Source organism: Corvus moneduloides, chromosome 1 (assembly GCF_009650955.1).
Source record: "Corvus moneduloides isolate bCorMon1 chromosome 1, bCorMon1.pri, whole genome shotgun sequence".
Classification (NCBI taxonomy): domain Eukaryota; kingdom Metazoa; phylum Chordata; class Aves; order Passeriformes; family Corvidae; genus Corvus; species Corvus moneduloides.
The window spans coordinates 60,062,322-60,134,410 of NC_045476.1; the positions used below are offsets into that span (position 1 = coordinate 60,062,322).

Consider the following 72,089-nt stretch of genomic DNA (forward strand, 5'->3'; position numbering starts at 1 on the left):
ATTCAGAAAATCCACACAGATCCCTTGGAGTGACGACAGAAGCCCCTACTCATTTGCACAGATGAGATCTCTATTGCAGAGGCCAGTGCAGTGGGTCCTGAGCTTCCTGAAGCTTCCGATGTTTCAGTAAAATAGCATCAGTTTCAATAATCTCAGACAGGTTTGCAAACCTCAAGCAGTTTTTCTTACCTGCAAAGGGGAAGAGCTAAGAAGTCTTTTTTCCAAGCCAGGCTTTCCATCTTCTCAGCTGAAAAGCAAACAATTCTGGTAAAGAAATGCCACCTCAGGACTGGAAATACCACAGTAAGAACAAACACAGCTGGGACCAGATTTGGTTTGATGCAATTTTCAGTTTCTTCCATTTTGCCTCCCCCCAAGGGGAAGGCAAAGGTTCACTGTGGGCATGCCACCACAGTCCAGAGATGCTTTGCTGGGGTGTTTCACAGGGAAGAAGTGAACCCCTTGCAGTCCAAACCTCAGCCTACTGAGAGCAATGGGCAACATAATGTCAGATTTCCCTCAGAGGTTTGCTGTGCTGTGTCAGAAGTGCCCTTCCTCACCATGCAGAGGACGGAGGTGGCAGCCCTGGGCCCCCTGAAGCTGGTCACATTGTCTGGGGAGGAGGTGGGAGTGGGGACCATGGGGAATGGCCTTGAGAATGGGTCCCTCCTTTCCACAGGAGAACATTCCCTGGCTCCCACCAGCACAAGTACTCCTTTGGACCCCAGAGGGTGTGACACACAGTGTTACCTGATTTAGAGGGTAGTCAAATGAAAGACAGAGTGTGGTTTAACTTAAACATGGCTGCATATCATGCCTCACATTTCTGAAACATCCATGCAACAGCAACAGGCTGTTAAGGATCGCAGCTGCTGGAAAACAGCAATTTAATCCCACAGGTAGCACTGATATTTCACATTTATTGCTCTCTCCAGCTACCTTTGTGCAGGGAACAAAACTTTGCTCTTTCAAATGACTATACCATCACTAATTACATAGTGATCAGTTAGTTATAATAGAAGGGGTTATGTGGTAATGATGAGACCCAGAAGTGATTATAAATCATACATAAGGTTCATGTGATGCAAAGAGCTTCACAGGTATCTCATTACACATATTATGTTCAGGAGTAATTAATAACATTATTAATTTTCTAAGCCTTTTTGGTTGTTTTGTGGAGTACAGCCCAGGCATTTTCAAATTTCTCAAGTCTTAGTTACTTATAGGAACTTTTTATACTAGTGTTAAGAACCCTTGCCATCAGTTTTTGCATTTATTTCTGAATTTGAAAAGAAATAGCTCCAATTTTTAACTTATCAAGTAGTTCTTATGGTAATACAGAGATTAATTAAACAGAGAAAAATAAAGAACAGAATCATAGAATCATTAAGGTTGGAAAAGACCTCCAAGATCATGGAGTCCAACCAGGCAAGAACTCACTTCCATCTAGTATCAGCTTCTTAACTTGCACTTAGCATTTGAAGACACTCTTGAGTTTAAACAATCCCCCAGATCCCCTTTCCAGTTCTCTAGGTGTTTTCTCAGGAGCTACTTTACTCTCCCTCTAAGGCTGATTTTCACATAACTTTTAAATTTACCTAGCTTTTGAGATGAGCGGAATAATAATTTGGCTTATAAACCTGCTGAAAATTGGTTTCAGAATAACTATACACATTGTAGGATGCCAATAACACTAAAATAGCTTTTATAGCATTGCCTCGAGCTCCAAGTACCCCCTTGGCATTCCAGGTCGATATTCCTTGCTTGTTATGTCTCATTATATAGATTTTGGTGAGCTTTCGTTGTGATATCCCGTAAAATTCCTACAACAGTTCAACATTAAGGATCAAACTAGTAAATTCCTGCAACATGTCCCCTGCCATCTCATTTCTGGGTTTTTTTTACACTGAAAGCCATTATCCAGTCTTTTGATAACTGTCAGTCAGCACAGATATCTCTACACCCTCCACCTGGCTGCTCTTAATTAGAAGAAATACAGATGTTTAGGAATAGCCAGGAGAAACACTTCTTGCTCTGGGAGCCAGCTGCAGCTTTGCAGAGCTGAACAGTGAAAAAGAAGAGAAAATGGAGAAGATAATTCCATCTGATTTACTTGTCCTGTAGCATTTCCACTTGTTGGGCTGCTGTTTCAGGACTGACACATGCGTCACTGTGGAAAACCACATGGATTCAGTTATGTCCCAAGTCATGACAACCAGAAGAGGCTGCTGATGGATCTGAGTGGTCAGGGATGAGACCATACAGCCACCTTCTTTGCTCCTTCAGCACAGGATTTCGATGCTCATAAAGCAAAAAAGGTATTTCTCCACAGTGCTCTGAAACTTCTCTGATCACTGTGTTGGGGATGCCTTTTGTCTCCACTCCAGGGCTTAAATCCCACGACATCAAAATACCTTTAGTTTGGCAGAGTCTCACTTTTCAGTACGACTATGTTGGGGGTTTTTTAAGGGCAATATATATTATGCTTAGGATGCGTCATGTTTTGAAGCTTCAGAGCTGCTTTCAAATACTGGAAATAATCTATTTACTGTAGCAATGTGATCAGACACACTTCATGCTTTGATCTGCAGTAGAGCCTGGTACAGATTTCATGTACTGTCATCATACCCTCACTGATCATGTGCTCACAAGGAACAGGTACATATTTGTTCCTTACTACACTGCCATACAGTCGCTACAGCAGATTTTCCTTCAGGTAATGGACTAGCAAGGGAAGACCTCATCCATAGCCATCTAGGAGGAGGTAAAGTCCCAGATATCCCTGTTGTTGAAAGACAAAAATTACAGATAAAACGTAGGTAAGTCTTACTGTTCAAAGTGTTACATTGTTCTCTGAGCATCTGACCACGACCAGAGCGCATGAACTGTGGGGCTGGAGCAGTGGCTCTGGATAGGTGTAGTGGGTTGAACCTGAGCTGATGGACAGTCTTTTAGACTAATGACGCTTCTCACAATTTACACATGTAAACCACACAGAAAGGCGGGAATTGCCTTTTGTCCCGACTCGCCTGCTGGAAGGTGGGGGGGGTCCAAGCCTCCAGGCTCTGCCGGGCTAGGCCGGGGCCACTGCCCCTTCCCCCTTTCCCAACGCTGCGGCACGGACCCTGGGTCGCTGGGGGGACTGTCCCAGAGCCGCAGGCAGCTCAAACCAGCCATGGACTGCCACAGCTAAACCCAGCCATGGACTGCTCACAGCTCAAACCAGCCATGGACTGCTCACAGCTAAACCCATCTGGTGTGGCTTCTTGGGACTGGCGGGTCCTTCTCCTCTCCACACACAGAGCCGGCAGAGCCAACAGGAGCCGGCGTAGCCTCCTGTCTGCAGCCAGCACACTTCGTGCTGAACTGAAGAGGACACCATGCAGCCAGCAGCACAAAGGGAGCGAGGCTTTCTCCAGCGTAAAGCCTGAACAAGGACACCCTTCAACATGGCAGCTTCAGAGTCAGAGAGAAAGGGAAAGTGAGTCCCGTGAGACGGAGCTGGAAATGGAGACGGGAGAAAAGAGGGCGGTGCCGCGATTCTCACGCGTAACTTAAAAAACTTCTTGCATGCCGTGGTAAGAAACTGTAATACCACAAACTGTTTGTCTCTTTAATCCATTTGAAGTACATGGGGGAATGGAGAATTCACGTGTGGCCCGTGAAGATTGTGAAGAATGCCTATGCCAGGCTGTATAGAAGCAGTGAGACGCTTTTAGAGACTTGTGAAAAAAAAAAGTCTTTGTGTTTAGGCCAAAGTAACTCATCCTTAATAAGTTTAATAACCCCATGTGATAGCCTATGTTTGGCAGCGCGAAGGAACGGTGAGATTTTTTTCATGGGAGAGATGTTTTACACCACAGATCGTTTCTTTCCGGGCGGGTCTGCTGTTAGTAGCAGTTTGGGAACCACGAGCAGCTGAAGAAAAACCTTTTTCCCTTAAGCATAAGAAAGAGACTTATCAAGAACTGCAACACTGACTAAAATCCCATGTTCTGTTATCCTTTGTGCAAGTTGAGTAAAAGGGAGAAAAGTGCTGGGGGGGGAGGGGGTTTGCTTTAATTTCTTGTTATTTCTTCTTACTTTTAATTCTATTAGTAATAAAACTCTTATTTTATACTGCAACTGTTTAAGTTTTGTCCCTGCTTTGCTTTCTCCTAATTCTTATCTCACAGAAAAAAAAATAAGTAAGTAATAGATATTTTGAACTAAACCACTACACTTAATTGGTGTTTCTGCCCAGTTTACAAACTGAACCCGCTACAAGAGGGAACACCAAATCCTCCAAAGAATCTGCAACCAGAGGTTGCTCTTATGTTCAATGTGGCCCTCGTTCCTTTCCTGCTAGTTCCTTCTCTGCAGAAAGAGATGGTCTTGACACACAAAAACTTTATTCCCTATTCCTGTCATCTTTGTTTTTCTTTGTGATACTGCTGAGAGGTCATTCAAATTGTAATCTCATGTCCCAGAGGTTTTGTCAGTGATATTTGCATGTTCCTTTTACTTTTTTCTTTTTGGCCTAAGATCAAGGAGATAGAAAACAGAACAAGTCATTGCTGCATAAACTCCAGTCTCCATAGCAACAATGAAAAATGTTTCCCTTCCTCGGTTTTACAATTCCAATCCTGTACTCTCACCTGAGGCTTGGGAGAGTGGCAAGAGGTTAAAATATTTCCTAGCTTACTTGTTCATTGCAGTTTTGAAAGCAGGCTACTGGGCTGAGTAGCATGGGCCAAATTAGGCCCAAAAGCTTTCCTGAGCTCTGGGGTATGAGGCAGGGGCTTGGGAAGGCTAGGTAGGAAGTACTGGATTTATCTCTGTAGGACTTGTATGCAGTAAAGCACACTGCTGTGACACAAACTGCCTATGGCAAAGAAAGCAATGGAGAAGGGAAAATGTTAACACTAAGCAGTGCCAGTCTTCCTCTGACCATTCCACCACTGTGGGATCAGGAAGCCAACACTGTACTAAATCCCTAGAAAATACGGGGCTGCGTTGCTATCTTTGCACCAAAACCAAAGTAATTGTCCCAGGTTACCACCATGAACCTGCCACAGCTATGCAGAGTGCACGAGGCATGCAGGCAATGCTGCACTCCTGAGCACAGGGGAGCTGAGAGACATCCATGACCTGCAGTGGAAAAACTGAATTTTCCAGGACAACTGGGGAATTTTGAGCCTCAGGAAGACTGGACTCCACAGTCTGAGTCAGTGTCTGGCACCAAGACTTGTCTGTGGCTTTGGTGTTCTGTGTGATGGATCACTGCTCAGCAGTGGCTCTCCAGAGGAAAGCACCTTAAAGTAACAAGAGATGCTTACAAGACTTATTTTTTAGTAAAGCCAGCTCTCCCTAAATCTTTTCTTCCCTGGCTGCCAGCCTCCTGGGCAGGGGGCTGCCAGTGAGCAGCAGGCAGGGGCTGCAGATATGCAGCTGTATGTGCCACGCTCCTGTCCACACCACAACAACGTGTCTGTCACATATCATTAGGCATCCGAGTCATTCATGGAGGTGTTGATTCCCCCTCTCTCACAGCCTGAGCTAAGTTCCCCCACATGAAATCAGCAACCAATAGCATGACTGGTGCTCTGCTGGCCAGTCTTTCTGGTGACCAGTGAGAGGACCAAACAGATTGGCATGAAACTGTGCCAGGGGAGACGGACTGGTAGACAGACCACTGGAAAAGCTGGAAGGACTCAGCATTGTCAAGGCTGTTCCCAGAGCAGAGCTGTGGCCACTGAAACTGCTGAAAATGTTCCTACCAAAGCCAGTGGTTTTGCAGCAGATGCATAACCTCCACAAACAAGAACAGATCATTTACAAGCACAAACATTATCACTTCAAACACCACTTAATTTGCACCAGTCTTCACAGCCAACTGCCTGATGTGGCTCAATGGGAAAGACCTCTCTGTACACCATTGTCTTAGGTTACAATGTAAGATGCAACCAAAAGTATATATTTTGTCACCATCTTCATAAACTGTTAAAAGAGGTGGGGTAGTGTTCTTTATCTTCTCCACGAGTTAGCCCTGATAACACCCTCTGGGGATATCTTTGTTAATGGGTTATCAAGGTCTCCCAGAATGACTCATAAAATTACATCATCCCATTGTGACATGCCCCGCCCAGTGGGAGGAACCCGACATTCCTACCTGGATATAATCTGAGGTTTGGAACACCACAGGGGCACTACCACTGGATTTCCAGAGAAAAGAGCTCGATACTCACTACGGGACCTCGAGAGAAAGACCAGATCTTTCTACAGGACCACTGCTTCGACAAAACCACATCCATCACTCCAACAGGACTGCAGTCACCATTTAATCAGACTGCTACCACCACCCTGACTGGCAGGGTGTCAGGTCATATTCTGACTCTCTCAGTTAAAGCCAGTGTTTCTGTAATACTGCCTTTAACTTTCCTATTAAATTGTAGTTCTGACTTGGAATCTCCTGCTGTTTTGTTTTCAAACTAGTACAATCATTCTTCACTGTGAGGCAAGCACACCAAGCCTGGTCCAGCAACAGGACACAGAGCAGTAGGAAGTGGGTCAGGCAGTCCTGTTTATCAAACAAGCCCCCCAAGACCTGTGCTGCTGACTCTCCACGAGGTCTGAAAATCAACAATTAAGCAGGATAGCACATAAAAACTTCTGCCCTAGAACGTGAGCTGTTTTTTACAGTGATTCAGCTTTCACCCTACATCAAAGATACACAGACCCTCCATGGTCCCACTTGGGGTAAATCAGTCTGCTAAGACATTCAGCCTTCCCTCTGCTATTAGTTTAGCTATAGAAAGTAGAAATTAAAATAGTTTATAACACGCAGGGAAAAGCATGTTTCCTTCACCAATTGTCCAATGTTTTTACCTAGAAGCCAATGAAAATCTGGCCACTGACTCATCAGTGAATAGTCAGCATCCCACAAATACATATCCAAGAGGAAGAAATAGAATGTCCACTAATAACTCAAAAATAATAAAGTCCAAATAGCTAAGGAATAAAACTTTATAAATCCTACCTTCAATACATTACATTATTAATTTATTTTTAAGGAAGAAATATGTCCTAACAGATCTTGCCAGGCAGTCAGTTAAAAAAAACGTAAATCCACATCATAGGCATAATAAAACACTGAAAGAATGACATTTTATTTGTTCTTTTAAAGATGTATAACTTTGCTTATCAAAACCGGTAGTTTTTAATGAAAGAGATTTCTGAAAATTCTTTACTTGTTGATAAGACTTCAGCTTGCAGCTTTTCCAGCCACTTAAAACTTCAGCTCCCTCCCAACTCCTACCAGCTGCCAGGCAATCACATGAAGTGTTACCACAGGTAAGGCTCAGCCAAGCCAACCAATGAATTGTTTATCACTCTTTTCTAGCTCTAGAAGAGATCAACAAAATAAAATGGATCTTTCTTAATGGATAAGCTGGATGGAGAGAAGTCTTTTAAAGGTGGTAAAAGCTTTTCAGTGGCGAGTTGTATAATAGCAATCCATCCAACACAGAGAACACAAGTCAAAACTTGGTACTCTTTTCTCAAGGGATCAGAGCTATTTTTCATTATAAGGCGAGTAGCATCTTTCTTTTCTAGGCAACTCTTGCCATTTGAAATGGCACACTGCTTGAAGTTTCGAAGTATTTTTGACAGATGCTTTCCTCTGTTCATTGTCCTTCAAACCAAGTGTAAAGTTACCCACAGAAGTATCCTGTACCTTAAAAAACCCCAAACATTAAAGAAACAGTATCTGTGTCAGTCTGTCTTTCTGTGGCCAAGATGAGAAGCCCATTGTTTTCCTCAACTTAACTGTCATTAACTACATTTGTAAATCAAATAATTTTATTAATGCATTGCTGGCAACATGAAGCTTCTGTGGGGCCCAACACTGGCATAAGCCCTGCTCAGACCACAGCACTATCAGCACTGGCTGTCTTAAAGCCAGCACTCTTGAAAGATGCTTCATTCCTGCAATGGAATTTTGGCTTTTGTGAGAATTGTTTCAAACAAGAACACAAATATTATACAAAATACAAACTACTGTTGGGAATGAAAGAAAAAAATTGTTTGATTTACTAGAAAAGGGGCTGTGGATGTAAAGATGATTACCCTCACCTCCAACTCCCTTTAGGTCTCATTATAAGCTTAAGTTTTTCATACCAAAAAGCAATTTTTCATTATTAATTAATTTAGCCTCTAAAAACCTAGGTGCACCCATGAGTAGACAGACGCAAAACAAGTATTTTAACTAGTTTCACTGAACTAACAACTTTCATTAAAGGTGTTGATAACAGTAACAATGCTTTAAATTGCAGTATTTGAAATAAATTTGAAGCAACTTGGATATTGACTGGAAAGCAGCCACAGGTCTACTACCAATCAAGGACTGGAAACAAACTCTGTTGTCAAAACCCCAAAATTACTTTTGGTATAAAAGCCAAATATATTTAGTGATGGAATTACTGATTACATCTGATGGAAGTGCAACGGAATAAATCCTCATGCCCTAAACTCCAGAGTTGGATTACATTTTTACAGACTGTAAAACTAAAAAGAAAAATGGGAATGTGTGAATGGCACTATCAGAGACAATTTTCAAGCTTCCTGTATGCTGTCTTGGTTTAATACTGGCCAAACTCCAGGCACCCATGAGAGCCGTTTGCTCACCCTCTCTCGCTTTCAGCAGAGGAGTGGGGAAAAAATTAACAAAGGGCTCATGAGCTGAGATGAGGATTGGGAGAAACACTCTAAGGGCAAAACAGGTTTAAATTTAAAGGTATAAAATAAATTTATTATTAACAGAGTCAGTGGAGGATAATGAGAAGTAAAGTAAGCCTTTAAAACACCTTTTTTCCCCCCAGCCCCTCCCTCCTTCCCACTGACAACGCAGGTAGACAGGGCGTGGGGGTTTGGTCAGTTCGTCATCTGAGATCTTTTTCAGTTCGCTCAAGGAGAGGAGTTTTTCTTCTGCTATGCTGTGGGGTCCCTCCCACAGGCAAAGAGTCTTCCCAGAACTGTTGTGGCATGGGTCAATTGTCCATGGGGTGCAGTCTTTTACAGATAGGCTGCTCTAGTTTGGAAGCAGGGGCCCTCTGTCTCTTTGGGTCTCCCACTGGATTATAGCTTTCTGTGGCATCCACTCACTCCGGCATGAGCACTTTTCTCACGGGCTGAGAGTGGATCTCTGCATCCCCCATGGACTCCACAGATAACAGGGGGACAGTTTTTTTCACCACAGCTTGCAGAGGAATCTCGGCTCCGATGCTTAGAGCACCTCCTCCCCTTCCTTCTCCACTGACCTTGGTGCTGCCATGTTGCTCTCTCTTATATGTCCTCACTTCCTCCTCTTCTCTATCTAGAAAAAAGCTGCTGCCCATAGGTACACTACTGCCAACAATTCCACTAATTCAAAGATTTTTGCAGCATCTCGCAGGGCGGAGAGGTTGATCTCGTCTAGGTTCCGTGTCAGGGAATGGCTTGCCATGTTTCCGCTGTCAGCCACACGGCCCCCGCCACCACCGCGTGGGCACTGGGGGCCGCCGCGGCGCTGGCACTATCCAATGCCTCTCTTCACGCGGGGAACCGGGAGGGAGAAGCCGCCGCTGCCGCCCCTGCCCTTCTGCTGCGGCACAGCTGGCGAGGGGTGGCCAGGCAGGCAAGGCTCATCACAGGCCATGGCTGGGATGCCCCAGCAGCCGCGTCTCACCACCCCTGGAAAAAACTGCGCGCGTGCTGTTTTCATTTTCTTCTTAAATATGTCATCACAGAGGCATCACCAACCTCTCTCACTGGGCCAGCAGCACGTCCACCTTCAGAGCCATCAGAGATTGGCTCTGCTGGACACGGTGGAAGCTTCTAGCAGCTTCTCACAGAAGCCACCTCTGTGGCCCTCTCCCACTACCAAAAACCAGCCCGTGTCAAATCAACACAATGCACGTGACATTTGCTTCCCACTCTGATGCTGGGGCATCCTCGGTACGGAGCAGGCCAGGAGGGAACTGCCGTTCTCTCCAACCATGCCCCTGAAGCACCAAGAATCAGGACCTGTGAACAGCTCTGCAGTCTGGATGTCATCTCTGCCCTTCGATCCTGTTTGCATTGCGTGCTTGAAGCTACAGGATGTTCCTACTGCACACACAACAAAGCCTGTGGGTGCCAGAGGAAAACGCAGCAAAGCAACCTCATGTTCCTCACACAGTAATCCTGCAAGTGAACTTTTAATAGAAATGCGCAACCTGCAGTCTACAAGCCCTTCGAAGAATTGGGAAGAGAGGTAAAGGAGAAAGAAAGAGGCTGCTCCCCAAATTGCTCCCCACTCTTTTAGATCCAGGAGCGCAGCTTTGGCAAACAGCATGTTGTTACAAATTGAGACAGATGGAAATGTGCTTCCTTGTTAAAGCTGTTATTCCCCAAGAGCAAAGAAATTTTGTCGTCTTGAACATGCTGTGGGAAACAGACAGGGAAAGGTCCAGAAATAGAACAAAACTAATAATATAAAACTAGGTTTGGAAGATGAAATGAAAGCTGTCTTTTGCACAGAAAGGTAAACCCCCTTTTTTTTAGTCCCAACAGTGTATGTTACAATAGGCACACATTGTCTTACTGCAGACTTAGCCTATTAGAAATAAATTACGAATGTTTGTCATACAGTATTATGAACAGGATAATTTCTGTGATTGAGCCATTTAAAAATTCTGGTCTATATAAAATATTGGATAATATGGGATACCAAGTTTTTTAAGAACCTTTGAATTCAAACTACAGCACAACCCATTTGTGAAAGGTTTTTAAAAATTTTAGATACTAACAATAATCTGAATCTAGCTTGGAAAAAAAAAGCAGAATTTTCTGCATAAGATAGTGATTCAAGGTTCATTTAATAATGAGCTACATCTTTTATTTTAAAGTCAATTTCACAATAAAGCTCAAGAAGAAAACCAACTTCCAATTTCACCAACAGTATATTTTTCTAATACTGCTCATTTCTTTCCATGAAAACAAACCCACTCTAGTACCATTCCTTTGTCTACTGAATCCTCAGCCCAGAAAATAAATGCTAATTGCATCTTTTCCATTAAGGAAGATGATGACAAACAAATAGAAAGATGTTTTGCTCTTTAGGTGCCAAGATTACAAAACAAGAAACCCCAAAACTAACAACTTTCTATTTTAAAAATGTCAATTTACTTCTCCCAAATTCTTTCAGCCTTCAGCACCCATTAGGAGGAAAAAAAAAGAAGAGAAAACAAAAATAATGCAATTAACATAAAAGTGTTGTGATTATTCCATTTTTTCATTTATTCTTGCACAGAAAGCCAAACACATCCATTTCAGACAAGTTATAGCATAGCTGCATCCATTATCTCAGAGAAACCACATTCAAGTACAACTGGAAAAAGCAGTTTCAGAATGCTTCTATATGCATTAAAATAATTTTTTTAATCCTTTAGGTTTTGTATTCCGAGTCTTTAGAAATGGTGATTTTTTTATTAGGTTTGGTAGCCTCGTCCATCAGTTCCTTCAGCTGCCCAATCTGTTCATCACGGAAGTCATTAAGTTTTTCTTCTGTGAGCTGAATTCCATATACAGCCTTTTCTCTCACATTTTGTTTGTCCTCATTAATTTGTTGCTGGATCAGTGCTGCATAGTTCTATTGAGAAAGAAATATAAAGGTCACAAAACTGACAAATGCAAGATTCAGGTCAACTTTTTTTAATAGCATTTTACTGTAATAACATACTCCTACACAATCTCCCACAACAGTCTATTAATCATTAACAAATGACTAAAACAAATTACAGTTTTTATAAGAAAGAAACGTTATTAAAGCAATTCTACAGTCAATTTTATGTAGCTAGTTTAAAATGCATATATGTACGGATTAATGTCCTATCCTACACTACTATTGAAAACAAAACAAAATTTAATTATAGATCTAATATATTTATTAAAATAATCTCTCCTATCTATCAGGATATCAATAGGATACACTTTGTAAACTGATACATCCAAAAAAGTATTATTCTTGAACAAATGTATTAGAAAAAGCATTCTACAATTAGACACTGTCATAGGTTAGCAAGCATAGTCCCGGAAGGGATGTCCTTGCTAAGGGGTGCTTACAGCTTCCTCTGGGACCTGATAGAACCTATCAGCTGGCCAGTTTGAATATGGACAATTCTTTAAGCCACTTAAGTTGTGACCCCTCTGTGATCCACACTTAAGAACAGTAAACCCCAAGGCAGACTCTCTCTCTCGTTTCTGGTGCTGGGACAGGTGGCTGCGGGCCCCGTGTGGGGCCATCCTGGAGCCAATGGGCCCTGTTCCACCTGTGGAACCCCCTCACAGCCCTGCTATGGGCAGCCGGAGCGGCTTGGCTCCCCCCCTCTCCACTGCAATAAGCAAAATTCCAGCGGCAAGGCCTAGGTGAGATTAACCCTTTTAGTGCTGTGAAGAGCTGAAAACCTGAAAGAAGAGAAAGAGGAGATGCTTAAAGCTGAAATTCTGTTGTGAAGCTATGATATGTCAGAGTACCCGTTGTAATTTCATGAAGATATGGGGGGTGGAGTATTCAATTCATGCCTGTTAGCAAAAGCACCTGCGCTGAGATAGGCAGATGCTGACGCAGCTGTAATTTCATGAGAAGTTTGGACAGGGAGAGATGGACCAGATGAGGACTTTTGCTCCAAACGGGAAAGGAGAAAACCTCAGTTCCTAGAGATGCTCCCAGAGATAGTCCTAAAGATGAAGATGAAGAAGACCCTTTCCTCCCAGGGAAGGAGAAGGGCCTCTGTTCTTAGAGATGAAGTGCTCCCAGAGATGGGTGAAAAGAACTTTGTTTCTGAACAGCTCAACCTTAAAATTGTACCCCAAAAACCTTGTGGGAAAAGCTGCAAGTTGGGGGAAGGGACTCACATGCGAGCAGAGAGACTCCTCTTCCTAAGTGGACTGAACAAAGTTATTTGAAAGTGGGCGGCTGTCTCGTTGTGATAATGTGTTCATAGCATGAGCAAGAGAGACTCCTCTTCCTAAATGGACTGAACAAGGTTATTATGGAAGTGGTAAACAGACTGAACATCTTAAGGGTTGTCTTTTTACATTGTCAGTAGGAGAAAGGAGGAAGGTGGGGGGAGGAAGAAAGTTCTGAAGGTGTGGTATGATTTTTTTTTCTTCTTTTAGGTCTGTTAATAAACTTCTTTATATTCTTTCAAGTTTGGTGCCTGCTTTGCGTTTCTCCTAATTCTTATCTCACAGAAGATAAACAGTAATGAGTATCTTAGACCAAACCACTACACTAAATTAGTGTTTCTGCCCAGTTAGAAACCCAACCCGCTACAGACACATGCCCTGAAGCCTTTCTGCCTAACCACTCTCTGCTTTTCTCAGAACTGGTAAGGTCATTTGCATCCATCCTGGACTGTTCCAAGGGCAGTAGAAATTCAGTAACTGTGAGACTTCTGTCATTCTTCCAATTTTTTGGAAGAAATTAGTTAACAAAACTAAAAATTAGAGGAGAGTAAGAAGGGGCTTAAAGGACATATACCTACTTCATATACTCATTCCCAAAGGAAAAGAAGAAAAGGATAACCCCCTTCCCACACTGTTTTGAACATATTTAAGTCTGTTCAGACTTACTTACAATCCTGTTATAACAGAAATCATTTGGCCCACATTTACTTAGATAACAGCATTTATGTCGGTGGACACGGGACACAGTCAGTGTGTATTACAGCAATACCAGGCTGAGCACCACAAGAAAAGCAAAACTTTCTCAAGGGCAGAAATGCAAGTGGCCAATGGGTCACACTGGTAATGAGGGCACAGATGGAAAATTGCTTTCTCACCACTTTGGAGCAATCTTTGACCATTATGACTTCTCTAAATTACAACACTCAAGGTTCTGCAAGGAGGGCAGCTCTGCAAAATTAATTCTGCTGGCAGTGCTACCCTTGACACTGCCGTGCCCAAGGTCCCCGCACACTCTCCAGCTCCCTTTGCCCAGCACCAGCCCCACTGCAGCAGCTCTCAAAAAGCTGTAATGAGTGAATTCAAAAGCCTCGTGGTCTGTGTACTTAGCGAAGTCAGTCAACCTACTCAGATGTTTAAAAGTTAAGTACATGTTTAAACACCAGGTTGGAAGGGAGCCTAAACTTATATTTTTCTTAAGAGGTACTTAAAAACAAACTCCACAATTAAGAAATTAATTTCAAAAGCTAATTTTTAATTGGAAAAAATACAGGCTTCTCTTCAATATGGTATCCTTTAAAGTACCTTTAAGTTTGAAGCACAACTCTGAATACAACGTAAGAAACTGAACTTAAAAAACCTATTTTCTGAATATTAAAAATGATGACTGTTCTCTTGTAACCTTTTTTTAAGAAAGGATTAAATATCAGGGGTATTCAAAAGCACAGCATTACAGCAATGAGATATAAGCATTAATTCCCAATTTTCAGCTAAAAAACCCCTTTTTTTAGTTGCATAGTGAACTCTTAATCTGATTACCAGCAGAGTAACTAAAGCCACTACTTCAGCTGTACGTCTAATAATTCCAGAGAAGTGGGCTAGAAGAAAGAAAGATGAGCCCGTGATAAAATTTCAAAATGACACCATTTGCTAACATAAATACATTACATTGTTAATGGACCATGTGAAGCCTCACTGAAGTCAGCAGGATCTTTCCAGCCCTGTTGCCTTAATTCATGGCTATTTAAAGAAAACAGATAGCTAAAACAAACTGGGGCAAACAAACCAGACTCTGAACCAAACTGATTCTTCAAGGTTCTTCCCAACATCACCTCTCCTGCTTTTACATTAAATAGGCATTCAGGAAGAGTGACACCACAGTTAATTCCCGTGGTAAACCTATACCTCAGTGGTATTACCTCATGGTAGAGTTGGCGTAGGGTTTAAAAAGAACTAAATAGTTTTTTTCCCAATGATTGAACAATCAAATGGTAATGACGATAAAAAATTATAATGGGTTAGTTCTTCAACTTTGCGATTTACAGAATTTCTTACCAAGGCAGATGGACAAATGTGATCTGTGAAGCTATTAGCAAACCAGTAACACACTGACAGTGACACGTCAATTATTCCACCTAATTCTATTTTATTCTATCTTCACACTTCTGCACAGAACAATCCAGTCAGCACTGACTCTGGACCAGGGAACAAAAAACAAAACAAAAAAAAACCAAACCAAACCAAAACACCAGCAAACAAACGAACAAACCCCAAACACCTAACAAACCCACATAAAAAAACCCCCCCAAAACCAAACCAACAAACCCCAGACCACTCTCATTATACCAAACAACAACATTCACAGCATGTAATTCAGAAACAACACTGAAAGCAAGCAATGCAAAACTCTTCACATCTTATCATGAGATCTGACTGAACATACAAACCCCAAAAACCCCTCCACGCAATGTCCTAACAGTGTAGGTTCCACAGCAGGAGAAAAGTCCTCCCCACTGCTAATAACAACCACCTGGGAGCAGCCTGCAGCTATTGCTGCAGGCATGAGCTCTGGTACCAAGTACTCGTGCACCCTCACAGAGCCAGGCTCAACATACACAAGGATGGCAGAGGGACACAGGAGCTCTCCTCTCTGGCAGTTTTTTAGGTTGGTTGGTTGCTTCTTTGGAAGTAGCTCTTAACTGCCATGATCTTCTGCCTGCACCAGCTGTACACTTCCTGAGCTTTTATATGAAAAAAGCAAGCAAAACCCAAACCACCAGCTGAATGGTAAAAGTTTTTCCCCCTTGTATGTGACTGCCATCAGAAACAGAGGATCAGAATCAAGTTCGAGCCACAACAACCTCTCCTGACCATTTACCATCAAAAGATGGCTGCTTTATTCTGTATTAAATGCCAGCCTGCTGTCCATCCGTATCACAGACGCCCTCCTCATCTTAAAGGAGGCCCAAGGTAACAGTCCCAAGGTGCAGACTGGTCACGTCACTGCACTGCCATCAGTGTGTGCAACCGCAGAGACACCCCAAACTCTCCGTATCACCAGTGCAGAGACAGATCCCTCACCTGAAAGGTTTGATGTACTCCTCACAGGTGATGGTTCTGCCTCAGATCACTGCCATCTACAGCATGCATGCTGAACCCAAGCATCAGGCTCTCTTAAAATCCTACGGTATGATTAAATGCTTGAACCTTTAAATGATTTATACAAAAAATAGGTGAGTGTTTGCTATAATCAATAACCTTAGGGTTTTTTTGTTTAAATTCACTAAGTGAAGCAAATACAAAGTTCTCCTCTGCTCTCACAGAATGCAAAAATTCATTAAAAGGGCAAGGGGATGGGTAACATTTGAGGTTTAAAATATCACACATAATTGCCAGAGATCTGCCAGAATGAACCACGCTTCTCATAGAGATATGATGGAACTCCCTTTATTCTATTGTCAGTCCCATAGTTATACCCTAATTCCCCTAGCACACATAAGCAAGCTCCATACTATTAGGTTACAGCTACTGTTCACGCGGCCTTTAATAGCAAGCGATTGGTTACAAATGAATATGCACGCGACTAACATAAGTCTTTCTCTTTCTATGGTTAGCATCCCCCTCCCCAACATCCTGTTGCTTGCCACATCAGCATTGCTCCTCTCTGTCTTCCCTAGTCAAGGACAGTTCACTAATATAGCTTGGATTGTGCACATATACATGTCCCTGTTCACTCAGCCATTTCTCTACACACATTACAGAAAGAGCATCAGCCTTCTTGTTTTCCAAGTTGAGAAAGGATTAAATAGAAAAATAAAAGCAAAAATCACACAACCAAAAGCCCCACTCCCTGACTGCCAGATATATAGACTCCTACCAGGTCTAGTCCACACTGACACACATTATATGCTAACACAAAGTGCTGATAGACATTTATGATTTAACCATAAAATTAAATGGGTTAAGAGCCCATTTTCTCATTTTCACTGGAAAGAACAGCAATCATAATTTTTATTTTCTCTGGCATCCTCCTAAACATGTACAATGCTACATTTTAGAAAATTGCTCCAAAAATCTCAGAAAGATATGTCTGTTCACAGTACTACCTGCACAATTCACTTTCTAGTCAGATTTTCTCTCTAAAAAAGGTCTAAAATTTTTATCTCCTTTATGCAGTTGAAGTATAAAGCTGAAGTATTGATCCATTCCAAAAAGACTATCTCCACTTGCAGCCAAACTAATGACAGCACTGATAAAAAACATTACTGTGGCAAGATCAGAAAACGCTACTCTTGAGATGTATTAAACAAACAGGGCACAGTCAGGCACTAGAAAAATGCTATCAGATTACTTTAAATTTATTTTTCTCAGGGTGACATAAAAAAAAAAATTAGCATGGCCTGACAGGCCACCCTCATTGCTCCCTGGAAGTTAATTTCAAATTGCAGGATTTTAAGAGTTTGTGCTGCTACTCAGAGCAAAATCAAACACATGTTGCTAAGGGTGGCAGCATGAAGAAACAGCTGTGAATGAACAGCACAGCAAGGAGCAACCTGTTCTTATTACTGTGCAGAGATATGTTGAATTGATTATTTCATACTCATTCAGACAGAATTCTGCAAATTATTTACTATATTTTTTACTGCAAAACTGTTTTGATGTTAGACCGATAATCAGAAAAAGATACGTTATTACAGGAGTGATTTTTAAATGGGCGCTACACCCCATGAAATTTCAGAGTATCTCCATACATTTTACCTGAAGCTGCAAGTATAGTTAGAAATGCAGTAATAAACCCAGGAAAATTATACCACATTTAAGCTCAGCTTAATACACCACTACAGCAAATATTTTCATGCACTCACGTACACATTAACCCATAACAATCTATATTTCACCAGATAAGACCACTTAAAATAGCCCTAAACATTTTAAAAATTGCATAAAATACAATTACTGCCAAATTAATTAACCTATGTGAATAAACAGCTATGTAAAGTCACACATCCTGAGCAATGTATTATGGATTTCAAAATTTAAATTTCAAATTACCTTTAGTTTTGTAAAGGTCACACCATTAACACCTAAAAAAAGAAAAATCAATATACTACAAAGGGTTCTGAGTAAGCCTTCCCCCTGCTTTTGAAAATACCCATCCAATGGTATTTGAATGATAGCAGGTAATGACATATGAGAGCATTAGAAGAGTTTCTTATGTGAATAATTAAAATAGTAATTGCTGGGGAAAAGGCAACATAATGAAGAATCAAGACTTTCACTGAGGTAGCCAGCACAGCAGAGCACCTCCAAGGAATAAAGATGTCCAGCTCCTACTGCAAGTCTTGATAGAAAGTGAAAAAACAACTTTCTCCTGAGGCATTTGAATCACCTCAGCATCCATCATATGCATAACAACACACCAAGCATATACAAGAAAGAAACAGAGACAAGCTTATTTATGACAGAAACCAGTGTTTTTCTTCATGTTTTCTTGTTCTAGCTTCTCCTTCATTAACAGCATCAGAGCACACAGTCTTTCAGCATCATCTTTAATATCTACTAAGGGAGGCAGAGTTGTGCAAAGTAACACAAAGTTTTCTGGCTTCAAAACCCAGCACTAACATGTTGAAGAAAGCCATACAGGAGCCTTCAGAGAGCAGTTTGGGCTAAGGTGGCCAGTGCTGCTAAGTCAGAAACCTGGGATGGTGCCGCAGCCCACAAAGGCTCTAACAACAGAGGTAAGTGACAAAATGATGTCCATGTCCTCTGCTTACCACTGCTTATCCTGAGGTATTGCTTAAATAATATTCCAGTCCTCCTTGGATTCACACACAAACCTTTGTCGTTCAAACTGAACACACTGCAAACACAAGCTCTTTGGCTTGAGTGAAGCACCAAGGTAGCTAACGGCCAGGATACCTGTGGCTATGCTTCAGGCTACAGACATAATTAGCTCTCCTGCTGAATGATTCATCTGTATCTCATGAAAGCAATTTGGTTATACATGCTGCTGTTCACAGACCTGTTTACCACCTTCTGACAGCTCTTAGATGTAAAGAATAAGATGCCTTAAACAAGCTACAGAATCTGTCACATTTCAAATTTCAGCCACCCTTGATATTGTCCATTTATAATAAAAGTTTCAATTAAGCAGAAGTTAGGATACAACATATTAAATAAGTATGTTTTATTCATATACATTTTACTCACAAACACTTAAAAACTAGACTGAGTAGCTTAAGTCCTAAGAACACTACGAAGAAACTTAAAATGCCTATAAACAAGAATCAAAAAAGGTATCAAATAGAGTACTTTATTTTTATTAATGCTGAAACATTACTCATTCTTATTTAAAAAAAAAAAGCACTCTTTTCAGAAATTAAAGGAAAGCACATTTTCATATAAAATTTTGAGAACTTCAGATTACATGTAAGAACAAAATAAAAAAAATTTAAAGCATTTTTTTCAAATCCAGCAAGTGAAAAATGTGTTCCCCCCAGGAGGAGTTCCCTGTTCCTCCCCTGTGCACCACTGCCTTTTGAGCAGGGCAGTTGAAGAATCCCCAAAGAGAAAAACTTCCAAAAATGGGGCTACATCAGAGTTGGTAACTCATAGTCACTGTCCCTGCCCCTCTGCTGAAGCAGCCACTACAGTCACACTCCAGAAAATGAAGGAAACACAGGAACAGCAGAGCAGCACACAGGTTTTATTAAGCAAATGCAAGACACAAAAGGTACAAAATTGACACGGTTTGCCAGATGGCAAACTGGTTTCTTGAGTAGCCTTTGAGATATGAGTATGGAGAATCCATCTCACTACCAGATACATCTCCAACTCCCCAAAAAATTATACAGATGAAACAAAATCCTCCCTTTTTTAACAAACACACCCAATTGTAATTTATGAGAAGCTCTAAAACAAGTTGTGTGAAGAGCAGCTTGGATAAGCTATTTTGTATTTCAGTCCATTATTAGATGGAAAGATTTGCACAGGTCATTTCAAGCCAAGTCATGCACTTGCAATGGGACTGCCTACACCTAAATATCACATGCCTAAGTGAAGCTAGAGATGTAGCTTGTCTCTCTGCTGGGCATTGGAGAGAGAAACTTCTGTCTTAAACATGATGTGATGACTGGATACACTGTTCTCCAGAGATGCGGGTCTCATTACTGAGAAAGCTACTACATGTCTCTGCATCTCTGGCTGTAAATGACTGTATTTAACCAACTTCCTTGCTTATGGTAAAAGGAAATGTTCATTAGTTACTTTGTTTTGTGCTTTTTAATTACAAAAGGCAACAAAAATACCATTTCTCCTTGATTGATTCTACAATCTTTCCCCTGGAATTTGTTTTATCTTTTTCTAATGCTGCTGATACCAGACTTGGCAACATCCTGAAGTGAAATACATGAGAGAAAAAAACTGCACTTCCTCTTTATCCTTATAACTAACTTTGAATTATGCATAATTTCATTTCTGGGGATGAAAGACCATGTCACCATTTCTAATTACAATGCACAGAGGTAAAACAGATTTCTCCAGGACTACATCTCTGTATCATAAAGAATAGGAACAAGAAAACATTGAAGTTTACTGTTAATCTGAAAGGAAAAGCCATGAGAACTTCAACAATATTAGGTTTTCCTAGGATATTCAAGAAGGATGTTAGAGTCTCTGACTATCAACCAGTTTCAGGGAACTGATCACAGTAACACAATGATGCACATACTGTAACTACATAGAATTGTTACCATAAGGGGTTTGGTTTTTTTTTTTTTTCAGTTGCTGGCTTGTTTGCAGGTTGGGAGCAAAGAATGAAAAATTGTTCCACTAAAATGGAGTCAGGGAATATAATTATGTAATACTTAGTAATCAGCATGGAGAATTATTATTTGATCAGGAAGGTATAAAATGGACTGCTTTTTCTGAATACAGTTAACTAATATTGTTAAACCGGAAGAAATGACATTTATTTAGAAGAATGTGAAAAAAGCTCAAGGACTAACTCAGCTTTTTTTTGTAGCTTAAATAACACGTTATTTCAATGTCCTTTAAGATTTATGAGATCATAATTTGAGGTGAAAGTGGGAAGTTTATGGCCTGGCCATCAAGGTGAACATACACAAATGCTATTACATCCAAAATGGAACACAACACTATTAGAATACATCAGAGTGACTACTGTCATTTGTGGAAAAACAAGCTGTGATTATTTATTTCTTTCTGGGTGCAGAATACTTACACCCCTACTGTACATTGGGGCCAATATACAGGTCACTAAAAGCTTTTTGCATCATCTGGTAACAGCCATAGTCTTTAAGATTCTCTCCACTTAGGCAATAAGCTTCATCTCAGGCCTTATATAGAAAGATTGATCTTATTCTAGGGAATACAGAAGTTAAAAAAACCTGGAACATACTTGAACATTTAAGCAAAAATAAAATGGCCAATTAAGTTCTGGAAAGAGAGATCAATCTGAAATGTGGGTGCAGCACAAGAAATGAAGCAGGAGGAAGAGATGGGAGGTAGAATGAAAGAAATGGTCACACAATTGGGTTCCAATGGCTAAACAAGATCTTTCCATGATTCTCTATCCTTGGAAAGGTTGTATCATTCAAAGTGTGAGTTCCACTGAAAAAAACAGTTCTTTTATGAGAGACTTTAAAAAATATTCTCCTCTGAAGTACATATCAGTATTTGAAAGCCTTTTAAATTGGTAATGGAGACAAAAATATTTGAAAGAGAACTATATTAAAAACTCCACTAAAAAACTTACTAAACGTAACAATTTAAGAACAAAACATGGAAAATTATTCAGTCTGGACCTTCATCTGTAAAAATTAGGAAATTACACTGTTGCTAGTACCAAACTATCAGACTGCTGTGAATGGACAAATAATCTACAGACCAGGAAAATTAAATTTCAAGAACATTATTTCATATTTTCATACAAATCCTAATAAAACCCCAGCAATTTGAAAGATAGTTATTTCTTGACTCAGTTTCTATTTTACTTTGGCATTTTATGTTGTGCATGGCAGCTCTTTGGCTAACAAAAAAGCTTTTCTCTGCACTTTTGTCTACAGCTGATGTTTCGCCTGGCAAATATTATGCTATAATCTCACAGAACATCCAAGTATTTATCACATGCTGTTAATTTCAAACAAGGCAAGGGAAAAGACTGGAAACCATAGTATCAGTTTGTTTTTAGGAATTTCACTTCTAACGCATCAGTTACACTGTAATATTTCTATTTAAACATTAAGCTAGGAAATCTTGGCCAAGTGTTTCACTGCAGATAATTCCTAGACAAATATCAACACTAAGTACAGGCATTTTACCTAAAAAAAACACTAAAGACTGTTTTAGCAACATAAGCACACAACTATAATTAAAGTTCACAATGCAAACATCACTTACAGACTCCTGCATCAATTCTTTAAATAGAGGATAGGCATCTTAAATCTGCAGTTATTTCTTTAAGAAGTATAACTTCTAGATTTTCAAGGAAGATGATGATTTCACATCTAGATATTCACAAAAGGAAAATAAAGCCTGTTTCCAAGACAACCACATTACTTGCCAGGCCGCTAGATACTAACATGCAGAAGATTATATATCCCAGATGATAACACTTCAAAGACTTCCATGCATGTTCTTCTAATGATGCATTTAAAGTGCACATATATATCCAAAGGAGATCTGGCATTCTTATTTTCCCATTGCACACATTTCTATATGCTCATTAGAAACAAAAACTAACACAGCAACGAAGAAAACCTCAAGTATAAACAAAAAATTAATCCACTAATAGGCATCTCACATTGATTTCTGTGACACCGCAAATAACCTTTCTGCCGAGGGTGCACTGAATTTTTTACTTCAATGGAGCTGTAGAAGAAATACGTGCTTGAATGAATTAAGCAAACATTATGGACAATATTTAATAAACATACAAAAAGGTCATTAGTGTAGAAGTCAGATTCACCCCTTAGGACAAACAGACAGAAACTTCTCCAGTTCTAAATGAACACAGTCAACGTTACCAATTCCAATACAATAAATAGGATACTAATTTAGCAAAGCAAATTTGGCATCAGAAAACACTGAATCAGAGGCTGATTTTTTTGGCCAGTATTACCATGGTCCCTCCAGCAACAGGGGAGAGAGACAAGCCCAACGTCAGCGCTTGTGGAGGCATTTAAAACAGACAAACAAGGAGTCATGGAAGTTTATCTAACTGTGTCTTGGGGTGACCTTATGATGTGTATCCCATATCGCTGCCCTATGCCCAGAAATTAATTTTTGTGTCTTTCTATGCCTCTAAACTGAGCCTGAGAGGGGGAAGGAAAAAACTGAGCAAAACTTTTTCAAAGCAGTTTGCAGCTTGTTCAAGGTCACACAGAGACAGCAGGTTTTTTTCCCCAGCTGGGGCAGGGAAGCGAGGAAGCACCCGGCTTGCTGCTTTCCAGTCAGCTTTTGGCCAGTTGTTTCAGTTTCTTGTTCTCCAGAGAGAGACTGAGAGTTGGGCTTTGTTTTTCCTTCCCTGGAATTCTGGATTTTCTCCCTTTTCTACTGGACTGCTTTCAACCTCAGAGCACATCGGGAGGACTTCCCACCGGGCACAGAGGGCCTGGCCCTGGGCCAAGCCCCAGCTCCGAGGAGACCAAAGGGAGGACTCGAACACTTTCCCAGGTTTTTCCTCCACAGCGAAAGATTTTATTATTTAGCATTATTTTCCTTTTCCCGTGTGTTTGGTAAATAAATAGTTTTATCTCCTTCACTTTCCTTCGAGGAAAATTTATTTTTTCCCGAATCTGGTGGGGGAGGGGTGGTTGTGCCTTCTCTCAGAGGATATATTTCTAAATTTGGCCAAACCGGAACAAACTGCTTCTTCAAGAAGACAAAAACATTTTGAGGTGTGCTCTTTACAGAGCACTACCTAGGGGACTGACCATCAATAAAAGAAAGCCTACTCACAGGCAGACTCATGATTTTAAAAATTTTAAAAATACTGCCACTGGGAAACACAGGTGAATTCTTATAAGGATGTTACTTATCTAAGTATGACATTTAGTCTGGAACTTATGAAGGTCCTACTCTATAAAAATAAATCAGTGTATTTGGCCACAGTAATTTGGCTGCAATTCAGTTCTTCTTACTTTTAAATAGCAGCAATGAGACATCTCTTTGAAAAGAAATGCAAATTGATATAACTGACATTTTCCTTAAGACAACTAACAATATGCTGGTCTATATTGGTAAACTCACTCTGTGGAAAAAAGCATGTTACTGCAATTAACATTTACTTCACAGTACTTAATAAAAGGCAAAAAAGGTTAACTTATTATTCTCTGTGCTAGACCTAGTGCAAATTTTTTAAGTTCTTGTTGCTGCAGCAAAATATGTTAAATGATGTTCAAGTTTTAGACCACACATATGCTTTGTATACACATACACCTCCCTCTGTGTATCGGTTTGGCACAGCCTGGTTTTAGGTAGCAGGGGCGCCACAAAAACGGCTCCTGTGAGGAAGCTGCAGGAAGCTTCCCACCATGTTTGGCAGAGCCAGTGGCTGATGGTTCTAAAGACGGACATGCTGCTGGCCAATGAGAGAGGTTGGTAATGCCTCTGTGGTGACATATTTAAGAAGAAAATCAAAACAAAGTCACAAGATTTTGGATTCTAGTCAGAGAAGAGAAGGAGGTGAGAACATGTGAGGGACAACAACATGGTGACACCCAGGTCAGTGCAGAAGGAGGGGGAGGAGGTGCTCCAGGCGCTGGAGCCGAGATTCCTCTGCAGGCTGTGGTGCAGACCATGGTGAAGCAGGTTGTCCCCCTGCAGCCCATGGGTCCATGGGGACTGCAGAGATCCACCCACAGCCTGTGGGGGAGGTGCCCATGCTGGAGTGGGTGGATGCCTGGAGGAGGCTGTGATCCACTGATCTCCGGTGGAGAGAGGGCCCTGCTTCCAGGCTGGAGCAGCCTGTCCTTGGAGCACTGCACCCCGCAGAAGAGAGACCCATGGCGCAGCAGTTTGGGAGGGCTGTGTGCCCGTGGGAGGGGCTCACGCTGCAGCAGGGGCGGTGGGGCTGCTGCTCGTGAGAGCGGACCCACGCCGGGAAAGTTCAGGAGAACTGTCTCCCGTGGGAGGGACCCACGGCCTCACAGGGGAACACTCCTCTCCTGGAGCAGCAGAAGGAAATCTCAGTGATGGACTGGCCAAACCCCCACGCCCTGTCTCCCTGCGCTCTCGGTGGGAGGGAGGGAGGGGCTGAGGGGGGAAGGTGTTCTACGGGCTTATTTTACTTCTCATTATCCTCCTCTGATTCTGTTAATAATAAATTCACTTTGCCTCTTTTGCCCTTGAAGTGTTTCTCTCGGTCCTTACCTCACTCATGAAGCCTTTGTTAATTTTTTTTCCCTTTTCCCTCCTCTGCCCAGCTGTGGCAGGGGAGGGTGAGCAAGCAGCTCTTGTGGGTGCCTGGCATTGGGCCAGGGTCAAACCATGACACTCTTTCAAATGAAATTAATAGCATACATTGTTTAAAAAGTCTTCCATATCCTCCAAGCAACAGAATAAATCACGGCATTTCCTTCATCTTTAGTTTTACTGCTCTAAAAATTACAACATAAAGTTCCTTACTCTGTTCTAGTTTCCTAAAATGTTGTGATATAACACATGTAGCCAGAAAGTCCTCTGGCATAACTGCAGACAAAGATGCTCAGAGAAACCAAAAGTTCCCATTCTAAACATAATTCTAAAACTGTGCTTATTCTTTAGGCAGTTTCTTAAGGTAAAAAACTCTAAAGCCTACAAATCTATGTATCTTACTTAGCAAGGGTTTTTTAACTTGCAGATTTTTATATAATTTCTGAACTACTTCAGAACTAGCCACAGAAGTTAACCAAAGAAAACAAATGTGTCATCAGTGTGGTCAAGAGCTGCTAAAAGGGAGCGTGAATCTTTATGCTACTGCATCAGAACCCTCAAATCCGAAAAACCAAAAAACTTCTGTAATCATCTGCAAGTCACTATCTGTTTATCCAACAGCTCTGACATTTAAGAGGATTTTTATAGTGTCTGTCACAATACAGCAAGTGAATGCTGCACTGTCACAGAAGACTGGAGGGATTAAGCAGATAATGAAAAAGGAAAATTCAGTCATCTGCTAAACAAGTTTCAAAATTCAATAAAGTACTGCAGACACAGCTAATCGGAACGTACTTCTGAAAAAAAACCATCAAATATTCTGTACTGTTCTTGGGGAGATCAAATACATATCAAACTCAAGCCTCCGCATGTTCTCCTGTAATCTCTATACAACAAATACTTTAAAATTAACTCACCTGTATCTTGTTCTATTTTTTTTCTTTCTTTTTCCTGCTATTGCCAGAGGTTTTCCAGCTATTAAAGGGGGCTTGCTTTCAATTAGCAAATGACAGGGAAAATAGGATAGGGGAAAAATAAAGGGATGGAAATTAAGTATGTCAAATAGCTTATACCTGTATGTACTTCATTTTTAAGCGAACACTCAGTTAACAAAGCTCTAAGATTTCACAGCAAAAATCCAGACTGCCTACATATTCCTAAAAATTTTCACCCACCTAGAACCTCTATTTTTTCCTCTGCACAAAAACAGGATGTCCAGTCCCAAGCAAACAGATGTGTTGAACTGGAACAGAAATTAATTTACCTCAATACTTTAAAGGGAAAGCATGCAAAAACACCAGAACCGGGAAAATATGAGGGCAACCTTTCAGAAATGGGGATGCACCACATTAAGATTGGTCAGGCAAGCTCAGCTCTGTGCTCTGGCTGCCAGCCTCACAGGTGCTTCCACAGCCAAGTGCCATGGTCTTCACTTAGAGGTAAAGACAGCATTAACATTTGGAGCAGAAGCAGCCTGCCTGTGGCGAAGACAGCGCAAATGGGAAGTGTCACATGCTAGTTCTATGTCCAGAAGTCCCATGATATACTGCCTCTGCTCTAAGTGGTACCATTTAAACATTTTGGTATGGTGCACCCCCATCTGTTCAGCTGCTCTCTCCACCCTAATACCATGATACTCCTATCATTAGCATCAGTGTCAAACCACTGCACCGTTTGTTTATACTGACTAAAGAACCAAGTTCTTTTTCTACTGTATATGATCAGGAAGAGTTTTCAAATCGACTATATAATAAGTTTAGAAAAATCTCTGCCTGCCGTCCACTGATGATATGCAATAAATAAGATTTCTACCAGTCAGAGAATACTAAAGCTATTCAAGAGGTTTCACTTGTGTTTCAAGACTTGTCAACACTGAGGAATTATCTCATCTTATATTTGCATGGCTTTAAAATTACTCTGGACTTATTTCAAGCAATGCAATGCTATTTGAGCAATAAAAACTTGAATTATTTTTGCGTTGTTTATATGTCTTAATGGATTTTGCTTGCTAGCCAAATACAAATACGAAAAAGAAAATCTTGTGTACATCTGCCCACAAGCACAGCAGAACCTCATGCATCACACTGAATGGCAATTGTTGGGGTCTTTGTGAGCAGGGGTTTATTTCAGTCTTAAAGGGGGGGATATTAGCATGATTTGCTGTCCTGCAGAATGTTTCATGTACCTTTGAAAAAAAGTAACTTGTGAAGGCACCAGTTGAGAGGGGAGCCTAGATCAGTCCCACTACATCTGTTTAGTGATGTAGGGGAAAGCCCTCCCCCTCACCTGTATGAGATGCAGCAGGTGAGTACAGCACACATTTGCTGCAGGTCACAGCTCTGAGCACTGGCTATGCACAGGAAGGCATCAGACTGCAAGGGTTCCTCTGCCATCCCAGCACGTGCATCATTTCTATCATAGAAGACAAGGGTAGACCAGAATAAACACTTCTTCTAAAACCCACTTGGGGGCTGCTTGTGAAATGTGCTTGTGAAATGTCCCTACAGGCTAGACATTGAAAGCTGCCCATGGACCTCCAACCCACAGGCACATGCACTACAGTAAATCCAGCCTGAAGTCCACCTGCTGCTATAGTGCAGGACTAGCCTTGACTATTGACTGCTGCCCTAGAAAACTGGAACAAAATGTAACTTCCCTGTGTCAAAGCATAACATTTTAACACAAATTTTTAATTTCTCAAAAGATGAAAACACTGAAAATAAGACCATACAGCATTGGGGAAAAGTGATGGGATCATTTGTATTCGTCTATATTTAGGAGAAAAATAAAGCAGATCTCCTCATCTTCACTGAACTCTTTGCTATATCCATTACAGCAGTGAATTTAAAAATAACAGCTTTGCAAAACATCTTCCTTTACAGAACTCAGCTTGGTAATGCTATATTTCATCAGGTAGGTAGAGAATTTACCTGGAAAAGTTCTGCTCCAACTGCTGTCAAAATTATTATTTGCAATGTTTTTTGGAATCTATCTTCCCTCAACAATGCTCCTAACAAGCTATCTAATCACAAATGAAAACAAAGAAGTCCCATTACCCAGGAAAAAGGAAATCTTTGGCAAGTAACTTGGTAAGTACTCAGTGACAGATGCATCACTGTACCAAAAGCTTTAATCAACAAATGGGACATGCTAAATAGTACAAGGGATCATCAGAACCTCATCTCACACAACAGAATTGAACATCTGAAGGTGAAGAAAAAAAGGACAAAACCAAATAAAACAAATTCAAAGTGCTCATTCACACTGCAACTAAATCCACTGCACACTGCTGCATGCTTTCTGCTAGACTACTAAATAAATTCAAGTGAAACTGTTAGGTATCAATCTAATGCCCTGAAAGACTGGAACTAAGTCTTTTGGATACCATGGCACTGATTTTCAAAAGAAGAACATGCACAAACTCATACACTTCATTTATTCTTATACTTGTTACTGTGCATTAAAAGTGTGTGTTTGTGCAAATAAGTGCACAAACAATCCATCAAAAACAATACAATAAAAATTAATAATGCAGACAGCATTCACATCAGTATAATACAGGTTTCCAAGCTCTTGCTAATTACCGTGAAAGTTGTTCCATCACAGTTATATTCCACGCTGTCTAGCACATTAATCCTCATTTCAACGACATACACACTTTATATGGCTGACTTTGTCTCGGCATAAACATACTGCTGAAACATAAACACACTGCCAACATCACACCTACACAGTTACATTTATATATAAACTTAACTAATTATTAGGCAAAACCCAACACAGTATACGACTTCCAGTTTTTGGGGACATACTGCTCTTGGATTGAAACCAAGCGATTAAATGTGCCACAAAGGATACCAGTATGTGTCAGTGATCATGTACTTTCAGAGTGCTGAGTTAGCACTCGTACTTCAGTACCATTCAGTTGTGAATCCGACTTAGGTTACAACTTTTAGAACTGTAGTTAGTTTTGCCTGAACATAAGAAACTTTGGGAACCTTCTCACCTCACATTTGAAAATTATACTTTAAGTCAAATCTTTTCTCCTCATCCTCTACACAACCTCTACCAGCAAAACCCAAAAGGGTTTGTGTGAAGGACTGGGTGAGGCTACAACCAACCTGATCTAAAATGGCCCTTCCAGTCAAGGTCTTCCAGGCTACCTCGGCTTTATTACTCTATTCATTAAAACCCCAAGATTAGTCCAAGTGATATTTTAATGACTAGCCTCAAGTTAAAAATATTTAAAATACAAATCTCAGGTTATTGGTAAGATCTGACATTATGTTTATTGGTAAAGAAACATTGGTAAGATCTGACATTATGTTTTGAGGACTACCAGATTTTAGATTTTTTTCAAATGTTTCAGTACTGAAGATACCATACTATATCAAACAGTTCTCTTCCTCCCCCAAGGCAATTGTTTCAAATAACTACATCAACTACAAAGTTCGCGAAGACAGACAAGTTCACATACTTAAGAGATCGGTAATAGAACAGTGGCATTATTCAATAATCAGCTGATTTATTCAAACTTTAAGTATACAAGCTTTTACTAACACACGCAGAAGCTAGATTCCATCCTATTCTTTCATAACCAACACAAAACTTCATTAGCAGATATTTTTCAGAAAAGAAACACTGTGTTTATAATTTTCCTCACTAAACCAAAGTCACTGAAGCTTTACTTGTACAACATACAAGTGAAAAGAACAACAAAACCTCCTTTCCACTTGAAACACAATACACACTATGCAACAGCACTCAAAAAAAATCTGATCAAAATTTACAAGCAGTGCATCTTAGCAGTTCACCAAATTAGGTTCAACGACAGCAAAGGATAATTAGAAATGCTCTAATACCCTGCATTACCCAAAGGTTTATTTTCTGCCTGCTTGCCCTTGAGGTATTGTGTAAGATGATAGCTCTAGTTTTTCCAGGGAACTTGGGAGTTCCTCTGTAGCCACTGTCACCCAAACAAGTTAACAGGGCTTCTTCATGCAGCTCTTCCTTCACCCACACAACACCCTCCAAAAAGCACCATACAAAACAAACTTCCCAATCTCAGTCTCATCTCTGTAGCCCAAGAGAGTGTAAACTTGGCCCACGACATTTCAGAAGCAGATCAGTAAAATGGAATGATGAAAGTGTGTGCTTACTTGTCTTATCAACACAAAGCACAACTATGAACAGCAGCTGGCCTATGCTCTCCAGAGGCCTCTGAAATAGCAGTGAACGCTATTTGATTCAGAATTGATTCAGAATTGAAATTTTAAATAAATGTTAGTATTCAAATAATATTTTACAGATCTAGGATGCATAATAACAAGACACGTCTGACAATCCCTCCTGGTTAGAAAGACAGCAAGGGTGGGTTTTTTCACTTTCTTTTCCTTCCAGGAATGTATTTTCCACCTGCCTACAGCTGAACATTCACAAATGCTACTGTGCAGACACACCACCCAGTTTTGACGTGCAATTTCATTATGGCCTAGAATCTACTCTTATTTCACCAGACCAGCAGCAGAACAGCTCTGGAGAGTTCAGAGCTTGTTTCTTAGACAGTTCAATCTCCACACAGATTTCAGATATGACAACTCCTGATTTGGAGAAAGGTAGATAAATCTAACAGTTGTTGATAATCTGCTAATGGGTGACAGAAAGAATTCAGAACAAAAGCAGCACTTGCACTTGACAGCAAAGGAGTCAGAGTTCTGACTGCAGTAAAAACTTATAGCACTGCCAGGGAATGCTTTGAGAAGGTACTGGAACCTGGGAGCTTGGTGCCACAGTCCCTGGCACAGGTATTGATCAAGGATAAGCATCTTTCTGCAAAACAACTCCCAAGTTCTGCCAGTGAGCTGGCACAGATCAGGGACTGCTCCCAGCAGGCAGTTTGGATGTGGCCACCCTGCTTTGGAGCACAAGAGCTTAACAGCATGGAAATGGGCTGTTCCACTGCCAGCTGCAAAGCAGCCCAGGTACATCGATTCAGCAGTACACACCCACCTTTAGCTCAACACTGCTGTGGCTGAACAGTCCCCAGCCCGCCCTGCAAGAGGTGTATTCCCAAGCCAAGAGCTTATTTCATACACTGCTTGCTTTTGTCTTAGTATCTCCTCTGTAGTGCGTAGTTTTTGTATTGGGATAATTTTTTCCAAAACCCCATCACTGTGAAGTCTCTGAAGACTCTGCATAGCAGAGTACATCATCTGGAATGTTGTTAAGCAGAATTAATAAAAAGGTTTTCTTGCATGCAAACAGGAAATGTTTTAAGTTCCCCAACTGCAAAATTCCAACTTCTTTCTCTTAACCAAATACTCTGATACATGAATGGCTTTACCTTCATACTTCAGTAAAAGATCTGAAAGCAACTTCACCCACAGCTGCTGTCCACTGAGGACACTGTGCAGCCCACCTGCAATTTCAGAAGAACCCACTGAAATCACCCTATGATTTCAATATGCTTTGCTTCAAGTCAAAGCCATTAAACACTCAATGAAGCAGATGGTGGCAAACCCCTGAAATACACCATGCATGTATACTGCACAGCTATAGATACATGAATACAGAAAAAAACCCAATTCCAATAGGTTGGAAATAGTTAACATCTAGAAAATTAAGTTTGTGAAACACTTAAGGTTCTTAACACTGGATAACTGATAACTGATCAATGCTACAAAAAACATCCTTAGGAGAGGCAAGTTTGCTGTAATGTCAAACGAAGTCAGAAACACTTTTTCCTGAAAGAGATAGGAATAAAACAAAATGCAGCTATACTATTTCCAAGGAAGAGCTGATGAAACCCAAGCTATATAATACAAACTAGAAGTTAAAGGAGAACTTTCCCAGGAAACATGTGGGAATGCAATAAAATTGGCACTGATGGCTTTTTTCACAGTTAATTCTCCAGGGCTCTAATGGCATCCCCAGATCTTCACACGTTTCCCACCAGCCACAAGAAAGTAGTCTGCATTATTTTTGAAGTTGAGGAGGCATAATAAGTGTAATTATATTTTTTTATATATCTACATATACACACACACACACATATATATATAAAACAGATCTTCTCTCACCAGGAATATAAAACTAAACCCTTTAGAACAAAACAACAACACACACAGGTGGCTCTGTGTGAAAAATCAAAACCTTGTTAGCTATATCAGGAGTATTTCCATTACTGGCAGACAGATGGAAGGGGTCAAGGCTGGAAAGGTGACATCCATCATCTCAGTCCAAGGTCTGGTGGTCTAACCATATTTACCAATTATCAAAATAGTCTTCTACTGAAGATGTCTACAGAGGCCAAGACAGGCCTTGCCCATATCCAACACACCAGCTGTTAAAAAGATGGCTGTTAAAGTTTAGAGATAGCAGTATATCATTATTCATGTCCCAGGACACATAATCATAGGACAATGTCTTTTCAAAATTTAGAAATGACCAACAGAGTATTCTTACCAGGATTTCCTTGCCTATTTTCACCGCACAGCTTCTTAGTTCCTTCTTACACTTAAAACTGGGCCATCTGTTTTTCCATATGTGTAAAGGTTTTACAAGGACTTGGCCTCCTGCAAGCCATTGAGACTTCAGCTTCTAAGACTTTCTCATTACATCTTTTCAGCAATTCCATCCAACACAGACACCTTTCCACCTTCCGTAATGAAGCTCCCTGAGTCCTAAATGATTTCTGGGTCATCCTCTCTTCCACTAAAATACTGCTCTACACAAAACTTTGAAGAACAAAGGCATCTTAGCCCACATAATACCATTTTTGCAGCCCTGGGGTTTAATGCATCAACAGAAAATAAACCTTCAAACAGTTCCATTGTAAAATATAAATATTTAATTGTTTATACCATAGGTTGTTATTATTGAGGAAAACAAAGACAATCCTAGGCAAACTGCCATCAATGTTTCTAAAAGCAAGGGTCTACCACAACTATTTTCCTCTATCTGGTTAAGCCTGGGAAACTAGTCTGCTGCTGAGGAGTGGCACCTGCTGGCAGACAAGCACTCCACAAAAATCAGATTCACCAGTAAAACAAATAATAAAAAATTTTTAAAAGACAAATCAGAGTTCACATTATTCACAAAGCAACTCTCACTTCCTTCTTGATTGATAGGATGATGATGTTTTTCTCAACAGTGTTAACTTCTTTGAGTTATGCTGGCAGTACTGAATTGCCCATGAACCAGAACAACATTGCTAGCACTACCAATGAGATTTCTTTTCACTTCTCAATCAGCAGCTGAACTGAAGAACAAAAGACATGTTTGCCATTTAATTAAAACCCTTCACATCATGGATCTCTTAAATAAATTCTTACAATGACTCACTGTAATGGATGTTAAATAGCTCACCAGGGTACTTCACTGTGAACAATAAACTGGATTTAAAAGGCCCAGAAAACAACTGAATGTCATGATTTGCTGAACACCTTAAAATTAATTCTAAGCATAAAATCAAGTTTAAACCACTGCAAATAAAGTACATAGACAGAACAAATAATTGAACATGAACCAAAATATCCTTAATTTTAGAGAAGCCTGCTTGTACCAGAGCCAAAAGCTGACCTACACCTTCCACAAGGTTTTATTCCTGGAACTGTGGCAAACTGTAATTTGTTGGCTTAAAGTATCATGGTGAATCACTGAAACATGCCATATTCATTTTGAAAGGGACAGGAAAAAAAGAGAAAGATCCAGTTTAAATGTTTTACTGGTGTCCAGGAATAAAAGCAGGAATAAATAATATTTTATACTATATTTTCATTTTTGAAGAAAACTTTCTTTTTAAAGAAAACAGTACTATGCAATACCAACATATTTTGTAACAGCATCTTACTAACAATAAAACTTTTCATTTGGTGAAAAAAAATTTCCATTTGGAGTATTACTATACACTTCCAAAAATACAATTGCTTTAAAACTCAATAGATCCATTATGAAAAAACTAAAATAATTAAATTTTTTTAAAAGAGTTTTGTATCTACATACTGAGGCTCCATCTGCTCTGGGCATACTCTCCTGGGGACTACCACGGCTGACCTGAATTTTATAATCACGGAATGTGCCAAGTTGGAAGGGACCCACAAGGATCAGTCCAACTCCTGGCCCTGCACAGGACCATCCACAAGAGTCACACCCTGTACCAAAGAGCATTGTCCAATCACTTGACCAATGCAAATCCAAACCAGAAAGCACATTACGACAACATTATGACTAAACCAAGTGGAAACCACAATAAAGTTTTCTAGTTGAAAAGCCTTCTCAAAATCTGGAGCATTAAGTTAACAATTCTCAACATATATTTCAATAAATAATTTAACAATAATTGAATCTGTAGGAACTCTAGCTTATATTACTAAATTCAGCATCCTACTTTTTTCTAGCACAGGAACAAGGCTTCTCTAGCTAAGTATTTGCTGCCATCATGTGTACACTTTAAAAATTGCAAACTTATGAACAATACTTTTCCTTCATCAGGTCAAGAATCAGCCATGAGAGTACACAAAAGGGCGTTACAGATGTCAGCCAGAAGGTGACGACGTTTCAAAGATTGCTAATGTGAGTTCTTACCTCAATACAGACTGCCTATTATAATCCAAATTCTATTAGAAACACCACATGCTTTCACTATGCAATCATAAGAAGCAAGAAACTGATTATGAGTAAATGGTATTTGATGGCCCACAAAAAAATAAACCAGTTGCTCTGACTTATTCCATGCAAATATCAATACTTCCAACACCACCCAATACCTTCAGCCATGACATCTCCAAAGAAGCAATGGTGATGGGGACTTAAAACTCAAATCCTTTCACACATTTCTTCTGGTTCAGGAAGAAAAAAAAAAAAAAAAAAAAGTATAAAAAAAGAATGTTGCAGTGACCTAATGTTCATTTCCTCTAAATTATGGAATAGTTCAGCAAGAAGAAAAAAATACTATAAAGTTGCATAAAACTAGTTTATCAAGTTTACGCCATTCAGTGATTCCCACAACGAAAAGGAAGGTGCATCTACAGTGTGTCTGTTGTTAGCCAGTCTTGAAATATGGGTGCAAGGTCCATTTAGAAGGTATTTTACAGATTTACCTAGTTACTGCAGAGAGAAAAAAGTGCATCATGCTCTCTTTCATCTTAGACTGTTCTGCCTCTCACTAATGTCCCTGAAACAATAAAAACCAGCATATTAACAGGACTCAACCCCCTCACACATCAATAAGCCTGAAATCCAACACTCAGTAACTCTGCTTCTAGTATGAATTCTAACTTGTTCACTAGAAATGCCTCATTACTATACATTACTTCTGGAAATTACCTTTAAAAGCTGTAAGTTCAAACATTTTATCAGATACTATGATTAAATATATTTTCCAAATTATATCCTTCAAAAATACAGTTTGAAATCAGCAGATTTGAGTCAGAAACAAAAAATATTTGAGCAGAAATTTTCTGCTTGATGGATTCCCAGGAGTGAGCTGCACAAAAAGCAGGATATCACTAAGACTACGTACGGTTGTAAGTACAGTCAGCTTCAGCCTCAAAAGAGCCAAAGCTCTCAGCATTACAAAAGACAGCTAAAGCAACATGAATGGTGATAAAGACACGACTAAATACAAGATTATGAGATCAAAATCTCAGGTTCAGTTTCTTGCAAAAAACAATACGCAATTAAATTACTTTAATATCAGTGAACTGTATAAAAAATCTTTCATTCTTCAATGGGTATACATCCTTATGTCCTAAGTATAGCTCTATATATAAAAATCTGGGGCTTTAAAACCCTTCAAGATGCATAACTCTATTTGTACAACCTCACATTATGCTGAAAGAAGAAGAAGAAAAAAAACCAAAACAGTTTCCAAACAATTATTCTGATGTGCTCCAGATGCCATTTAAACTTGCAGAAAATATCAATTTTGTGTCTACACAGGACAGAAAGGCACATCTATACAGTACATGCAATTACAGCACTCATAATATTATTGCAGTAATTACAAAATATGGTACTTGACAGCACTTGTAGAAAGTTGGCAGTGTTTATAGTGTTGATAGTAGAAATGCACTGACAACGCAGTAAAACCTACCATGCTTACAAAACACCATGCTGACAATATTCACACAAGTACCAAACAAATGCTAGAAGGAAGGCATCAATAAAACACAAACAAACAGAAATCCTTGTAGCTTTGCAACTGCAATTCATACTCCGTTTGTTTGTTTGACCCACTACATTGTCTTAAAATGCAACAGAGTTCAGACCTCAATACCTTCATCTGAAAACCTAACCCGGTAAGGTTTTCTAAATTCTACTGCAAAATACTTTAAATACTAAAAATAGGGCTGTAACTCTGGAGGCAAAACAATCAGAATACCCATCTGCTCCCCTTTTTTTTTTTTTTTTTGTTTTGTTTTGTTTTGTTTTGTTTAAATGTAAGAGAAAGCAAGAAATCTAACAACACTCATACTTGCATACATACAACTTGAAGAAAAGCTTTTTCGGACACCCATGTGCTTTCAGTAACCTGTGTCATGTTAAACTTTTTGAAATGGCTGTCAAGGAATACTGAAAAAGAGGAATCAGCCTAATTCACAGCAAGTAAGATAAACTTACGTTCAAAGAGTATTTGGATATCTGAATGCACAAAGTAACAAATTGCTGATCATTGCAGCTCTAATTTAAAAAAATATGGAGGTCCTGAGAATTATGTGTTATTACATTTATAATTTATATATAATAAAGGCTTTTGATTCCCTAAGTTTCACACACATACACAAGTACAACGGTATGTTAGCTAGCATGGTTATGCACATGCTGTCTCAAATGGCTTGGACAGAATTTTGTAACACCACTAGATGGAAACCTGAATTACCTTTTACACTGACAATTCTGTAAATGCTCCACTACTGGTTCTGCTTCTACTGTGTCTGGCTGTTTTTTATTTAGCAATCTATTCTCACACTGGCTGTCACCAGCCTGTACTCATTAGGAAGGTGTCCGTGGGGCAGACATTCACAAAACTTCTACAGTATCTTCAGCCCTGAGAGCATTAACAGAAATATGCCCTGCCAGTGCTACCCAATGCAAGGAATAAACTGTTACACTCAGTAGACATGCACCCCACTTCTACAGCAATTTAAACTTCTCAATCTAAGTTACAACTAATAAAATTGCTACACTCTGCCACAGAATTTCAGTTCAGGGATTCAATTCATGTCACATTTTAAATATCAAAGGCATGCTACAAAACCATCTGAAATTTATAAACCTATTTGCACATCATGTATTTACACTTGCAATGTTCCTTGTTGTGAGGTGACTGGCACACGCAAGTGACTGACATTACTGCTGGATGTGACCCCTATGGCTTGGATATTATTTCCTGCTGTGTCAAAACACTTGTAAATAAAAACTTCAACTAGCAGATAATCAATTATCAAAACAGCCATCTGACTAGCTACATGCAATCACAGATATGACAACATATAGATAATTGGTATGGTAACATGACAGAAGCACTGAGAATACTGATGCCACAATTTATAAAATTTTAGATTTGGAAAATACAGCAAAGGTCTAAAACCAGTATGTACACAGGGGAAAAAAAAACAAAACAGCCCAGCTAGAAGTCACTGGCCTCAGCAGTGGGCAGATGAACCTGAAAGAGAATGATGCTGCTTTCCAGGTGAGAAGTAACAGATATCCCTTCCCACAACAGATGTGCATCATGCACAAGCAAGTGGGTATCCACCAGGCTAGCTCAAGTCTCACCACTTCAGAAAGCTCCCAGACTGCCTGGATTCTCCGTGGAAGAGAAGCAGACTCCTGCTTCTAAACCCGAATCTGAAAGAGCACTGAAAGGATGGAAGAGATGGCATAATTTGAAAAAGATGTTATTTGCAGGATACTTCACAACAGAGATCCACATGGTCAACCTTTGCAATTGCATATAAAAACTAATTCAGGACACCCACCAAATCCTGGGTGCACCCAGGCAAAATTTCATCAGAGATAGACTTCAAATCTTGCAACCAAGCAGGCCACCAGGAATGCTAGGTCACAGCAGCAGCCTGATTTCCTGTGGCCATTCATATCCAAATCCCACACACTCTTCAGTTTATCAGCCACAACTCCCTGCCTCTCAGAAAAGTGCAAAATTCCTTCCTGCCTTTTGAGAAATATAAAAGAAAATAGAGGAAATTGACTCCAATTTAGTTCTTACAAACTAATAACTAGTGAACACCCTAAGTGCGGGATAAAAACATAGGACTCAGTAGGAATTTACTCTTAATAAGAAGGTTTTTATCCAGATAGCCATTAAAATCACTAAAAGCAAATTCCAATGTATCCGGTAATGTTAAAATGAAATACTACTCTAAAATCCTATTTCACAACTTTAATAAAAGTAATAAAATGGCAAAAAACCTAAAGACATATTTTACTTCCAAAAAAAAGTATTTCTTTGTCAGGAAAAGAAAACATCTCTTATGTAATGTACTTCACTGAAACTGAGAGCAGAATTCAGAATGCCAGCAGCAGTTTTATACTTATACAACCTACATTATTTGCTGAAAGACAGCACAAAGAGCAACCCACACATCCCATTCCCATTTCAGTCTGACTCCACTACTGGCCACAATTTCCTCTTCCACCCTCTTTGACTATTTGCTCTTCAAATTCTCCATTCAACATTTCAACATATTTTTGAGTGCCAGTAGCTTAAAAATAAATCAAGAGGGAAGATCATACTCGCCCAGAAAATTAATAATGAAAAAGTTCTGTAAGTGTATCCACTCATGAGTAGAAAGACGTATCAGAACAACTATATTCTCTGAAATATGACAGCATCCCACAATCATCCCAGCAAAGTAAATACTGCAAGTGACACAGACAACTGAAAATAAATTTGATGAATGACAATTATTTGTATTGCACCAAATATACTGATTAAAAAAATTTAGTCATTCTTGAGAGGCTACATGACCAGGTTCCCCAGACAGTTCATTTGAAAGCTTGTAAAAAGGCTTTCAGGGTCAAGAACGGCCAAAGAATTTCCAAGGCAATTTATTCGATCTATTAGATCGAGAAAACATAGTGTAATTCTGCAGAATGATTCTGCTCATCTTAGAGACAGTCCAGGCCTTCTCATCTACAGAGTCAGGCTTTTTAAAAAAGCCAAGTACAAAACAGTAATTTTCAAAATTAATGCTTAAATGTGAAACAAATTCTTACTGAAATTATTCCGCTGAATATTGTACCTATTGCAACCTGAAATAATCAATACTATCTTAATATTACCTATCTTATGTAAGCATTCTCATCAACTACCATATGATTTAGAAGACTGTTGAACTAATTGACTTATCATACCTGTCAACATTAATTCAATAGCATTCCAAGGTAATAATCAGTATCAATCTAATTATATCAGCAGTCTCCTGTAAATGAGTACCAATTATTTTAATTAAAATATTAAATATTTAGAAAATAGATAGGAACATATATTAATAATTTATACGCTTAATTTGAATCTACCTGAATAAGCATAATTCCTGAACAACAAAGCTTTGTATCCCCCTTTAATATTTTCCAGCAGTTTCCAGACACAAACTAGCAATCCAATACCAACGATAGGAAAACCACAATATTTACATTCTTCTACTTTTATATAAATACATATGGATTCGGTCGTACCCACTTAAGAACTCTTCCAAGAATATTCAGTGGATAGTTTCCCTATTTTATAAATGCAAATAGGTCAGCTTAGGTTTCCTACAAAACTACATTAGCCATCTACATGGTTGGCTCTAACACTAAATCCCTCAATTTCTGTGCATTCTAAACAAGCAGATCCCTTCTCATCTCCTTTACAGGAAAACAACATGAACCATTCACATACTACAGCAAATATAATTTCAGAGCTTTTTACCTCTTTTTTGCCCCCTTTATTTTTAAAGCTGACCTTAGAAACCTCCCTACAGGTTTTCCATTATGTTTCACAAGAAATAAAGGAAATTTGTTCAGTTTGTGAGACACAATCACAGAATCATTCAGACTGGAAAAGACTTCTAAGGTCATCGAGTCCAACCTTCGATCAAACACAACTTGTCAACTAAAACATGGCGCTAAGTGCCACATGCAGTCATTTCCTGAACACTTCCAGGGATAGTGATTCTACCACGTCCCCAGGCACTCTGCTCTTCATTTTTGTGAAGAAATTCCTTCTGATGTCCACCCTGAACCTCCACGTGGCACAACCTGAGGCTTTATTCTCTCACCCTGTCACCAGCTGCCTAGGACAAGAGGCTGACTTTCACCTGGCTACTACCTCAAATTAATATGCCCAGTTCCCTTGAAACAGCATAACTTAAATAGTAAGGGAGGCAGGGGGATCAATTGAGGCAAACATAATGTGACTGAAATGCCAAGCCTGTTTCCTAACCATTTAGCTAATATGAATCAAACTGGAGGACAAGAAAGCACACCACAGACTATGAACTAGTATATTCAAGCACACCCAGAAGGTCTGACTACCCAGAAAGAACCTGAAGAGTTTTAGCAATAGTCAAGTAGTTTCATGTTAAAATAAGACATCCTTGGAAATTTTCATTCAAAAAGCATTTGGGATGACTTATTAAGATTACACTGCATATTGAAATCCTCATTCACAGTCAAGAAACATCACTGCAATCATCATATCCATAATCTTTACCCTCTGATGAATATACATCAAGACATATTATTTTAACATAAAATTAAGAATACTAATTTTCTACAACATGAGACATCATGCCACTCTGTACCAGATGCTCCGCCCTGCATGCAACAGAAGGCATGAGGAAAGAACATTTCCAGATGGAAGCTGAATATTGACAACACTAAAGTGCATACAGCAAGGTATATACTTAGCCTAATGAACAAGCAAATTGCAAAGAAAAATGTTGGAAATGCAACACACCAAAACACTGTTATCAGAGCTGTAACTATGCATTTTTCCAAAAAAAAAGGAAACTTAAACTTAACAGGAAATTTAAACAAGCAGTTTGTATTAATGTTGTCGTGATTTGTTTGGGTGGATTTTTTTGTTTGGTTTGGTTGGTTTTTGTTTTGTTTAATAAAATTAGCATTATCACAGCTTCACTCAGGGCTACCTGTGCGACTCTTAGGCAAGAACCAGGCCCTTCACAGCTATGCTGGTGTGTCCTGCAGAAACTGCCCTGGAGCTTCCAGCCTGTTTCTGGTCAAAAGAGTGTCCTGCTGCCCAGGAAGGGTGCAAAGAATAAAGCACAAGAGAAAAAAGTGGTGCACAATACAGCTGCTCACCACCTGCTGACCGATGCCCTGCCCATGCCTGAGCAGTGATCAACCCCTCATGGCCAACTTCCCCCAGTATATATACTGAACATACTATAGGTTGTATGGTATGGAATATCCATTTGGCCACTTTGGATCAGCTGTCCTAGCTACTTTCCCTCCCAGTTTCCTGTGCATGTCCTCACTGGCAGAGCATGGGCATCTGAAAAATACTTGATTTAGAGCAAGCACACTTAGGAACAGCTAAAACAGTGCATTACCAACATTATTCTCATACTAAATCCAAAACACAGCACTGAACAAGCTGCTATGAAGAAAATTACCTCTATCTTAGCCAAAACCAGGTCAGACGACTGACACCAACATGAATTAGCATGTAATTAGAGCCCAGAGTTACCTGATCCATGTTTGTCCACAGTCCACTTTCCTCAATTACCTAGTTCAAATCTTCATGGGGCTGAGAACCACAGCATAACACAAGATGCAAAGCTAGTCTCACAGGCCAAAAAACTGAAAGTCTGATTTAAATTCCACACTTGAAATAGATTATTATTTGGGTGAGAAAAAGATCCCAGAACAAAACAAAAATTAAAGATGAGAAGAGACATGTTAACTATCTGATAATATCTCCCAGCACCTTGTTAGAAGACAGACATATTTGCAAAGTTCTTTATACTCACACACTCAAAACAGTTATTAAATTAGTTTCCTTTCCTTGAACATATCATAGCTAATAGCACTAAATGTCAGGTTTCAAAATCCAACTTCAGTTACTTATAGTCCAATTTTTGTCACAATTTTCCCTATAATCTACTTTTAAAACATTTCAAAACTGAGAAATATTTTCACTATTTGTTTACTTCACTTTACAGATGGCTAAAGATATTTCAATGTAAACATTTCAATGTAAACATTTACTTCCTTTTCTAAAACTATTTTAAGGAAGATTTTAGCACTGAAAATAGTAACCTGTAACTTGCCTTTTTAGCACATGTTAAAATTGAAAGCAGTGATGCAGAAACATTTCAGCAATATCAGGTAAATGGCAACTGAGAATTACAATAGCATCAGGCATCTGAGAGGTAGATAAAAATTTCTCTGATCTGAGGATCTATCAGTTGGCAAGAGGCAATTAAAATATACTTAATCCTTTCCTCTGTAGAGAATACCAGGCAGTCTTCTCCCTGCTTATTCCTGATGCCCCAGCCCAAGTTATTTTAACCCACAAGATTTCATCTACTGCAGGTAGAAGAGATGAGTCAGTTCTCCCCTATTACCCTTCTACTGGTAAACTGGGAGGCAATGGATGCTACCTATGCTAACCACCTTCCACTGCAAAGCAGAACAGAATTTCCTTCCACAGAAAGGAAAATAGTTTTGAGATTCAAAAATACTACCACACCAGTAGTTCAAGGAGCATGAAAATTAATGGGAAGCTTGTCTACACTTTTCTCTCTTGCAGCTGTGTTCATACTTTAACTGCAGCCTGTCTGTGAAGTGTCTACACATTTGCCTGCCATGTGAACTTTTTGGGGGACCTATTAATATGCTAGTATCTGCTGGGGTCCAGGCATGTGAGGAAAGCACCTTATGGGTCTCCGTCCTCTGCTGCTTGCGAAACTTGTTACAACCACATCACTCGGGAGTGATGTGCTTTTCTCTCCTTGGTAAAACCATGCACTAAGTTCAGGGGAAGGGGTGTTAGGCAGAGAAGCAATGTTCACATAAGACTTGTTTCCTTAGGAAACACTGAAAAAATGTCACTCAAAACTGAAATGCAAGTTCATAGGGAAGCTATGTACCTAGCTAATTATAATTATACAATTAGTTATGTATGTAGCTATAAATATGTATATAGACTTATATAATAAATTGTAACAGATCATACGCATAATTGTGCATTTATATATACCTAATTATCTAACTGTTATCACTCTGTTACATATACCTGTGTGTCCATAACTATGATCACAAATATTTGAGGCAAGGCAATGAGAACCATAAAAGACAACGTGCCCAGAAACACGGAGCGACAAGGCATTCTGCAGCTCTGTAAGGAGCTCGCCTTTCAGGGGAGCATGCCCGAGGAGACAGAATCGACTGGGCTGGAAAAGACCTCTGAGATCACCGAGTCCAACCTCTGAACAGCTGCGACCGCCCGGCGCCCCTGACCTTGCCGGGGCCTGCCCTGCGCCCCGCCGGGCCCCGCCGCTCCCGGCCCCGTCCTCGCCCCGCAGGGCGGCGGGCACTTGCCTCCCACTCCCGCAGGAAGCGCTGGGCCTCGGCAGGCCCGGCCGCCTTGTGCCTCCGGAACTCCTCCTTGACGTAGCGGTCGCCCAGGTGGCGCAGGGCGGGCGGCAGCGCCCGGTGCAGCTGCAGGATGCGGCGGTACAGGCGGCGCGCTCCGCCCGCCATGGCGGCGGCCGTGCGGGGCGGGCCGAGGGCCGGGCCGCGCCTCCTCCGCGGCCGCCGCGCCAAACCAGCGCTCCGCGGGCCCTGTGGGGCGGCACCGCTCGGGAACCGGGAGGCTGCGTCTTGGCTGTGGTGTTTAAAGCGGTACCAAGAAATGCAGTTGGAAGTAGCAGATGTAAAAATGCGTAGAGGATGTTGTTTTAAAAAGACGGATGTGGGTGGTAGGGATCACGATATATAGATATAGATATAAAGGAAACAGTTCATTTTTGGCTCCAGGTTCACCACCAGAAGAAGAGACTGTGCACTTAGCACCAGGGTGGCACAAATTAATTACGCCACGAAGCGCAAGCTTCATATGCTTAAATTTTATTTACTGGCATTTTCACTGTGAGACGAGAGGAGCCATAGCAAGAAACCTTACTGCCTCCGTGGGGCTGCGGGGGACTTTGTGCCACCACGTTGTCACTACCGAGCTCCTGCTTCCTCCTACCTCCCACTTACAGCCCAAGCTCCAGCTCCCGAGCTCTCCATAAAGCTTTTTCAGCAGCTTAACATCGCATCCAACTCGCCCATGCGGAAAAACCTTCAAATGTCAACAGTCATAGATACTATGGAAAAAGCAGAGTCAGGCAGTGGCAGCAGTGGCAAAAGTCCTGCCTCATTATGGGTGAGTGTTAAGCTCCTTCCAGCCAGTCAAATTCCTCACGATTCAAAACAAAAAGGAAACATTTCCATAGACCAGGGAGCATTAAGCTTTACTAAAATACTAGGAAATTACGTAAAAGTTTACTGCCTCATCAAAAGCCCAAGTCATGATATGAGAGCCACAGCATTAAAAGCAAAGTACAGGCTATTTTACTGACTACTATTTCTTTATGCTTATTTATTGTCCTAAGCACTTCACTGATGGAAAACTGAAGTTCCTAGTAACACAAAGTTACTGAAATAAAAGCAAATGCTTATAGGTTCACTTTTCCTCAACGACAGTCTCCTGTCCTTTTTATGCTGATAATGCTGTCGGAGTGAGCAGTCAGGCCCTGGCAGAGGTGGCCTGATCCTAAAATTGATTGGTCTTGCTATATTTTCAAACTGTATTTTCTGCAGACAGTTCTTTGAGGAAGGATTTCTGGACCTAATGCATTTTGTCTACCATATGTCGTTCAATACATTCACAGTTTAAAAGGATTGAGGTTAAAAAACTGATTTGCAGTATCACTTATTTGCAGTGATGCAATTCCACCGGATCATGTCAGGGTGCATTCATTTAGAGAAATTATTAAATATTTTATTATATCTTGACCACCTCATGTTGCACGTTGAGAGCCTTCTCCTTGCTACATCCACCGTGTGTGGTTTTTAGGAATCCTCTTCCTTCCATGGCCTGCTTAAGCCCTCTGCTGGGCACTCACTTTGCCGCTCAAATACTCGCCAGGCTCCTTAAATACTAACTCAGGCAGATGTGTGACCTTCAACGTTTCTTACATCTTGTGTTTCTGTCCACAGAGACCAAAAGCCATTTTTGCCCGTCCTGTGGGGCAGGTTGTTCCTGCCCAGGAGGATTCCTGCAGATCTCTGCACCTCCAGGCTGCTTCAGCTGCAGCTCTTGAGCCTCTTCCTTGCACCTTCCCTAGGTGCTGCTAGAGGAGTGAATAATTTACCAGTGAATTCCCCATGGAGCAGAAGATAGAGCTATAAGCTCATCAAGCTGCTGATTACAGTCTAAGTTGTCAGTCTTTGTCTATTAACAATTTTTATATGCCTAAGTCCTCGAAGGTCTCTGCACTATGAGGCAATGTGGAAAGGCAGCAGAGGAGTTGAGTTATTCTTTGTGTATGGGCACAAAAGGTCTTCCCATCAGAACTCATTAGGATAGGATAGGATAGGATAGGATAGGATAGGATAGGATAGGATAGGATAGGATAGGATAGGATATTAGAGGCATTATTTCCGTATAATGACCTCTCAATCATCACTACTCAAAATATCTGTGCCACACTTTGAATCCAGACACAATTTTAGTTAACACGCATGAGTGCAGCTCCTTTGCTTGCCTCTTGTTGGTTCCTGCCTCTGCTTCCAGGCAGCACTGCTTCTGTGCAGGGCGCTGGGGCATCTGTCCTACTGCTCCTGGTGCTCCACAGCCTGGGAACACTTCTTAGCTTGCATCTAAGAAAGAGGCATCTCAGGAGAATGGTTCATCCCCCTCCTTTTTGGGCAAGTGGAGGCAATTAATCACTACTTCCTTTCAAGTGTCGATAGAAGGATGTACTATGGTACAAGTGATTTAGACAACCCGTTAGGGATTATTCTGTATCCAACCAGGCTTTAGAGAACTGGCCCAGTGTTCGTTGTGCTAGAATTGGTGGGGATCCTACCAGAGTGTCTTTGTGCCATACTCCATCATAGTGCCTTTGAATCTGGGGAGGCAGTGTCAGCTTTGCAATAGGTCAGCACAAAGGCGGGTGGAGTGGCTTAGCCAATATATTAAATCTCTATTTGCATGTCTGGTAACTGTATGAGTAGCACCTCAGCCTTTTCCCAAGGATTTACAAGAAATCTGTGGTAAAGCATGGATGCAAAGTGGCCTAGTTTCTTAGCCATCCTTCTGAGCTTTTGGCCCTGTGAATCTGCCAGAGTGGCCATGTTGTTTGCTACAGTCCTAATTCCAAATGTAGAAAGACTGGAGGAACACTTCCATGTTTATTTTTTCCTTTTATCAGTGCTATGTTGACTAAAGAAGGTGAAGCTGAAGTATTTATTGAGCTGGTATAATTGCTGTAATTTTTTAAATTATCAAGAGCATCCTGAGAGAAGTTCTTTTTGTGAATCAAAATAAATGATTAAATATAGAATGCATTGATGTGATATTTCTTTCCAGAACTGTTGGTAGTCCTGATGAACCTAAATTGTATTGTCATATTTTAAAAAGCCTCCACAGAATAATCTGCAATCTTCTTCTATAAACTGTGGATGAATGTTAAAGTACAGTCTAATTTCCTGCTATTAAAGAAAAAAGTATAGCCCTATCCCATGTTTCCTTTTTTTTGCATTGTGCAGATCACAATAAAATTGCATCTCTTACTTCAGAACTATGATGTTTTTAATAAACTCTCTAAGCATTTGAATATATTCAAGACAGTTTCTTTTTCCATGCTATTCCAGACCAAGGCAGATTCAAAAACCAAGCCAAAGATCTGTTATGACAGCACAAGTTATCTACTAAACATTCTGTGGCATCTTCCAATGTGCTTCATAAACTAAAAAGACACAGAATTATCCCTGCTCTGTGGGAGACAGCTGCAAAATTAATACTTCCATAAATGACTTAGAAAAAGCTATGGGTACTTAGAGATTCTGAGGATGCTTCTGCCTCTGTCAAAGTGGAGTAGAGTTTTGTCCTTGATTCAACAGAAGCAGAATCAGTCCTAGAATGGGACTGTCTGCTTCAACACCCACCTGAAAGTTGGACATGCAGCCTACTATACATGGGTGCTATGAAAAATGGACCAGCTATTTCACCAGGGCTTGGGGAAGTGCAGCTGACGAGGATACCAGTCATGTTTGGTGTTGGCTGCAGAGGCAACTGCCTGTCCATGTCTGGCCCAGCATTCTTCACACAGTCCATGCTTGGTGTGCTCCAAGCTGGTCAGCAGAGCATGGTAGTGAGAGCAGGATTTTCTTCCAAAAGCTCCATTTCAGTGAGGAAAAAAGATGCCATAATAGATGTAATTTGGTGCAACTCATCAGGATGGCTTCAGGTACTCACGCATGCATCTGATAGTAGGATGAAAACAAATAATAGAATGTATTTCTGATGAAATAAATACAGCACATGACAATTTTGGAAGGGAGAGGCAGTCAGCTGGTTTTGGACTACAGTCAATTTCAGGCCTGGCACACTGGTAGCTTTTGGATATTAAAAGGAAGTTCTGCTTTGGTTCAGCTTATGCTAGAGCTGCTCATTGATTGCAGGATTTCTTGTACTTTCATCTGAAGCACATGATTGGTATCATCCGAAACAAATTTTTGACAGTTCTGAGGAAGCTCTGCTTGCCTGCTGCAGACATGAAAGATGCCAAGTGTGTTAAAATATTCAGAGAATTTAGCTACCAAACTCTATCAAGTTTCTGCTTGAATCTACGTGAGCATAGCTTTGCAGCAAGCCAAGTGTAGGCAGCATCAGCGCAGAGGAGTGCCAGGCTTGCACGTGGACCCCCCTGCTCACCATCTCCCCACCTTCATCTCCTCGCCCTAGTCCAGCGCTGGATTTCAAAGCACACATGCACCAGCATGTCTCAGGGAAATGTTGTGAAAGAAAGAGAGAAGGATTGTGATTAGCCTTGTGAGGGTTTTCTTTAATCTCATTTCAGAAACATCTAGTATTCAGTGGAAATTTTCTAAAAGAGTTCAACTCAGTGAACTGATCCAAAATTAAAATTTTGGGTAGAATGATTAAAGAGCATCAAAACTCAATGTAATGGCAGGCAAGATGGTTTTAGGGGGAAAATCCTACACCTTCTTTCATAGATGGTGCCAAGTCAGACTGTGAACTGGAAATCTTTTTCATCCTTAAGCTATTATTGTTTTCAACATTCAAAGAAAACGCCCAAAAGGTTGCCCATATTACAAAATATTTCTTTTACTTTTGAAAATTCAAACAGAATTTGAAAATGCCAGTATTTGGAATTGCTGTGTGTCTTCTTCTCTTGTAAAAAATCTTTTTGTTAAATACAGTACTAGTTCACCTGGTTAATCTGCCACATGCTGTTCTGTTTAACTGCATTCAAATTCTGCAAGACATGCAATATTCTGCTCTTAATTCACATAGTAAGGGAATTAACAGGAGAATGTTGATGCTAAAATAAATACAATTTGAAAGCACACATTTTGTTATTTCAAATATAGTATGAAGTGTGCACCGTTCATAGGTAAGGCTTTGTTTTCCTGTTCTACTTATTAAGTCACTGTAAAACTTAAAGCCATGCAAAGATGCTTCCACAAATCCATTAAATTTCCTTCCAGAATAACACAAAACAAGTGCAGAAATTTTTATGTTGATGCTTTTAACAGAGGGTGGAAGCAGAAAAAGTTAGTAGATAATCAAATTTAAAAATTAATACTTTTTAAAGCTGCAGAAAAGACCATATGTACGTGATTGCAAAAGCATAGTCCAGCCTCAAAGCATCAGGAGGGGAGCACAAGTGAGCCCCTTCTGAGCAGTGGTGTCCATGGGTCCTGAGAGCTCCAGATGATGTGCTGGCATGCCCTGAAGTCTAAACTCAGGGAATAAATCTAAGTAGGCTACATCACTTCCAAACTTTTAGCCCAGCTTCACATTAACCCAAGAGGAATTTAAAGTGCAACATAAATGTGTTTAAATGAAGTTAGAAGAAAGCTTGTTGTCCCATCTCCTGTTTTAATTAAATATGTCTTATATGAAAAGCATAGCTTACAGATGCAAGGCTTGTGGTTTCTCTGGCAGCACTGCAGCTCTGAGTAAACACACCATAGTATTATTTTGTTTGCTTTCTTCCCTAATTAACTTTTTTAAGTTTCCTCTGCTCTCTGTGTGGCTGCTTCAGTTTTTGGCACTAGTACTGAGCCAAAGGGGACTGGGAAGAAGACTATGCTTTCTCTTTCTCCCTCCCTCCACCAAGTAATCACAGACCAGTTGGAAATCCCTTCTTGCTTTTTTAAGATATATAGGTAACAGGATACATGTCACCAATAAAGCATGAGCCCTGTGGCTCATACTGGTCTGGGAACCCATACCTTCCTATTGGAAGAGAAACTAAGCCATTGACTGCACTGACCATGGGAGGTGCAGCTGCAAGTGCCCAGGCAGTGCTGCACACTTCAGAGCAGAAATCAGGGCAAACCCACAAAATTTGAAGCCAAACATAAATTTTGTCAGCCTTTGAGAGTGTTTGGATTTCTCCTTTTTACCATCCTTAGTGGTTACAGATTTTCAGGTTCAAGGCTTTGCTATAACACTCTTATTGTTTCACAAATCCAGATCATTGTCTGCTGTTTAAAATGAAGCATGCATAATCCAACATCATTCATTATTTTGGCATAAACAGTATGCTATCAGCAGAGCACATGTTCCGTCTCAGGTCTCTAGCACTTTGATAGCCCTCTGAATGCATCCAGTCTGTCCAGGACAATTTAACATGCAGGCCAAGTTCCGGAATACTTAACTGGCCTCACGTTAAAAACAGTTGGCGTCACCCTTGCTGTGCAGCCTTGGATAGGCATCTCTTGTCTCTATCCAGTTTCTGATGTTGTAATCAATCAGGAAAACAAATTCAACATGCAACTGTGTAGCTCTGAAACTGTTTGTGTCTTTTTGTTGTGTTCCCTGCCCTGAAACTCAGCACCACACTGCAGACTTGGGGTGTATCTGGATGGCTACTCATCCAAGGTTTATTATTCACTGGATCTGGTAATATTTGTGATTACATTTCTTGATAGTCAGGATTTTCCTATGTGGTTTCTTGATATAACATCTTGTGTTAATGGTTGAGATTCAGGATGGCACTATAGGATACCACATGAAAGAAAGGAGCTTTTAAATAAATACTCAAAGTTCCTTAAACCCTTCTATCCAACATCACTATCACTGTTAATCAGTTCCTCCCTCCGCCCCCTCCCCAAATCCCCTGAAGGCAGGATCAGTGGTAATCAAAAGACATGTAGCATTTGTTAGTGTTGAAATGATCACCTCTGTGTGATATGGTTTTTAATAATGAGTTTATTGCTGTTGCTTTGTGAATTATGGCTTTTCACTTCTCCTAAACCAAAACAAAAGTTATTTGCAAGGTGCCACAGGAATAATTTTTAGACTGAAAAATAAGTAAGTTAGTGATCACAAACTCCTTGCTGCTTATGTGGAAGTGGCATTTGGTTTTTTACTTCTTTGAGATTTGATTTTAAACTGAGATGTTGAAAGATAACTTGTTCTTGTATGCTATGGAGCAGTAGCAGCTCCAGGTGCTATAGAAAGCACAGACCAAGATGTAGGGATAAAAATTTCAACTGTGTCAGTCTAATATGTTAGACAGTAGGATGGTCACACTCTCTTGAAAGGAAAAAAGTTGGAGACTTTTCACTGATGGGATATAGCAATTACAATTGTCCTAGCATTATTAATTCTCCAGTGTTATTTTCCCACCATATATAAATTATAATTTTTTTATATTCACTAGTAGGGTACAAAGATAATGTATATTTAAAAATAATTGACAGTGAATCTTGAAAGCAAGCTGTTTAAAGATGCAGCAATGTACTCCTGCAGCTTATGGTGAAAATGACATTCTGTAGGACAGATTATTTTTCTGTGAGCTCTAAAATTCAAATGATTGCTGTGTCATCTTGAAAAATTGGAGAATCCCATCCAGGTCTAGGGTACAGTGTCTATTTCAAATATCAGGTTGTGATATCAAAAGCTGTACTTGAGAGGATCAGTACATCAGAAATTCTTCAAAAGGACAAGAGTTTTACCCCTTCTGTTGTTCAGCTTCGTATATCAAAACTGTACTCTTCACAGCTTCCAGAGGTCTTTGCTGGGACTCATTTACTGTCTTCCTGCACTCTGTTTTCAAAATTATGCCCTGGGAGCAAAACTTCTCGTTTAAGACCTGGATTTCAAAGTGCTCTGAAATCCACAGGCATCTCCAACATGTTTTGAAAATTGCTACACCTCACCGGAGCCAGAGGCAACATTATCCATGCAGGTCTGAAGTCAGTTGGTCTAACAGGTCTTCAGATAATACCCTTTCTTTTCAACCTTCCCAGGAGGACTGCATTTTATATGCTCGGAAATCCACTGGGATGTGATGATTGTCTTGAAAACTTAGTCGTGACAATAACTGTGGAACATTTCACTGTAAATTTGGAGTAATTCCTCCCTCCCTGTGGAGATGCTTAGCAATTTTTGATTCTTGATTTTTTTTTTTTTTTTTTTTTTTGTAAACAGGTCAGGGAAATCTGAGGGTATGAAACCCATGAAATATGTGTATATTGCAGACTGATCCTGAGCTTAATTCTTCAGCTAACCACACTGACTACTGAAATTTGGTAAACAGCCAGTTGAGAAATATTTAACACTACTAATGCTTTAGAAAAAGTAAAACAAAATCGAAAATTACTTTTCTGATACTAGAACATGAATCATTTCTCTTGCTGTCAGTAAATACTTTCAATTCCTTCTGAAGTGTTGTCTCTGTGATACATGTGCTGCTGTACAAGCAAAAGAATAGATATTCCACAGATAAGCCACACAAGTAGTATGCACTGTATGTGCATAAACCTGTTTTTATATAAATGTATATACATATACTTACACACACATGCCCCTCCAAACTCACATACGTATGTCCATGGACACAAATACACACATACACAAGTGCACACAAAACTGCTTTGTTACTGTAACATTCTGAAGTAACATACCAAAACTATATTTCCCTGGCTTACTTTGTAATCAGATTTTTAAGGCTTTTAATAGGGTGCTGGTTTTTTTTTCCTTCTGGTAACTCATCCCAGTACTTCCCACAATATAAACTGTGTCCTGTGCGTGTGTACTTGACACTCACCGATTGCTTGGCACATTGCCTATCAAAATGTGCCTCCAGGTACACTGAGATTGTCTGAGAGTACCACACTGCCATTCAACATATGGGAAACTTGAGAAACTGAGGCATCATGCCAACCTAGCATTCAGTAAGACAGTGTCAGAGATGGTACAACAACTTAAGGCTTTCCTGTGTCTCAATTCAGCACTTCAGCCAATAGCTGATATTGTCTCTGAGGTTCGCACAACTTTGTATTATTCCACACTGTGTCAATGTGTCAGTTTTTATTTAAAACTTTTTGGACAATACATCATCATCATCATATGATGTATTACCCATACAAATCAATGTAAAGTCTATGGGGATTTTAGTAAATGCTTTCTATATATCCTGTAGAGGCTCACTCAACAAAAGGAACATGCAGCTATTGAGATCTGAAGCTTTAACCCTAAAATGAACTGAAGGGTGTTCCCACAGCAAAGCTGGAAATGCCCCTGGCAGCAAAAGACTTGAAAGATACTGATTGTCTCTAGCTGACATTCAGTAACAGAAATATATCTTAAGGCAAGATTAAAACATTCATTAAAGAGTGAAAATAAAACATCATTACAAAAAATAATGAGGTTTCCCTCTTACTCTTTAGTAGTTACAAAACATTCTTCTGGCTCTTTAATTGCTGCTTGCAAAGGCTCTGTACTGAGTCATTTAGTTTCTGAAAGTAACAACACTGTCCTAGCCTTCTTATTGGCATTTACTCCTATGCCACCCACATTGAGCTCCAAATCTGGATCCAAGGATTGCTGAGCTGTGAAGACTGTATTTGTGTAATTCTGCCAGCAACCACCCATATAACCTCAGAAGAATCAAAGAGAACTAAATGCTGAAACATTCAAATGTTATATGAACACCAACTACCAGGAGATGCTCACAAGCTTAAGGATATTTTATTTTCATCCTGTTCCATTTTCTGGCTGGTCTTTTCAGGGTGGAGAAGGAGGAAGTGGTCAAAGACAGCTCTTTGTGTTTGGTCATTTAGCAAAGTGGAAGTTCTGTATTCTATCTGTCTCATCTCCAGATGGTGGTAAGCCAAATCTCAGCATTGTACCACACTGCAGGACCAGAGAAAGACAGATGAGTGTTGCCACAGGATGAAAAAAATGTATTTTAAAGGAGATGAGGACTAAAAACTGCTAAGAATGATTACCATGGCTATGTTGTTTAGACATTCCACAGTTGGCTCATTCACTGTCTAGTAATCATCCCTTCCTCACTGGGTATCTCCTTGCTGAAGAAAATAAAGAGATTTACCCAGGACCAACAAGGGGTCAAGGCAAGATGAGAGTAGCCTCAACATCAGCATCTTCACCTGCCTCTCTTGGCTTCACCCCTCACTCTGGGAGCTCCTGTGTCCAGTTTTGCATGTCCCAGAGGAGTGTTGTCTTTAGGCTTGACAGACGATGCTCTCAGGCTGGAAATGAAGTGTTCTTTACATCTAGAGTCTGGATTAAGTGTCCTAAGGATGGCGTAGGCTCTGTGCTCCCAAAAAGCAGGATATTTTAGGATGTCTCAAAGTGAGCACACAAAGTGAATACTGCAGTTCACTCCTGAAGTGTGTCCAGATGGAGACTGCGGTTCTGTGCATGCAAAGTTCTCTGGTTCATCTCTCTACATATGTATGTGGAGAAGGTACATATTTATGCATCCACATATGCAAACGGATCTCTGTATTGAAAACAAGAATGCAGAAAATTATATAAGGGGCTCCTCCCAACTTTGTTTAACTGGAAATAGCAGTGATCTGGCACACCTGAGGACAAATTTTCTTCCAACTGTGTTTTTAACCAGGGTGCTTAGCCCTCCCACCTTTACTTTCTGAGACTACATTTTAATATTTTTCGAGTATTTAACTGCCCCGCTGTATTTCCTCCCTCTTCAAAATTAAACAAAATTACTTGATTCATTTCAAGTTTAAGTAATGAATTTCTCATCATTTTTACTCCCTAAATCCCATGCACAAGCATAAGGCTGCTTTGTCTGGGATGCATTGGTTGAGTGGAAGATGTTTATTTGTAATAAGGATTCAAGAAAATCCCCTGTATCCACTGGAAATTATAAACATAGAAATATCTCCACGAGTCTTAGGTTTGTTGAAAGAATTGTATTTCAAGTTGCTATCTTTAGGTCCCAGCTTGACAGCACAGTATCTCTTTAGACAAATAACCCATGCAGTGCAATGCTTTTTGATGGGGAATGAAGGTTACCAGTGAATATCTTCTTGGCTGGTGAAGACAGTCAGCAGATTTTTGGGGTTTGGAAGGCAGAAAAAAACAAACCCCACCCCTTATTACCTAAAGAAATACTTTTTAATATTTCTATATAAGAATATTTGTGGGAAATGTAAGTAAAAGTCAGATGAGGGAAGACAATAACTAGGGGGACTCCACAGAGTGATTATTACCCAGAACTATTGTGGAGCACACCCATGGACACATGGTGCACCCGCCTGCCAGCATAAAAACATAAAAACCAGAGGGTTTATATTAGCACTGAACAAGGACGCAAGTACCACACTTACCGTTTTCAGGCTGCAACCCAGTTACTGCAGTGTGAAAACCACTAACATACATGACTGTTTGCAAAAGTCGTGGATGGTGTGGCAACATAGGACAGCAGCCCAGAAATCTGCATCTGATTTATTTTTCTCTCATTGTTAGGTGTCACTATGTTTAACATGACAATGCATATCCTATAAGAGCTCTATTTATAAAACACATATCAGGAAAATATAGAAGACATTTCCTTCCTCTTGTTCTTTTTTTTTTTTTTTTTGTCTCAATACAGCATAACCTTTCAGAGCCACAATCCAGGATGACATACACAAACAAGCAGCTTCACAGATATACACGTTCCTGTTTTGTCCTGCATCCTGAATGCTGCCAGTCAGGAATCAAATGCCAATTCTGACACTCTGAAATTATTTGAGGAGGGAAATCCAGCCCACAGTTGTCCCATTGCTATGCAGTGTACAGAAGGAATCATCTGCTGTACATGGTCTGACAAGAACTTTCTGCAATATTTTGATGGTCAGACCACTTTTATCACAGATTTCTCTTTTATTGCTATGAGGAGAACCATTTTTAGATCTTCATAATCACAGACTGAACAAGTAGCACCTTGCCATTTTTTACTTGTTTGTGTTATGCCATCTCCCTTCTCCCCTTTTCTTTTCTTCCTTGCAACAACACTGTGAAAAGTCCATTGTTGAGCAGTAGGGTTGTGACATTAGGGTCAAATCCCTTTTTTCACATTCCCTCATCTCCTCTGTAAGGGATGAACTCTAAGTGAGGGAGTGACATGCAAAATTGTACAGAGCTTTGAAGCGCTGACCTACCTTATACAAGATGCTGCTCCAGTTCAAGCACATTCTTGACTCCTGCTAAATCCAATGTGAGATGGTACTCAAGTCTCCATGGATTACAGTGACTGCATTTAATGCATTGCTCATATTTTCTGCTCTTACTTCCATGCACAATATTCATCAGTTTTGGACAGCCTCAATTTTCTTGTCACCACCTAGAGGCCTGTACAACCATGGACGGGATCTAGTCTGTGCTGTATTCCTTACTTCTGGATTGATTTGCTTCCATGAATGGAAGCCAAAGCCTTCTTTTCCACACAGTTCCTCTTCTGGATGCTACACTGATACACCAACTGTATAACATTTCCAGCCCAGTGTCCCTCACTGAGTAAATAGCACAGCCTGTCCATTTTGGAAAGCAAGCATGATGATTTTCAGAGGTGCTGGTTCTGCTGAACTGCATCATCTTGTTGAGGCAACACAACTAAAAATTACAGGAGGAGAGTTGATGGAAGAAAATAGATTTAAAAATTATACACATTGAACACAAGAAGTGTGAGCTGATAAGAAATTTATTCTCATTGCTGTCGTTAGCATTCAGTTTCAGAAACAGACATGTTTTGATTCCCTCCTTTATTTATTTTTAATAACACTATTTGCAAGAGAAATACCATACTGCTGGAGCACCGTGCCTTTGGGGTTGATTAGATATAATCTTCTGCACAAGACTTTCAGAGATTGCATCATGTTAAGAGAAAAAATGCACTAATTGCAGTGCTGTGCAGGACTGTGTCATTTTAGGTTATCAGAAAGTCCTGCTCACATGTATCCCTTTTTTTAAAAGGAGAGGAGGCACTTGTGCATTCTGGATCTTGTTTGTGAATTTTAGCTGGTTACACCCAGTGTAAGTTGCTTTAACTTCTTTTTAAACTCTAACAGCCACTACTGAGGACAACAGAGAAACTTTACACCATCAGATGATTTGTGTTGTTTGTTTGTTTGTTTTTCAACTAACAATAAACAAGTGTTACGTGAATAAAAGCCCTTATATTTTCTGTTTTTCAATCTCTATTGTATTTCTTGAGATATCTGTGGGTGTTGTTCTGATTTGTCATCCTGCCTCTCAGAAGAATGTCATCCCTTTTCCTTGCAGAGTCGACTCTGGGCTGTTTTGCTCCAGCAGACACTGACAGCCATCTTCATCAGCCAGTAGATGTCATTGTGTTTCCACCGCAAAAGCACATCAAACATATTCATCTGGCTGCAAATGCCTGTCCGGTCCTGCAAACAATACTGTTGAGTATTTAGGATTTTCTCTACCCTGCAGCAAAATATTTGTTTAAAATGCTTAGCCAGAAAACAGTGAAAATTAAGTTCCAAGCATTTGATAGCTGTGACTAACTAGCCAGAATACCCTTGGCTTCAGCTAATATAGTGCCAATGGTGTTATACAAACACAGCTTACTCAACAGGACACAAATCATTGTTAATAAACTATTACAAAAGATGCCAACAGAAAAAGACAGAAATAATGTCTCGTGGATTAGCCAGCTTCTTTAAGCAACCAGCTTGTTCTGCTGTGAGGTCATCTGCTCTTCAATACTCAGACAGGATTGAGAATTTATACTTCAAAAGTCTTTAGACCTTCAGAGTGTAATAAAAAGAGGCTGTAGTCTGTTATTTTTCAGCTATTTTATTCTGGGCTATGTTAACAGCTTCCCAATTTGCATGATATAATATTTGTGGTGTAATTAGAAAGTTCCATTTGAAGTCAAAACTTGGTAGCAATAGAGAAGGAAACACTTGGCAGTAGTATCAGAGGTAGGGTTTTCCAGAAAGTCTGACATATTTTTTATCAGTAGAAACTCAAGATATATCATTTAACCATCATCTTGCAACATCCATGCTGGAAATGGCATGGAGAGCCAAATTCCCTGCTGGCAGCAACCAGTGAGGCCCTGCTGGCTCTAACAACACAGGAGACCCTTGACAGACTCAGCGGAGAACTGGCCTTTTGCAACGTGTTTTGAGTCCCAGGAGCCAGCCACAAAACTGAGTGAAGTCAACGGAAATATTTTGCTTGTTGGCAATGGGCTATGGATGAAGCCATGAATCAGGTTTTCTGGAGGCTGGTGCAGCACATCTGTCTTGGGGTGAGGCAGCTGAAAGGCACAGGCTTGGATTTGAAAGGACAAGCTTCATTTCACAAGTCTCTGCTCAGGCTTCACTAGCTCAGGAATAACCTGAGATGGTACAAGAGAAACTCTGTTCTGCCCTTGCAATGTCTACAGGAGCTATCAAGAGAGTGGCTCATCCTCTTACTTGCTCACGGAAACATCTAAAACTCTTCCTGGACTGGGAGACTTTTCCACAGGTAGGTGACTAGTTTGGGTTGAGAGGGTCCTTTAAAGATCATCACATCCAAGTCCCTGCCATAGGCAGGGACATCTTTCACTAAATCAGGTTGCTCACAGCCCCATCCAGCTTGACCTTGAATACTTCCAATGGTGGACAGAATGGCTGGACAGTGGCCAGGCAGAAAAGGACCTGAGGATGCTGGTCGACAGCTGACTGAACATGAGCCAGCAGTGTGCCCACATGGCCAAGAAGGCCAATGGCATCCTGGCTTGTATCAGGAATAGTGTGGCCAGCAGGACCAGGGAAATCATTCTTCCCCTGTACTTGACACTGGTGAGGCCACACCTTGAGTACTGTGTCCAGTTCCTGGGCCCCTCAGTTTAGGAAGGACATCGAGATGCTCAAACACATCCAGAGGTCGGCAACAAGGCTGGTGAAGGGCTTGGAACACAAGCCCTATGAAGAATAGCTGAGGGAGCTGGGGTTGTTTAGCCTGGAAAAAAGAGGCTCAGGGGTGACCTTATCACTCTCTACAACTCCCCCAAATGAGGGTGCAGCCAGGTGGGGGTCAATCTCTTCTCTCAGGCAGCCAGTGACAGGACAAGAGGGCGGTCTTAAGCTACAGCAGGGGAGGTTTAGGTTAGACATTAGGAAAAAATTCTTCACTGAAAGAGTGATTGGGCACTGGAATGGGCTGCCCAGGGAGGTGATGGAGTCACCATCCCTGGACGTGTTTAAAAAAGACTGGACGTGGCACTCAGTGTCATGGTTTAGTTGATGAGGTGGTGTTTGGGCATGGGTTGGACTAGATGATCTCAAAGGTCTTTTCCAGCCTAGTTCATTCTGTGGTTCTGTGGGTCATCCACAAGTATGGATGGGAGCTGTGGCTGTTTCCATGTTTGGATATGAGGTGTATGATATATATACAGAGGTCCTGTAAATGAGATCCCCTTGGACTGTCTAGGCTACCAAACCCTTACACTTGGATGGGGAGACAGAGGTTCACAGGTACTGCAGCAGCATCCTCTGTACGGTGACAGAACATGTTTAAGGATCACAGCAGCCTCACCTGCTGTCTTACAGATAAACTCACCTGCAATTAGAGCCATCCATGGTGCAGAACTAGTCTTTATTAATATTCCAAAGTCACCTCTTACAAAAAAATAATTTTGTGACAAACATCAGCTTAATAATTCATGGGTCAGTCTACAGGTGGCATACTCATTTCCTACACACCACTCCACATTCATGTCATACATGCTATGGCTACTCACTTTCCAAAGCACGTGGAGGAAACCTTGTACTGCTGAACTGAGAGCTGTCTCAGGCTGCTGAGCTCCCAGTGCTGTGCCTCCAGACTTTCACATTTACCTGGGATTTCTCATTCGAATAAAATCATTTAGAACTGCCCTCTGGTAATTTTTTTGATCTACATCAGCTGATCCATAAATATCAAATAAAAAATATGCAGCACTGTCTTAAATAGTTGTATTCCTAGCTCACTACTTCCTCATCTGATTCCTCTCAGTCCTGCTCGCTATCCCGTGCAGCCAGGGCTTGCTGGAACATTTATCTGAGGATTTAGCTGAGTAAAAGCACACCATAAATTTTTATTCTTTCAGGTGCACATTTTTTTCCATGCAACCTACTATGTTATTGCAGTGTGAAAGTGTAAAGGAGAAGAGAAATGTAAGGGATAAAATGTAAAGGAGAAGAAAACAGATCTCTGTTTTTCTATCTGCCTGAGGATATCCGCACAGAGGTGGAGACAGTGGCAAGATGGATGTGGAAGCCCAAATTGCTGACTTTAACAGGGACTCCAGTAAGTGTCCTCTGCCTCATTTTTCCATTTAAAACAGCAGAGGTAATGCTATTCATTATCTCATTTCACCTTAGGAAAAACCTTATCAAGGTTGTTAAGGGATTTATATACTACAGAAACTAGAAAATTCCCACTCTTGCAAAAGACCATGAAGAAATGACTTTTACCAAATGCACTAGTTAAGAAGATCACTAATTTTAAAATGGCAGTAAAAATACTGACCTATCTCACTTCCTAAGCATGTCTTGGATATCCTCACCAACACAAATGTTCCAATTTATTAAAAAAAACCAGTAGTTGATGATGTAATTAGAGCCTGTGTTAGAACACACTTCCAGAAGGGAGATGAATGAAGGCTTTCTGAATATCACACATTTTGATAAATCTAAGTTTTGCTGTGTTTGGTTCAGCTGCTATTTAAATATTCTATAACTTGTAATTGTAATTGTGCATGAGTTTGCATATCTTTTCTTGCTTAGAGCAAATCCAAGTCTGGGAACACTCAGGTTCAGGTGGAGGTTTTGCAGCAGGGTTCAGGTGTTAAGGAAACTACCCAGTCTGACCATTCATTGACCCTCTGCCAGTCACTGTCCAAAGACCAGAGACTTGCACTGCCAGGACCGAAGGTCCTTCAGAGCAGGCAGCTCCAATGAGCTGATGGGAGCCCTGCTTGACTGTCTGCACATCCCACTCACACAATCAGATCCAGTTTCCTTACCGGTTCGGCTCTAGTTTTCTCATAACAGAGTCTCAGATGTCTGGTTCCATTTATTCACAGCGCAGTAATACAGAAACTGCCAGAGCTGGTGTCTCTGAGGAGGACCCTCAACTCAGGGACTTTCACCCATCTTCATGTCCTCTGTTATCCAAAAGATGAGCAATTCCCAACTGCTGAAGTGTCTCTCAGTGTCCATTCACCTTGATGGTGGTCACCCATCTTTGTGGCCTTTGTTATCCCAAAGGTTGGCAGTCCTTTTGTCTCAGGCTCCCACCCAGAGCTCAATCTGCATTTCAATCTGCATCACAATCTGCATCTTGCAAGCCCAGCTGCCTGGATGAGAAGTGTTTCTCGACTCTGAGAACCAGAGACACCAGCCATGGCAGCCAGGGAGATGCCTGATCCTGAGGAGGCTGCACTGCCAGCCTACATGGATGTCATTTCAAAAGCACCTCTCCCACCATCAATTCCTTCTAATCACAGAGGCCTCAGAAAGGCATCTGGCTTAGACTTGTCACCTGGGATTCCTTTGCACACCCTGGCTTGTGCAGCCATGAATCTCTAAGACATAGCACTGAGAGAAATAAGAGGACATGTTGGAGGTTAGGGGTTCTTTTTTTTGTTGTTTTCTGTTGTGGTATTTTTCTCCGGTTCCCTTTTTCATCACCTCTTTAGATAGAACTAGACTCTCCTAAGTTTATTTTTTTTAAATTAAGGCAGTGGTGCTAATTCACAGAATCATAAAAACATAGAACAGTTTAGGTTGGAAGGGACCTTAAAGATCATCTAGTTCCAACTGCCCTTTCACTTCTCCAGTCTCCCTTGCAGTTGGTACCACCATGGTCCAAACAAAATCTCATCCCATCACGCCTTAAGAGACTGGTCTAACACTGACAGGTCAAACCCCCTTTGGTTCCTCCTGCTCTCTGTGGTGGGAGTTGAGACACCTGAGCACCTTGCTGCCCAGCTCAGGCACCTGACTTCCAAGGAACCAGAGATGATGAACTGGCTCCTGACTCCTGGTGAGTGCTGTGCCCGCTTTTGCTAGCCGTAACAGCAGTCTGTGAACCCACCAGGATCTGCATCCTCCAGTTGCAAGGTAGCTTTACCTCTACCTTGGATCTCTTGACCATTTGTAAAAGATAGAAAATATGAAATTTGCAACAGCTGAAAATTTAAGCAAGAAAATCATGTTCATGCATAATAATTACTCTTTAGCGAGGTTATTTGTAATCACGTTAATAACCTATTTATTCTAACTGTTCTTAGTATAGCATCATCACAAAAGCCTCTTGGTGTGCTCAGTGTGGAAAGTCAGTTGAGATGCTATAATGATGTCGAAATGAAATGCTGTCAGCACAAATCCATAAAATGACATAACGGTGTCAGAAATGAAAGGGAATCATATCAGAGTGTGTTCCAGCACCACTCAAAAATTTGTGAGAGGAAAGGGTGCCACAATTGGGGGACAATGTTTGTTATGACAGAAATGCTCAAGCAGCTAAAAAGGGAAACTGTGTTTGCCAGCCACATCACTTTTTAATCCAGCAGACTTATCAAGAAATTGTGCTAATTTCCTCTATAAATATCTCAGTGAGCAGAACAGTGCTTTGTGTTGCAGAAAGTGGTTTTTAGCTAGTTGCAACTCCAGGTTTCTTCTGAAAGGGAATAGAAAGGTTCATTGCATTGTTTGTGTAAATAAACAGTCATTTTTCTTTTGAAAGAAAGAGAATCAAAAATGCTTCTTATCCAGTTATCCTCCTTAAGTAAACTCACATCCCACGTCTCAAATACCATCCTAAAGAAAGGACTCTCTAGGCATCACAGGTAGGACAACTCTATCCCTGTATCTTTTTTTCTGCTATTTAAAGTTTACAAGTGCCTAGAAATTCACACATCCTTTGAGGAAGGATCAGTGTTTTGCAGCTGTTCACCTCCCTACCCTACAACATCATGTTCAGCAATAAAACCTGAGCCAGAAGAAGAAGGAGGGATGCAGAGCTGGTTTCCAAGGTGGCCAAGTGCAGCAACTGTCTGGGCATCAGTCTGCCCTTGGGAGGTGTTGGGTGGTTACCTTTGCTTTGCTTGCTGTTTTTTCCTCTTTTCTTCACCAATTGAACTGCCTTTATATCAAGTCAGGAGTTTTCTTGCTCTTTTTGCTCTTCCTATTTCTTCTGGGTGGGGGAAGTAAGTGTGCAGCAGTGTGGGTACTGAAATTCTGGACAAGGCCAGCCCACCAGGGATGTGTTAAACACACACCTCCCAAGTTTCAGGAATAGCCTGTATTTAACTTATTAAGTTTGTGACACAGAGTTTGCTGAGCTCTCTCATAATCAAAACTATTTCTAAACACTTCTCAAAGTCCTCTTTAAAGCCAGGTGCTCTGGAGGATGTAGTAAAGGGTGAAATAACGTGCTGCAAGAGAAGGTAGCCGACTTCTTCTGCTGCAGCACAGACACAAAATTTCATCTGGTGGCTCTTATCTCTGCCTTATCCAATGAGTAAACTAGAGCACATGATGATAAGCTGAGAATTTGCAGAAGCTGGGTGCTGACCTGACTTGGCTTCTGGGAAAGCCCATGGTTAAGCTCCCCTGGCACCAATGGGAGCAGCCTGGCTCCAAAACACATTTGACATGATTTGCTGATGGTAATGAATTTGCCTTGACATTTGCTTAGACTGTGGTGTTGAGGTTTAATTATCTTCATTATTAAGAAGAGTTGTGTCACTTCTGTTTGGAGCATTCTGACTTCAGCTTCTCCTGAGATCACGCTACGCTTGTCCCTGTGATTGAATATCTGTCCATAGTGCCTGGAGTGGCACTCATGCCAGAGGATGGGTTTAATTAAGAGTTTGAAGGGTCAGACATTAAACTCATGGAAAATGTGCACACAGAGTAAAACCACCTTCATTTGCTGGTTCTTGGTGGTTGTCCTGGATTGTATGCCCTTACAGTGCTAAATATTCAGACTGTATTATAGGTGGTCTGGAAAGTGCTTCTGACAGGTTATATTAGCTTACATTAGCATCCACTTGTATCCTAAACACTTGAGTGTGACCATATTCTTGGTAGAAGTTCAGGGTTTCAGCCACACAGCTGTCCCATAATGTCTCTCCTAGGAGAGAGTGATCCCACCTTGAGACACATCCAATCCTTCCTCATGTCAGCAGTGGAAGCTGAGGGTACTGGCCTAGACTTGAAACCTGGATTTTATGTGGCTAAAATAAGGAAACCTGCGAAGACCCTGTTAATGAAGGTTACTGACCAGATTATGCCCAATGTTCATGGGCAGAACCTGCAAACAAGACAAAGGAGGTTGCTTAAAATTTCAGCTGCTGAGAACTTTTAGAAACACAGAACCATAGAATAGTTTGGGTTGGAAGGGACCTTAAAGATCATTTAGTTCCAATCCCCCTGCCATGGGCAGGGACACGTTTCACTAGACCAGGTTGCTCAAACCTGCCTCCAGGCTGGCCTTGAGCACTTCCATGGATGGGGCAGCCACATTTTCTCTGGGAAGCCTGTTCCAGTACCTCACCACTCTTCCACTTTATGGAAGTAAAGAAGTCCTTCAATATATTTGACCTAAATGTCCCCTCTTTCAGTTTGAACCATTGCTCCCTGTCCTGTCAGTACAGTTCCTGACAAAGAGTCCCTCTCTGGCTTCCCTGTAGGGTCCCTTCACATACTGGCAGGTGCTGTGAGGTCCTTGCACAACCTTCATTTCTCCAGGCTGAACAGCCCCAACTTTCTCAGCCTGTCTTCATAGGGGAGGTGTTCCAGTTCCCTTATCAACTTTGTGGCCCTCCTTCTCTAAGTGCCTATCTGCTGTCAGGGCTTATGCTTCACTGGCCAGTGCTTGATTCAAACAAGAAAGTAGGCTCTCATAACTTTTTTTCAGCCAGGGTTGTTTTTTAACAAAAACTGTAAATTTGATTAGTCAGAAATATTCCATCACTAGATTTCTGAGGTTTTTATCTTCAGCTGTCCATGCTGAGAGGAAAAAAAAAATAGTATGGAAGCCTGAAAAGTCCATACTTATGTTTTACAACACATTTTCATTCTGTGATTACAATATTTCTTGCATTTCCTTTATACAAAACAAAAGAACTGAAAGAAACACTCAAAGTTGAAATAAAATATTTCATTTTAGTCAGGAAAAATGTATGTTTTATGTGACCCAAAAATTTTGTCAGAATGTCTGATTCCTACAGCATTCAATGGAGTGATAATTCAAAGTAAGTTTTTAAAAGATCCATCAAACTTTCCAGTGAAATAAAATCCTACCTAAAAATGTCTGAACTTTTTGAAAATTGGTTACATCACATCAGCACCTAAAATTATCTGAACTTTTTGAAAAGTGGTTACATCATATTAGCAATGGCTGAAAATCAGAAAGCAATATTGATAATTTCAAGGGAAAGATACTTTTCTGCAGTGAGTTTGCAACTTATTTCTTCTACAGAAACGGTGGTAAGAAAAATTTCAATTTCATTTCTCAACAGATTAAAACTCTGTAGGAAATATCTGAAGGTGCTGCTGATTTCAACTAAAAACTGTTTTTCAGATATTTGCAATTTTGACAAAATATTTTCATTTTACTAGGAACAGCTCATTAGACTTTCATTTAAAATATGCTCCCCAAAGTAGTAAAGAAAGTGGAAAATCATGATTTACATTGTGGTAAAATGGGGATATGTTTTAAAATTTTTCAATTAAAATTTGGATTTCTTAAAAAAGTTTGAATATTCTTTTCTTTCCCTCCTGTATGAACAGAATTTTCACTCAAAGGAATTCTCCAAGATCTTATGTACATTCATATATTTTAAAAGTATGTCATTGCTATGTCAAATGTATCTCACTGGAAAAAGCTATTGACTTTTCCATTCTATTGCTTTAATTTTCCACTACTCGTGTGTTGGAATACTCCAGGAAGGTGCTGTGTGTGCTTCTGATTATGCTGTGTTACACAGCAGGGAAACCTCTTATCTCAGACTGGTTGCCTGGTTGAGGGAAAAAACCACATTTAAGGCAGTAAACACAGCTGTGGAAGAAGTATTTTCTATTTCCTTGCTGTTTGTTTTAATGTACTAAAAAGACATAATTACAGAAGTTTGCAAAAATGCCAAAGTGTAAAACACAATAGTAGTTTGGTCTCTTTGTTTCTATTACATGTCTATATGTCTTCAGATGTAGCTTTAAACAGTCCAAGAAAATCTTTAGAAATGTCTTCTCTACTTTACACTCTGATTTGCCCTCATAAATAAAGAACAGAATTTTCAGAAAAAAATAATTTAAAAGTAATTTCATAATTACACTGGTATTAGGAAGTGTTCAAATCTTGTTCTTGCCATTTTTCATGCCATCTTGAAGATTTGTGTTTCTATTGTTTCCTTTTTGACTCTGTGCAAACACTTTAAAGATAGGAAATTTGCAGATCTGTGGAAAAAAAAAAAAAAAAAGAATAGAGGTTTTGTAAATCTAACCACCACAACTTCATTTGAAGAAAATGAAATCTGAACTCTGAAAGAGGACAATGCTTTTTTTTTTTCAGCAAAGAAATAGAGTAATGCAATCCCTTTTATTTCCTATTTAAATGAGGCTGAAGCATTTTCATCTGTGGCGTGTAAAGTCTGCTTTGCAAAGAATAAATTCGGAGCACACACATTGTAAGTATTTGCCAAGAGCACTGGGTTTATATTGGTTGAGTAAACAGCACTATAATATTACAATTATAAAAACAAAATGTGCAGAAAAATGTGATTCTCGCTCTTTTGTTAACACTCTATTAGTTTCTGAAGTCCTAGTGAGAAAAGATTAAATGCAAAGCCCTCAGTAAGGAGCTCTGCTCCATTCAAGCTGCAACATCACCAGTTACTTCACCGAAAAAAGAACTAGGTTTGATAGAGATCCTTAGTCCAAATCCTGTGCACGAACACCTGAAGCCATCTCCCCTGAAATCCTGTGTAAAGTAACACTAATGACATCCTGGTCACTTCAGTCTATGGAAGATTTCACCTTTTATGTCACAGTGTGTAAGCAAACAAAGGGCTGCATAAAGTTCTTTTGACTGTGGCTGGAAAGACTCACACTGGCACCAGTGCGGCTTTGGATGACACTGTACCATCCTTTCATTCCACCCACAACTATTATTTCGTTGCCCAGAATTGTTGTAATATGACTGCTTCCCTTCATAATCTCTGCATTTTATCTAGCTTCTTTTCCAAAGCCAGAGAGGATAATTGTCATCTTTTGTATAACACAGCAGAAAGGCTGAGGACAGGCTTAAGGGCAATGGCTTTCTCTACTCACCAGTCTATCCATACCTCCTCTAGACTGCAAGTTCACTGAGGCAAAGAGCAACAGCAAGCATGATGAGGTTTTCTTAGCTGCCTAAGATCTGTAACAAGTGCCAGAGGAGGAGAAGATACTATGTCCAACCCATCACACAGAGTCCTCCAGCAAAGCGGGATGGAGAGAGAACAGCTGAGAGCCAAGCACGAGTGCCGCAATGAACAGGGTAAGGCAGAAGCTACAGCTCTGTGGCTCCAGGTATTGAACCAGGAGAGGGAACCTGGGCACACAAAACTTCCATCTGCTCCCACTGGAGCCAGTGGAGACCCTTTCTATTGGTTTAGCAGGATGTGGATCATGGTGGTGGTTTGTGTCAGGTGGGTTCCCCCTGGACATCAGGGGAAAAGGAAGATGTGGCCATGCACACCTTGTTTTAAAGAGCTGTAGGGTTAACTGCTCTTCTTACAAGTGAGAAAAAGTCCCAAAGCCAGGCATCATCACACATGCACCATTTCTAATACAGAATAATTCCCAAATCAGGGTAATGTGACATTATTTGGCAGCATGTGAGGAAAAAGTGGAACTTTTTATTAAACTGAGAAAAAAATTTGAAGACCAGAAGGGAACACAGCAATCATTTCCTCTGGTTTCCTGCACAGTATGAGCCATACAACCTCATTTGGTCATGTCTCCATCTTTCTTCCATCTTCTGCTTGATCCAAAGATCTCACTTGGAAAAGAAGGCATCTTCATGAAAAGGTATGATGAGCCATGCAGAAGCCACCCTAACCTTTTGGACCTTTTTTCAAAGATTAATTTATGCTTTTTGAAAGCATAAAAAGAAAATAAAGAAATAAAGAAATAAAAATTGTAAAACATGTCTTATTTTAAATCCAAATGTATTTTCACTTAAATATCCTTAATGAAAATCCTTTTCCTTCTGTAGGTATCCAGCCAGGTGATACTTTTCCTCAAAATATGTGCCTTCATATTCAAAATCTGTCTCTGAAGAAAACCACCTTATTTCTCATTCCCAAACCAAGGCATTTTCTTAATAATAAAAGAACTTGGCTTGCAGAAGCAAAAATAATACAGCCCCAAGTGCTATTTTTCAGTCACTGACTAGAGAACATTGTGATGAAGAAATCCTAGCTGAAGAAGAAAATAACCTCCATTTTTCCAATAAATTAAGATCTTCACAGGAACATAAAATGAATCTTAAAGTAGAGCATCTTGATGTTTCTTGCAGCAGGCCCTCTTTCAAGGACAAAGATGTAATTCAAACATGGATACCAGAAAAAGAAAAGTCTTTTCCTCTATGCTTATAAATATGGTGGTGACCTTACAGAGCCCCTTGAAGAGACAGCACTGACAACGCAGCCAGTGACATCCAACTTCCCTGCAGGGCTGCTCGCAGCTGCAGACTGGATTGTGAAAGATGAAAGAGAAGAAGGTTCCCTTGTACTGCATAGGCAACTTTTAGGAGACAAAGTTTGAATTATGGTAGTGTATGTTTCAGTGGAGGACACAAAACCTAAGGCAGCAGATGAGATGAAATAAATTAATATAGCCCTGGAATTACATGCGCAAAACCAAGCATGTATTTACTTTTAAAATATTACTAAAAAGGCTATAACTGAAGAACTGGACATAAAGCGGGTTTTATGACAGATGTAAGTTATTAAGTCATTTTGTAGATAAATTCTACTGCTAGCTAGAGTATGTAGCATATATGGTGAGTGCATATTGATAAACTTAATAGATAAGACCAAGCAGACCGTGTAAGGAATAAGTAACAGGGACAGAACCATATGACAAGAGATGCGCATTTGCCACTTTGATCTTTAACCTGCAAGGTGTCCTTGTCCCTTGTTCAGTGTCCCTTCCCATATTCACTGTTCCCACCATTTAATTTCTTCATGGATTTGTATGGTTTAACACTGCCTGACTTGAGCTGATTACACAGGCATTAGCTAAGCAGGAGTTTTCAAGAGTTTTTCCTAAGGCTGCCATCATCTGCAAATCCTTCAAGGTCTAAATTATAAAAGTTTGGCTGACCTCTATAGGAAAACAACATATTAGATCATTATTAAAAGAGCAAAAGGAAAATTGCAAGCTTAATTCCTGAGATTTGTAAGTTAAAATCCACAAGGGCCCAGAGGCGGGCTTCCCTGAGCCCCTCAGCCAGCAGCCCTGCCCTGCCCTGCCCTGCCCCACTGAAATCACTCCAAAGGGCCTGAAGAGCTATGCCTTCATCTTTTAACAGGGATGTCAGAGATCTGGGAAAGCATTCCTGTGGCATTGGGATGCAAAGGGATTTATCTCACATCTGAAGTCCTGCAGAGAGGCAGCAACCCTGCTCCTATCTGAGAGGCCGACAAGTGAGTTACAGCTGAAGGAGATGTGACAGGTGAGAGAGAATAAGCAGGGTGAATGCCTGTGCTGGAGATGAATCAACCCTCTTCCTCAAGGAGCAACTGCCTTTGGCTACCCGGAGCTAAAAGCTGCAGTAATAAATTTTAAGGCCTGAAAAGATCATTACAGCCATCCAGCCCAGCTGCCCACTCATCCAGGATGCTGAATTTCCTGAAGTCATTCATGCCTGCCCCTCCTGCTACCACAGCTGAGGTCCTTTCCTCCTCTGCTCTTGGCTGGAGACCCTTCCCAGTATGTCACTGCCATCACCGTCTGCCGTGCCAGACGTCTGCAGTGCCCTGTGGCACTGCTGGGCAGCAAGGGCAGCTAGAGCAAATATTTTCCCTGTAGTGTTTCTGGCAAAGAGAGATTTTACATTCAGCTCTCCAGTGGTGCTGGCTCATGCTCTGCATCAGAGCAAGAGCTCCAGCAGCAGCTTTGCCTATGTGGCTCCAGGTCCATGTTCAAACATCTGTTATGGAAACTTGAGGCAACTGCACAAGGAGCCATGCTTCTGCAGCTCTCACTGCTGACCCAAACTGCAGATCTGGAGAGGGCTCCATCTGCTTTGTGTCTTGGCTTTCTTGGAAAACACTGGGCCTCACATCAGTTGAAGAACCCACAGTTATTGGAACAACAACACCCAGCTACCTGAGGAGAAGGCGGGTAGAACAACTCCATTGGGAGAAGTTGGGTTTTCTGATGATGGTTCTCTGATGGCCTCCATGACCTTAGAAAAAAGCCAGTGTTACACTGCAATGGAAGCACATGGGCTGGAAATGGGAAAAAAAAGAGTAGGACAGGCTTTTCCTGAGAGACCCTGCCCAGCCCAGAGCAGATCTCCATATTTGTTGAGATGGGTCACATCCATGTTGAGCCCTTGAATGGAAGAATAATGTGAGTTCCCCATCTGCCCCATGAGTTCATGTGGACGGAACTCCTAAAGGTAAAGGAATGGTCAAGTTCACTGAGTATTTCCCTTTCTGGAGGAGCAGGCCATGACTCAGCTGGGACTGCAAGGCAATGCCTTGCCTTGGGAAGGTTGTGATGCATCAAGAAACAGCTAAGCAACGCTTCAGCAACCCTGGAAGGCATGCCCTGAGAAAGAAGGGAAAGGGGGATGCAGGCAGGAGTCTTGCATCTCCAGGAAATCTCTTAACGTCATCTTGTCCCCCACCTTTGGCTCAGCCTGCTACAGCTGACCTTAACAAGGACCCCTAGCTCCTCTCTTCACCCATGTTGGTGCAATTTGGGGGAAATAGGTGCAAGTGTACACTTGTCATGTCAGCTGCTTGGCAAGTGAAAGAGACAGTCACTGTTTGCCCTAAAAAGAAAATTCTAATTCCTAACATTGTATGTCACAGTTTTTATGCGCTGTGCAATTTACAGGCTGGACAAGTGAGGCCAGCAGAGCCTAGTCTGTGGCCAAGCCTGGCAGTGAGTCCATCAGCTATGGAAATGCCAAAGTGACAGGTTTGCTTCATTAACTGGAGGCCCAGAGTTTCTTGGGCATGCACAAGAAACTGGAAGAGAAAACAGTGTTCCAGGGGTGGGAAATTACCAGAACCTAGTGGACGCTTTGGGATGGAGGGCTAAATCAGTGCCTGCACCAGTGTTTGAGGGGCCAGACAGGCTTTGATCCCAAGTTCACATGTGCATCCTTCCATCAACACAAATGACCTTCACAGGAACACAAATATCCTTTCCTCTAGGAGTGACTTAAGTTCCCCAAGGCAGAGCATGTTGTGCCTAGGTGGAGACATGCCCATTTTCCTCTCTCTGAACCAGCTGCACCCAAAGCCAAGGGCTCTTCAGAAAGCTACTGAAATGTGAACAAAAAGTCTTAGATGCCTTCCCTGAGTTTTCTGTCATGTTTATTTCTCCTTTCCTGCTTCCAGTTGCTGCTTCCCAAAATCCTTTCCTGCATTTCTCCCTTTATCACTGTCTTGTGAACATCCTTCTGGGCAGTTCACTAGCCCTCTCCACTGGATCCTCAATAGATTTTGCCCATAGTGAAAATTACAAGACTTTTTACTTTGAAGCAGAATTTCTTTTTGGCCTTAGGTGAGAACACAAGGACTTTCAGTCCCTTCGCCTCTTCATTCTGAAAATACTCCCCTAGGTAAACAAGTCCTAAGCCTAAGGTGAGGAAAGTCCTCAGTTGTTGAAGTTGTTGAATGGCAATCACCATGTTCTGATGCTGTAAAACAAGAGTTAATCCATGTTTCCACTGCGGAGGGCTGTTTGGGGCTTTTTTTTTTTTAAGGAAGGGAAAAAATTTCCTTTCATTCTTTGCCAGCAATTTCCGTGCAAATAAAGTTTCCAGCAAAAACTCGGTGCCCAAGAGAGAATATTTTATCCAGAAAGTGAAAGATTTTCTGTGAACAATTGCAAGATTTTATCCAAAAGTC

General features: G+C 40.6%; 1 protein-coding gene across 1 annotated transcript; it reads right to left on the reverse strand.

Annotated features, from left to right (window-relative positions):
• Positions 1 to 10,872: 10,872 nt before the first annotated feature.
• SDHAF3 (succinate dehydrogenase complex assembly factor 3) lies at positions 10,873 to 44,163 on the reverse strand. Its single transcript, XM_032111530.1, has 2 exons — positions 43,975 to 44,163; positions 10,873 to 11,647 (listed from the first exon to the last, which is right to left on the reverse strand). The coding sequence occupies exons 1-2, from the start codon at positions 44,134 to 44,136 to the stop codon at positions 11,444 to 11,446; spliced, it is 366 nt and encodes a 121-aa protein (XP_031967421.1). The 5' UTR covers positions 44,137 to 44,163; the 3' UTR covers positions 10,873 to 11,443.
• Between the last annotated feature and the right edge of the window lie 27,926 nt (positions 44,164 to 72,089).

Excerpts from the sequence above, each read along its gene's own strand:
- SDHAF3 (XM_032111530.1), bottom strand. The coding sequence starts at position 44,136 with ATGGCGGGCGGAGCGCGCCGCCTGTACCGCCGCATCCTGCAGCTGCAC. Across the intron at positions 11,648-43,974 it reads GCTTCCTGCGGGAGTGGGAG|AACTATGCAGCACTGATCCA; the intron begins GCAAGTGCCCGC and ends CTTTCTCAATAG.